Source organism: Mustela putorius, unplaced genomic scaffold, assembly GCF_011764305.1.
Source record: "Mustela putorius furo isolate JIRA1106 unplaced genomic scaffold, ASM1176430v1.1 tig00000139_pilon_pilon_pilon, whole genome shotgun sequence".
Taxonomy (NCBI): Eukaryota; Metazoa; Chordata; class Mammalia; order Carnivora; family Mustelidae; genus Mustela; species Mustela putorius.
The window spans coordinates 5,774,771-5,833,039 of NW_025421293.1; the positions used below are offsets into that span (position 1 = coordinate 5,774,771).

At 52.7% G+C, this 58,269-nt stretch overlaps 3 protein-coding genes and 1 long non-coding RNA gene across 5 annotated transcripts; 2 read left to right on the forward strand and 2 right to left on the reverse strand.

Moving 5' to 3' along the window:
• Positions 1-31,564: 31,564 nt before the first annotated feature.
• Positions 31,565-32,951, forward strand: CLDN3 (claudin 3). Its single transcript, XM_004761671.3, has one exon. The coding sequence runs from the start codon at positions 31,889-31,891 to the stop codon at positions 32,543-32,545; it is 657 nt and encodes a 218-aa protein (XP_004761728.1). The 5' UTR covers positions 31,565-31,888; the 3' UTR covers positions 32,546-32,951.
• Positions 32,952-40,127: 7,176 nt separating this feature from the next.
• On the reverse strand, positions 40,128-43,042 carry LOC123390721. The gene is made up of 3 exons (XR_006605299.1): positions 42,610-43,042; positions 41,189-41,247; positions 40,128-40,337 (listed from the first exon to the last, which is right to left on the reverse strand). It is a non-coding gene; the product is annotated as an uncharacterized LOC123390721 (long non-coding RNA).
• A 5,970-nt stretch (positions 43,043-49,012) lies between these two features.
• ABHD11 (abhydrolase domain containing 11) lies at positions 49,013-51,316 on the forward strand. Of its 2 annotated transcripts, XM_004761666.3 has the most exons (6): positions 49,015-49,205; positions 49,372-49,507; positions 50,027-50,200; positions 50,364-50,534; positions 50,629-50,810; positions 51,025-51,316. In XM_004761666.3, the coding sequence occupies exons 1-6, from the start codon at positions 49,087-49,089 to the stop codon at positions 51,155-51,157; spliced, it is 915 nt and encodes a 304-aa protein (XP_004761723.1). In that variant the 5' UTR covers positions 49,015-49,086; the 3' UTR covers positions 51,158-51,316. The 2 variants fall into 2 exon arrangements, with proteins under 2 accessions (XP_004761725.1, XP_004761723.1); XM_004761668.3 differs by lacking the exon at positions 50,027-50,200 and having other exon boundaries at positions 49,013-49,205.
• On the reverse strand, positions 51,272-52,685 carry LOC101684072 (bicaudal D-related protein homolog). The gene is made up of 5 exons (XM_045074865.1): positions 52,681-52,685; positions 52,352-52,562; positions 51,909-52,003; positions 51,570-51,690; positions 51,272-51,480 (listed from the first exon to the last, which is right to left on the reverse strand). The coding sequence occupies exons 1-5, from the start codon at positions 52,683-52,685 to the stop codon at positions 51,334-51,336; spliced, it is 579 nt and encodes a 192-aa protein (XP_044930800.1). The 3' UTR covers positions 51,272-51,333.
• Positions 52,686-58,269: the final 5,584 nt, after the last annotated feature.

The following is a 58,269-nucleotide window of genomic DNA, read 5'->3' on the forward strand; positions in this document are numbered from 1 at the left end:
ACACCTCCCAGGTTTTCCTTACAAGGCTCGGAGGAACCGCAGATGCCCCCGGGCTGAACAACAGAGATAAGTACCTTTCCAGATTGACAATAAGTGCTTTCCTGTGATGACCTCATCGAAAGTAAGTAGGGCAGGGACTCTGACAGCATTTGCACAGATGGGTAAACTGAGGCCCAGAGAAGGCTGAGGGCTTGGGCCTCCTAACCCAGGGCCCCCTCATCCATGGTCCCAGCCCTACAGTAAGCTTTCTGAGTCCAGAAGTGGGTTGCCCAGATGACCGGACCCCCGGCCCGCCCCACCCCTGCCCCTGCCCACGTCCTGCCCTTGTTATCTTACGACACAGCCAACTGGCATTTGGAAAAATAGGAGTGGGGGTGGGGGGCACATGAGCCCTAGAACTTTCCATCTGTGGCTCAAAGAAGTGACTCAGAAGCTTTCCTTCCCTGCCCAGTTCAGCCAAGCACATCACAGGCAGGGGGAGGGGCTGGGCACAGGGGAAGGGCAGGTGCAAGGGGTGGGCCCAGAGCAGGGGAGGTCTATGGGGAGCCAGGACGGGGCTGTGGGCCCAGGTATGCAGAAGGAACAGGAGGTCCCCGGGAGCAGCTCTGCACATGAGTGGAGCTGGAGAAATATTTGTGGAGGCTTGACTTACACCAGGAGGTCCTGGCAGGGTCCCCCCCATCTGCTGCAGGAAAAACACCAGGAGAAACCAGACACTTTTCCTGCACGTGCTCTGGCTCCGGCTCTGGCTCCGGCTCTGGCTCCCGGACCTGCCGCTCCTAACCGCTTAAACAACGTTCTGCTGCGACATCTAATGGGTTTGACACCCACCCCCTTTGCTTCTTAGGTCAGGAGGTGAGGGCTGGCACCTCCTTTTTTCTCCTCCCAATCCTCACTAATTTTAGGCCGATAGAATGGTATTACGATGCCGGTTTTTTCAAGAACAGCCCCCTTCCCCAGATCAGTTCACCCATCCCTGCCCAGCTCAGTAGCATCTTGCCAACCATGGGACCTTGGAGAGGCCGGTTTCCTTCTCAGCCTCAACTTCCCCTCTTTGTCAAATGAGGGCATTGGCGCTCCTCCCCTATCGAAGGCACCTGTCGCATGAGAGGAGGGTGTGAAAAAGCCTTGTCAACTGGCAAGTGCGGTACCAATGAGGAGGAAGGAGCCTCCCACGGGCTCTGCTCCCACTCACATGAGAAGGGAGCTGGGACTTCTTGGGCTTCTCCTCCCCGCAGCCCTAGGGGCTCAGTCAAGCCCAGAATCACAACTCCGGCCCCAACCCTGTGCACACACTTAGTTCCCTGTGTCTGCTCCCCCGGCATCCTTAGGAAAAGGACAGCTACGGTCTCCCATCCAAACCCAGCCATTCCGCTGTCTTCTGAGCTTAGAGCCTGTGTCCTTCTAGGGACCAGCCTGCTGGACTCCTACCCGGACGTCCAGAAGAATCTCCTTGGGCCAAACAGACCTGAGTTCCGAGAACTTGCCTCCTTATTTCCACGAAGACCAGGAGAGCTGGTGTCAGCTCAGAGCTATCCACCCCCCTTATGCCCCCCATCCAAGCACACCTAACATAACATTCTGATCCTTATAAAATCAGGCAGATTTTTTTTTTTTTGAAAAAAAAAAAAAGAAGACTACAAGGAAACAGCCTCACTCTCAGCTCAAAAATTAGTCTAGCTGAAAGTGGGTCCAAAACTATTTATTTCTGGGGCGCCTGGGTGGCTCTGTCAGTGAAGCTTCTGCCTTCGGCTCAGGTCATGGTCCTCGGTTCTGGGATCAAGTCCCGCACCGGAGTCCCTGCTCAACAAGGAATCTGCTTCTGCCCCTGCCTTTCTCTCTCTCTCTCTCTGTCAAATAAATAAATAAAATGTATTCTTTAAAAACCATTTATTTCTGCAGACGTTCACAAACTTCTCAGCCCACAGCCTCAAGTGAAGATCCTTTTCTCTTTTTTTAAGCAGAGACAATGCCACTAAGTTCTAAGATGTTTAAATTTCCGTAAATAATCTGCAACGGGACGTCACAGTCCTTGGTGACTACACACACTGTGTCACCAAGGGTCCCTTCAGAGCATCTCCCTGCGTTGTTCCAGGGCAGGAGCTCCAGGAGGCTTCCGGCAACAGGCGGTCACCTCCAGCCCCGGCGGGTGCGGACCAGCCGCTCCAAATCTGGGAGGAGATGCGGAGGCCCCTTTGTGGCCGTCCTCTGCAATAAGCCCAGCCCTCCCCGGGTCGCGTCCCAACTCTGCCACGACCCGTTCTGTGACATTGGGCAACAACCTTGAACTCTCTCAACTGATTTCTTCATCTGGGTAAAGATGATGACAAGGCCTCCTTCCCAGGCTCTGGGAGGCGCAGTGAAGACACAGCCGGGGCCCACGAGATGAGCCCGTTCGGCCCCCTGGGATTCTTCTGGCCGCCCTGACAGGGGTCTGGTGGGCCCAGAGGACAGGCCCCAGAAAGCCACCGTTCCTGGGCTCGGAAGTGGAGGCCCAGCCCCAAGCTGAGCACGTGGCCCTCGGCCTTCGGCCTGACAGCCCACACCGGTGACCGTCCTCCCCACCGGCTCGGGATGGGCTAATGACAGGCCTGGCTGTGCCAGAGGCCCGACTGCCCGGCCTGGTCAGACTGGCTGAGCCTGTGCTGCCCCCAGTCTGGGCCCTGCGTGGGCCGAGGGAGAGGGTGGCAGTTCCATGGAAGAGAAGCCGGGCTGGCCGCCCCCGGCAGAGGGGAGGGATGGGTTCAGAGAGGGGGAGGGTGGGGGGGGCCTGAATGAGGCTGGTTTGACAGAGGTCAGATGGGGCAGGATTGTCTGAGGGGGAGACTTACAGTGAGGACGGGACTGAGTGAGTTTTAAACAGCTTCCTTAAATGTGTGCCTTGGATCCCAGCTTTGGGGTGGCCCTTTCAAAGGGCTCCGTGTTTATGGTGACGGGCGCCATCCACACCATCGCACCCCGCTGTCCAGCCGCTCACCAACAGGCCGCTCCCCTACTTCTCAGCGAGGGCCATGCTGGGCCCCGGGCATGAGACCTCCTCCCCATCCACCCCTGTCCCTCTGTCCCCCACGCCCCCTACCCACTTTAAGGCAGCCCTGTCTAGGCTGGCTGTGTCTTCCAATTTTCCAGAAGCCGTGGAAGGAGAGAACTTAGAGGTCACGGCATTCTTGAGGACTCTAATCTGAGGCATCCATCCTGCCCAGCCCCACCCCTGCCCAGCCAGGGAACCTGCTTCTACCAGACCCTTCCAGGCCGTTGGTCAGCAAATAGCTCCCGAATGTCTGAGGTGGGCCAGGCACCAGGTTGAGGCCCTTAGTATTACAAGAAAACATTTTCTCTATAAAACTACACAGGGGTGTCATCGTTCCCATTGTAGAGATAAGAAAACTGAGGCTCTGGGAGCTGATGCGATGTTCAGGGCCACTGGAATAATCACAAGACCAGGATTCACACCCAGCCCTGCCTGATGCTGGGGCTCATCCTCTGCACCCACCCTCTCTCCTGCACTGGACAGGCCCAGGGCCAGACGTGGAGCTCAGTGGGGAGTCTGGCCAGCACCTGCCCTCAAGGCCCCCGGATCGGAATTGACAATTTCCTACACCAGAGAGGCCTGCTCTGTGTGAAGTCTGCAAAGGAAGGAGCCAGCTGCACCCAGGGCCCAGGGCAGACTTCCTGGAGGAAGTGGCAGGTGGAAGAGAGAGTTCTCCGAAAAGGGAAATGGGGAGGGGTGGGGTGGGGGAGGGCCTCTGTGGGGAGGGGTGCTTTGTGGGGTCTGGAGCCAACAGACGACAGAGCTGGGCTGAAAAGCAAGTTGGGCGTATCAGGGGAGGCCTTGAGTGCTCAGCCCAGGAGTCTGGGGCACAGGAGAGCCACAGACAGTCTTTGAGCAAGGGCAGGCCCAGTCTGCTGTGACTCGTGGGGAAGTACCTGGGCCAGTGTGGCAGGTTAATTGGAGAATGAGAGACAGCAGGGTGGCCCTGCTTTCAGGTAGATGAAGGAGCCTCAGGGCAGGGGAGACAGAACTTCATGGAGGCTGGGGCTGGGGGGGGCGGTCATCTTGACCCAGGATCAGCCTTGACCCCCAGAGCGGCCCGCTGGCCCTGGGCTAGGCGGGGTCGTGTCTCCAGCAGGCAGAGCCAGTAGCTGGTGTCTTCCCAAACTGCTTCCTCTCCGCCCCGCTGGGGGAGCCCCAGACGAGCCTGGAACCCAGCACCCTTGCCCTCCAAGCCGCCAGGGCAGGGCGCACACCTACTGACAACACAGCAGAGAATCTGTTTCTGTTTTCATGACACACCGAGAGGGAGAGAGAAACCAGCCCGCTGACCTGGGGACTCCCAGGTTGGAAGCCAGTGAGTCAGCAGTGACTGACTGCCCGGGAACCGGACCCATCCAAAGTCTAGGGATCCTAAGTGGCATAACCCCAATTCCAGGTGACTCAGAAATCACATTACTCTTCCCTCTGGCCGCAGTGGCCCCCAGGCCTGGCTTCCGCGCCTCTGGCCCCGGGTGGGGTGGCTCCCGCCCTCAGATCCTGACTCCCTTGCCTCCTCGGACCCCATCAGTCCAGCTTCTACAGCTTCTCGGTCCCCCTGCCGGGTGCACCCACTGACCCAGCCCGGCCCGCAGCCCTCATTCCCCGTGGCTCCCGGCTCTGGATGGATCCAGCTCCGAGGAAGGGCCCCGGACCCCACCTGCCCCACCAGCCGGGGAGTGGGAGACGGGGCCGAGTCCAGAGCAGCCGCGCCAGTGGTCAGGTCTGAACTTTTTTCTTTTTCAGTGTCCTTTTTATGGCAGGGCTTAACCTACCGGGTTTGAACTCTTGATGTGTGCCTGGGGTACCACCCGGAGCACTCCGTCACGCCCACCCGCCCTCCGCACACCCCTGCTTTCTCTGCAGCGCAGCTGGGGGGGCCGCAGAGCCCCAGGGGGGCTGGCCGGCCGCCAGCAGCTTGGTGTCACCACCCTTACTCTATGGCTCTCCCCCGACCCCCACACAGGCTACCCAGGTCGGGCCCCGCCACCCAGGCAGTAGGAAGTTCCCCGCACAGACCTGGGCACGCAGCCAGGCTCCTGAGTTTCAAGTTTCGTTTCTTTTCTGGCAATACCTCATCCCAGCCTTTAGCATGCCAGCCGGCCGGCGGGAAACCCAACCTTGCTCCTTCCCGCAGCTCATCTCTACCCAAGGATCCTCTCGGTCCCAGGACACCCACGAGTCCCTCCTTGTGCTCTCAGCCATGGAAACCTCCAGGCTCCGGGCCCAGGGGTCCCTCCAGGGCCTGGGGCTCAGCGGCCCCCCCCCAGACGGAGGAATCAGAAATCATTGACCAGGGACCATAGAGCCATCGCCTAAAAGGTATCACCTTCTGTTCCTGGGAACAGTGAGGCCGGTGCTTAGTAGGAGCGCATCGTAGGAGCCTTCCCTGTCCCGGCACGCTCTCAAGGGGCCCACAGCCCCCCAGTCCTGGCATCCCAATGGAGGCACCTCGTCCCCAACCTTTCAGTCTGTCTCCACTCCAGAACACCAGACCCTGGCTCTTCTTGCCCTTGGTCTCTATCTGGGGGTCAAGCTCAGGGAGAGCTTCTGCCTCAGCCCTCTCTTCCCACCCAACCCCCCCCCACACACACACACACCAGCCATTGACTCCCTAGCCTCCTCGTTGGCTTCTCTCCGGCCTCACCCTGCACCCCAAGGGCACAGTGACCTTGAGCCACACACTGACCTTCAGCCGCAGAAGCCTTCTCCGGTGCCCCAAGTGAGCAAGATGACGGTTGCCCCCCAGGAGCAGACCCTAAAGTCTCCCCTAGTTCTAGCCCAGCCTTTCTCTCCTGCCACATATCCTAACGTCCTGATGTCCTGGCCGGCCACGGCTTCCGCCAGCCACCTGTACCATGTCACTCGCTCTGAACACACCGCATCTTCCTCGAGCCTCCTACCTTTGCGCAGACAGAGGCCTCTGCGTCACGAGCAAGCTCATCGTTTTGCCAACACAGCAAAGCCCATCTCATCCCTCAGACGCAGCTCTTGGACAGTGCAGGGGTGGCCCGTGGACTCGCCCACATAGCGTGGTCACCCCCATCGGAGTGCCTGACGCGCAGTCTGTGGATGTGGCTTCTGCTGCCCATCCACCCCCCCCTACACACACACACCAGGCTGGGAGTTCCTCGAGGGTGGGGTGACCACGTACTTACTGGGCTCTGACCCTCCCAAGAGGAGCCCAAGTGTGTCTGAACCAGCGTCAAAGGCTAGCTCCTGAATTCTTAGTCTCACGGGACACGAGCAGCAAAAAAGAAGCAGGTATTACTAGAAATAAATGACCGACTACATAAAGGGAGGAAAAGAGACAAATCTCCAGGGCAGAAAAGTCCCCCAAAATGAGCGTAAAGGCTGTACCTTCCTTAAGGGTAAGTGTAACCCCCTTGCCTCAAGCGTGGGCTATAGTCACCTCCTTCCAAAGAGGACAGCACGGAACAGGGAGAGAAGGGTTGGTGTATAGTAGAGGACCCTGACAAACATCTCCTCCGCCAGGGGATCAAGGTCAACAACAATCGTCAGAAGCCAGGGTGATCTCAGGCTCTTGGGTGGCTCAGTCGTTAGGCATCTGCCTTCGGCTCAGGTCATGATCCTGGGGTCCTGGGATCGAGCCCTGCATCGGACCCCCTGCTCAGTGAGAAGCCTGCTTCTCCCTCTCCTGGTCCCCCTGCTCGTGCGCACTCTCTCTCTCTCTCCCTCTGACCAATAAATAAAATTTTTTTTAAAATAAAAAAAATTTTTTAAAGTCTATTTTGGGGCACCTGGGTGGCTCAGTCAGTGGAGCATGTGATTTCAGGGTCGTGAGTTCAAGCCTGAGTTGGCATGGTGTTGGGCATGGAGCCTACTGAAAAAATAAATAAATAAAAATAAAGTCTATTTTTTCTTAAATTTTATTTATTTATTTGACAGAGACAGAGATCACAAATAGGCAGAGACGCAGGCAGAGAGAGAGGAGGAAGCAGGCTCCCTGCTGAGCGGAGAGCCCGATGCGGGGCTCGATCGCGGGGCTCGATCCCAGGACCCTGAGACCATGACCTGAGCTGAAGGCAGAGGCTTAACCCACTGAGCCACCCAGGCACCCCTATTTTCTTCTCTTTTTTTAAAGTAGGAAAGCAAGCCAGCTAGCTGAGCCCAAGCCCCACCTCCTCCAGGGAGCCTTCCTGGTTCCTGCTTGGGCAGTGAAGGGGCATTGAAGTTGCCAGCGGGCAGGACTCAGCAATCAGTTCTGCTCGTGTTCCAGAACGTCTCTGGTCGGGAAACGTCGTGTTTTAGGAGACGCACGCTGAGCTACGGGGCCGGCAGCTGTCAACGGTGTATTCGAGCGGCTCTCAGATGGGTCAGAAGCAAAAATACGAGTTTGGGGAGGGGAGAGAGAGAGCAGGTGGAGCGGCGGGCGAGCAGCTGGTGCACCTGCGCGGACGCTGGACGTCCCTCGCCCTCTTCTTGCAACTTTTCTGTGGGTTTTAAATTTTTCAAAACAACAAGTTAAGAGAAAAATTCAGGGACCCGTCAGGAGGGCAGGTGGGAGGCAGCCACCTTCCAGGTGGAGGAACCACAGGTGCAAAGGTGGGGAGGCAGGGGGAGGTGGGGAGGGTGCAGAGGCCTGGAAGGCAGGAGGGGCAGAGAAGAGGCAAAGGTGAGCAGGGGGGTGAGCAGGGGGGATGCTGAGAGCCCGTCGGCGGGCAGGCAGGCAGGCCCGGAGCTCTCCAGGTGTGGCCCCTTCTTCCACCCTGCACCCCCACAAGCCAGGTCCCCAGAGCTGCCCTAGGGCGGTGTCACATAGATACTGTCCACCCGCTCCTCAAAAGACACCTACAAGGGCTCTCCCGGCTCCCGTGTCCCCAGCCCCGTGGCCACCCATGCCTTGATTCCCCTGCCTCCCCCCAGCTCCTGACCCCGAACCGATTACACGGGACTCCCCTGCAGGTGGGGAAGTGGCCTCCCCGGCCCTACCGAACTCCACAGTCCCGGGCCTCCCTTTGGGATGAGTCTGGTACCAAAGCAGCCCTCCCAAGCTCTTTCTCTTCTCGGTGCTCTGGCCAGGCTGGGGAGCTCAGACCTCGTTGCCTTGGAGGCAAAGCCAGTAACACGAATAGTAACGTCCCGAATGTTCATAGCACTGCCTTCCCAATAGCTGAAACGTGGAGACGACCCAAGTGGCCAGCAGTGGATGAATGCACGGACAAAGCATGCTATGTCCCTACACGGATTTTTAAATTTTTTTTAAAGATTTATTTATCAGGGGGTGGGGGTGCGGCCTGGGTGGCTCAGTGGGTTAAGCCTTTGCCATCAGCTCAGGTCATGGTCTCAGGGTCATGGAATCGAGCCCCGCATCGGGCTCTCTGCTCAGCGGGGAGCCTGCTTCCTTCTCTCTCTCTGCCTGCCTCTCTGCCTACTTGTGATCTCTCTCTCTGCCAAATAAACAAATAAAATCTTTTTTTAAGAAAAGGAATTATTTATCAGGGCGTCTGGGTGGCTCAGTCGTTAAGCGTCTGCCTTTGGCTCAGGTCGTGATCTCAGGGTCCTGGGATCGACCCCTGTACCGGGCTCCTTGCTCACTGCAAAGCCTGCTTCTCCCTCCCCCTCTGATACTCCCCCTGCTTGGGCTCTCTCTCTCTCTCTGTCAAATAAATAAATACAATCTTTAAAAATAATAATAATAAAGCTGCTTCAAACATAGCAGTAAATAGCCCTTCTCCATTGCCTGCGGGGGGACCAGGCGGGCACACACAGCCACTGTTAAACCCAGGGAAACTCCGATCCGGTAATATCAGTGCATTCTCCCAATGAAGAAACGGGAGCTTGGAGCACTGCAGTGACTTCCCCAGGGACACACCACACCGCTTGGGGGGGCAGAACCTGAACCCAGAACTGACCAAAACCCAAGCCCGAGTGGTCTGCTCAAGCTCCTTTCCACCTCCCCGGCGGGGTTGGGCCAGCCCTGGGTCCCAGGTCACTCTCCCGGGAGTCGCCCCCGTCTGTTTGCTTGTGGGAACTGCAGCCTCCGAGGGGGCCCAGCGTCCAAGAGCCCAAGGGGCAGAGCTCTGCGCTCTGGCAGGTGGAGGGGAAGGGCGCGCTGTGACCGGCAGGGGTGCATGCGATGGGGCCGCCAAAAGTGGGCTTCAGCTACGGGAGGGCCTGCAGTGCAAATCGTGAACCGTAGGTGGGGTGTACAGATTTTTCATCGTGATGGAAAATACAAGCTGACCGCTGCCATGCGGGGTGGGAGGGGCGGGTCCGGCTGGGCAGGCCCGAAGTGGGTGCCCTTGGGTGAGGGCACAGCAAGTGTGGCTGAGGCCCTGAAGCAGAGGGCAGGGAGAGGAATCGCCTGTCCCCCAGGGCAGGACGGTGAGGTCCATGGGAAGGGGGCAGCCCACACTGGATGGGGTGGTCCCGGGAGCAGGGGTGGGGGCCCCGGGGGGGGGGGAGGGGGGCTGATGGCACTACAGCCCTGGCGCCCTGTCCCGGGTCTGTCGGGAGGGGTGGGCCTGAGAACTGAGCTTGGGCATGGTGTGGGGAGGGGGAGGACGGCTGTCTCTCCACAGAAGGCCAGGAAGGAGCAGGGGAGGTAGAGGAGCCTGCGCCTGGGTGGGAAGGGGAGTAGGGGGCAGCTCATGGGCACTCCAGAGTCACGTCCCCCGTTGTCTCTTCCGGGGAGAAAGAGAGCTTAGGGAAGAGAGCAGGCACAGAGTAGGCCGTTCGGTGCAGGGAGGGGCTCAGGCTAGAGCTGGGACAGCCGGGTGGCATCGCATCCGGGGAGCGCCCGGGGCACGGCTTCCAGGCAGCCCCCAGGCTTGGTTTCAGCAGGCCTGGCCGAAAAAACGGAAGAGGCCTGGGCAGGGCAGGGCCTCTTTATGGCTTTTGGCGAAACCTGGCCCTGGGGACAGGGAAGAAGTTTCTCTGAGCAGGTGCGGAGGGAGTGACTCATTCCTAGCTCCCAGGCTCCGGGACACCGCAGAGCCTAGGAATTACCCCAAAGCAGCCAACTGGGCCGGGCCGGTCGGAGAGAAAACAGCCCCACCCCACCCCGGCCACTCTCACCTCCCACCTCCCACCGCCACCCACAGGAAAGGACAGACCACACCCAGAACAGTGGGTTCCCCGGATGAGAAACGCACACCCTCTGCCATAAGCACAAACCCACACAGACACACAGACACACACACCCCACAGTCAACACCCGCCACCCACACACACTCCCGGGCGCTCCCCGGGAAAAGCCCACCACCCCCACGCGTTAGGCCTAGGCTCCCTACCCTAAACCTTCATAGCCCAGCACAGGTGTCCACAACCAAAGTCAGCGGCAAAGTCACTCCCCGAGAATCCCGGGAACCGACAGCACCGGCCACGTGGGCTATGTCCATCAGCGCGGCCCAGCCTCGTGTTCAGGCCCAGACCTCCCAGGCCGGGGCCTCTGCTGGGGTCAGCAGCTTCCCGCGTCTGTGAGTCCTTCATGTTTTTCCACCTCAGACGGGCTTCCCAAGGCAGGGCCTGTGTCCCCCAGAAAATCCTCCCCAGTGGCATGGCCAAGGATCTCCAGTCAGACCAGGGCCCCTGTGTTGAAGACAGCAGGAGTGCTAGACATGATTCCTTTTACTGAACGCAACAACAACGGACCATGTTGAACTTAAGTCCAAAAAAGAAAAAAAAAACACTAAGAATTGGGGAGAGCAGTGATAGCATGTCTACTGGGACTTCTTGTGGAGCAAAATAAGAGTCACCAGATTCCAAAAAGGCAGCAACGGGGACAGCCTGGGGACTAGCATAGTATATCATATACATATATATTATTAAAAATATATAAATATTCATCTATAGTCAATATATAAATTCTAATATATATACTTGAAATAAATGGGATAAATGAATATAAATATATATAAATAAATATATATAAATGTAAATAAATATATAAATATATGAATAAATGAAACATGATACATATAATTATATAAGCTAGGAAAAAAATAAATATATATAAACTAGAAATAAATTAAATAATTAAATTTATTTTAAATAAATTTAAGTAATTAAATTTAATTTTATATTTATCTTATATTTATTTATATTATTATATTATATAAATACATTTATATTTAATTCAATAAAATTAAAGTCATATGAATGAAAAGAACTATTATAAAACTTTTAGAAGAAAATAGAGGAGAATATCTCTTTCTTGGAGCTAGGGACACTTCTTAAATAAGATTCAAAAGGTATAAAAAAAATTGATAAACTTGGATGCATTAGAAAACTGGCATGATCGCGGTGACCAGCTGGCTCGGTGGGTGGAGCATGAGACTCTGGATCTCAAGGTTGTGGTTCGAGCCCAGGTGTAGAGATTACTTAAAAATAAAATCTTTATGGGTGCAGGGCTAGAGGTGGATGGGGCGGATCTGGTCCTGGGGACGGAGCTACAGGCCCTCTAGACCACTTTGCCCAACTCCCAGCCTCTCTTACCCCCACCTACAGAAGGAAAAAGAAAAAAAAAACAAATAAAATAAAATCACTTAAAAAAAAACCTGGCCTGATAAAAGAGAATAAAAAACGTTATACAACCCACACACCCAACAAATGGTTAGTAATCAGAATAAATAAAGAACTTCTACAAAATCTATAAGAAAAAGAAAGCTTAATAGAAAGACAGACAAAGGCTATGAACTGGCATCCTACAGAGGTAATTGCAACGACCAATGAATCTCTGAAAGATGTTCAACCTCACTAGCCATTAGAGAAATGCAAATTACAATGAGTAACCATCTACATCCAGAGAGGAACAAAGCTACCAAGTGTTGGCAGGGATATGTAACAACAGAAACTCCAACATGCTGCCTGGAGTGTTAGTTGGTATAATTTTAGAGAATCATTTGGCAATATCTCATAAAGTGAAGGGTAAACAGACCTATGACCCAGCATTTCCACTTCTAGAGAAACTCTCAGGCACATGTACCAGGAAGACAAGATATTGGAAACAAGCCAAATGCTCATCAAAAGAAAACTGAAATGTGGGGCGCCTGGGTGGCTCAGTGGGTTAAGCCGCTGCCTTCGGCTCAGGTCATGATCTCGGGATCCTGGGATCGAGTCGCGCATCGGGCTCTCTGCTCAGCAGGGAGCCTGCTTCCTTTCCTCTCTCTCTCTGCCTGCCTCTCCATCTACTTGTGATTTCTCTCTGTCAAATAAATAAATAAAATCTTAAAAAAAAAAAAAAAAAAAACTGAAATGTGAATTGTGACAGAGTCACGGGATGGAATACTCTACAGCAATGAAAAGGGAAACCATTACTGACACACCCAACAACATGTGTGGACCTCACATTGAGTTAAAGAAGCTAGAAACAGATAAGTACCTGCTGATTCCATTTATATAAATATCAAAACAAAGCAAAAGTAATCAAGGTTGAAAGAGGGAGGCCATCTCTGGGGAGACAGAAATAGAAGGGACACCAGGAAACCTTCTGGGATTATGGAAATTCTTCTACCTTGATCTGGGGGGTGGTTACCTAGTACACACGAATGTAAATATTTCATCTAGCTGTACATCTAAGATTCGTGCATTTTAGGGGCACTTGACTGGATCAGTCAGTGGATTATGCAACTCTTGATCTTGGAGTTGTGAGTTTGAGCCCCACATTGGGCTTATGCCTAACTGCTCTTATTTTTAAGTACTCTTAAAAAATCTTGGGGGGGGGGGGATTTGTGCATTTTAAGGACCTCACTGAATGTACTTTAGGCCTCAAAAAAACAAAAACGCCAAAAGTCTCCATAAAAATGGGAAAAGATAAGCCATGGTCTGGGAGAAGATATTTGCAACAAATGATTTGTATTCAGAATATATAAATTCTATAACTGGATAAGAAAACTCCCTGTGTTTGTGTTCCCTCTCTTACTGTGTCTCTCTCTGTCAAAGAAATAAGTAAAATTTTAAAAAAGAAAACAAAGTTAATGAAAAAAGCAAACTGGAGAATGATAAGTGCAATCTAAGACCATTTATATAAAATTTTCTAAAGATTTTATTTATTTATTTGAGAGAGTGAGAGAGAGAGAGCAGGAGATGGGGGAAGGTCGGAGGTAGAAGCAGACCCCCTGCTGCGCAAGGCGCCCAATGAAGAACTCAGTCCTAGGACCCTGGGATCATGACTTGAGCTGAAGGCAGTCACTTAAGACTAAGCCACCGAGGTGTCCCCATTTATGTAAAAATTCTAACAAACAAAATAGATCTAAGTATTGTACGGGGATGTATACCTAAGTAACAAAAAAATAAAAACATGAATAGGAAGATGACATGCCAACCTGAGGACAGTGAAGGGACACAAAAGAGCTTTAGCAGAATGAGATTTGCTAAATCTGAGTGACGGAGTCCTGTGGGTGTTTCTTATATTATTCTCTGTACTCTCCCGTGTGTTTGAAGCATCTCATAACTTCAAAAATACATCAGAAGGGCAAGAGGACAACTTTACAGTGTAGCGGCAAAATGGTGGATGGGCGGCCATCTTGGTTTCTGCAGCAGATCCCAGGTTGTTCCCTCTCTGCTTCCCTCCATGCCTCAGCTTTGGAGGCTGGGCTGGCACTCTTTGCCCATGGAGATGGCTTGGACTTCATTCTTGGGCCTCCTAATCTTTGGTGATCCTGGAGGCGGGCTTCTCTGAACATTTATCAGTGTTGACAGCAGAAGGTAGATGCTCAGGAGGGTTGCTGAGCTATTACAGGTTCTGCCCCTGCTCCCCTCTTGTAACCATGACTTGATACACCTTCTAAGGTCAAAGTCAACCACCTAATCCATTATACAGATTCCCTTTGGCCTGTTCTTATAGGGGCACAAGGAACCTCAAATGGACAGGTGGCCCCTTCCCTTCCAGTATAGCGGGCCTGTGATCATGCTCCCTTTGAGAGCATGCCTCCTTCGGCAGCATTCAGAAAACAGAACCGTTAAGAGTGGACTATAAGGGGCGCCTGGGTGGCTCAGTGGGTTAAGCCTCTGCCTTTGGCTCAGGTCATGATCTCAGGGTCCTGGGATCGGGCTCTCTGCTCAGCAGGGGGCCTGCTTCCCTTCCTCTCTCTCTGCCTGCCTCTCTGCCTACTTGTGATCTCTCTCTGTCAAATAAATAAATAAAAGCTTTAAAAAAAAAAAAGGGTGGACTATAAGGAGTTTTTCGGGGTGATGCCACCCCCATTTTTGCCCCTCAGTTCCTGGATCCACATATATATCTAAGATCCAAGAGACCTCATTCAGGCCAGGCTTGATGTCCCATCCACAAAGGATGACCTAGAAGCATGTAGGAACTCCCTACCCCACCCTGGCCTTTTGAAACCCGTCAAACATATGGAGATATGTGGTCTACTGCAACAGATAAGAACCTCCTTTCCTGGCCACTCTTCCCACCTCACACCCTACAACTGATCCTAAGCAGATCAAGAAGCTTCCCCCAAAACCTCTTTTCCACCCCTAGTCTAAAGAGTTCTGTTCCTGCCCTGCCCATCTCAACACTTTCTGTGTATCCACACTGTCTCTCTCCCCGCAGCAAGCAATTCTCCCTCCTTGGAATTGATGAGATGGGAGAGCAAATCCCATATCAATGAATGAAACCTCTTTAGCAGAGAAGGGAGGAGGGAAGCCCGGGAATGCACCTGTGTTCTTCCCACAGGAGAAACAGCATGAGGTGTAAAAACATCTGCCAGATGGCAGTCCCATCTCCCAGGCTCCTGTCTCCTGGGCGGAGCCACTGCTGTCTTCAAAAGGCCATTTCATCATCCAGCAGGGCCAGATGCTTCTAGACGGTGGGGTCTGTGAGAAAAAAGCAGGGCTCTCAAGGCATTACCCATGCTTCTTTGGCTGTAAAGCAGCTTCTAGATCAGAAGCGATATAGTGGCATTCACCAGAACAGTGGATGAGGCATTAGAAAGTTCATAAAGGGTGCCGTTGGCAGAAGCGTGATACACCAGTAGAGCTAATACGAATCCCAAATAACCGTCTACTGGATATGGACCAATTGCTGTCATCCTCCCAACAGGAGTCTGGGGTGATGGGTTTGCTTTAGGCCAGCTGGTTCCTAAGGAAGGAGGCGGCCATATTGGATTCAGGCTGGAGTCAGCCTTGGAGAGAGAAAGCCCTGTATGGCCTCCGTCCCTGCCACAGTGGCCTCTGCAGTCGCAAGCCCAGCAAGCAGGCACTGGGCTGGCTGGGGGAGAAGGTTACATGGCACCCACAGGTGCCCACCCAACAGGGCTGTCCATCAGCCCAGAAAGTAATTTGAGCCCCTTCAGCAACAGGACGGCCCTTTGGGTTGGAGCTCAGAGTCAGGGCACCAGTGGCCCAGAACTGTGCTGACAGGGGAGCGTGGCCTCTGTCAGCAATAAGGCAGGACATGCTAAGGGTTGAGTAACCTCTGATAGAGCCCTATCTTAAGTCAACTTCTCTCTCCTTGGGCCTCAAAAGCTGCTTTGTTTAACTTCGTGCTGCTTGGATGAAGATATGATAAGGTCCCCAAGGTTTACATAAACTTAGAATGCGGCGGAGTTTATTACCCTCCAATGGCTAGGAGGGAGGCTTCCCAAGACCCTGCAGGAGCTGAGGCCTGAGGTCTCATGTCCCTCCTCTCTCCTGAGTCGCCCTCAGCCGCAGCCTGTCCCCCACTGAGTTTCCCTTGGGTTTCTTTCTTTTCTTTTCCCTTTTCCTCATTTTGGTTGCCAGTAAGGGATCCAGGGTCAAAACACAGAACTGTGAAAGCTAAGCCGGGGGTCTCTAACTCACGTGGTTACAGGGAATGAACAGGTAATGAAAATGCATACTGAGAGCCATGTGTAAAACAGCAGGTGGGGGACACCCATTTCTTAGAAGACGGAGTAGATGTCCTTTCCCGGTTCCTTCTGCCAAGAACAACTAAGTGCCCTGCCCCCTTTATAGATAAAACAAACAGGAGAAGATTGAAAGGTAGAGAGAAGGCAGAGCAGTTAGGCACCTCCAGACCCAAGGACGTGCTATGCCCTTGTTGTCATCATTCTGATAGCCACCTTCGGGCTCCTTGTCACACCTGGTGAGGGCTCTGGGTTTTCTTTTTCCTTCTGGTATCCCAGACATGGAAATGAGGAAGCAGGCAACTGGGAGACACCAATGGGTACAAACAAAGACAGCCCTGAAGAAAGTTCTAGTCAAAGGACCAGCAAAGGAGCAGCCTAGAAAGACAGAAACTTTTGACAATAACCACCCATACTCACACCATCTGTGTAACCAGAGCCCAGACTTCTACCCTCCAGAGGCTGTACCAAAGCAAACGTGCTCACCAAGGTGGCGAGACACCCCCCATCCCTTCAGTGTCAGGGGAGACCCCATGGGGAAGTTAGCGGTCCACACTCACCGGGGAGGGACACCACACAGGATCCCCCACCGGGGTGCATCAGAGGAGGTCATACCGTTGATGGAAACTACCTGAAGAGCCAGAACTCCCATGTCTGTCCAGAAGTAAAGAGAAGCCACCCTCCTCCATGGCCTAGATGCCAGTCAAGGCCAAATGGGGAGCTTGGAATGTCTACTTCTGCCTGACAATACAAGAAAGACCCCTGCTCTTCTCCTGCAGTGTCAAAATAAAACAATTAAAACTGAAGGTTTATGTAGCATCCAGACTCTCAGAACATAATACAAAAATGCCCAGGATTCAGCTGAAAATCACGCATCATACGAAGAAATAGGAAGATCTCAAACTGAATGAAAAAGACAATCAAGAGATGTCAACACCAAGGTGACAGAGATGTCAAAAATTCTTGACAAAAATCATCTTAAACTAGCCATGGTAAAAAATAATTGCATGAGCAATTATGAATGCACTTAAAACAAATGCAAAAGAAAACTTCAGGGGCACCTGGGTGACTCAGTGTGTTGGGGGACTGCCTTTGTCTCGGGTTGTGATCCTAGAGTCCTGGGATCGAGCCCCATGTGGAGCTTCCTCCTTAGCTGGGAGCTTGCTCCTCCCTGCCTGCTTCTCCCCCTGCTTGTGCTCAAATGAATAAATAAAATCTTTTTTAAAATAGAAAAGAGGGGTGCCTAGGTGGCTCAGTGGTTTAAAGCTTCTGCTTTCGTCTCAGGTCATGATCTCAGGATCCTTGGATCGAGCCCCGCATCGGGCTCTCTGCTCAGTGGGGAGCCTGCTTCCCCCCACCTCTGCCTGCTTCTCTGCCTACTTGTGATCTCTCTCTCTCTGTCAAATAAATAAATAAAATCTTAAAAAAAGAAAAGAAAAGAAAAGAAATTACCCCGTCTGAACAACAAGGAAAATATATATATATTGGAAGAAAAAAGATCAGAGCCTAGGGTATCTGTGGGACTATAACAAAAGATCTAATATGTGTGTCATCAGAGTCCCAGAATGATAAGGAAAAGAAGGAAGAGCTGGAAAAATACTTGAGGAAATAATGGCTGAAAATTCCCCCAATTTGGCAAGAGACATACACTTACAGACTCAGGGAAAGCAAATCTCAAACAGGATAAACCTCCCCAAAATATACTTAGCTTCAGAAAACAAAAGACTGAGGGCAAAATCTTAAAAGCAGCCAGAGAAAAACAACACCTCACTTTTAAGGGAAGACAATTAGAGTAACATCAAATTTTTCATCAGAAATCATCGAGGCCATAAGTCAAGGGAAATTTTTTTAATGCACTAAACTAAGTGAAAATGAAAATACAACATGTCAAAATTGTAGGACTCATAAAGCAATATTGAGAGGGAAATTGATAGTATTAAAGGCATGTGGTAGAAAGAAAGGAAAGTCCCAAATCAATAATCCAAGCTCCCACATCAAGAGTTTAGAAAAAGAGAAGCAAAATAAACCCAAAGTAAATGAAGGAAGGAAATCATGAAGATCTTGAAAATAGAGATCAAGGAAACAAGCTGCATCTTTGAAAGAATATGATAAAAATGACAGACCTTTAGTAAGGTTGACAAAGGGAAAAAAAGAGAGAGAGAAGACACAACTTACTGGGGCGTCTGGGCGGCTCAGTTGGTTACATAACCTCCTTCGGTTCAGGTCATGATCCCAGAGTCTCTGGATCAAGTCCTGCATCGGGCTCTCTGCTGAGCAGGGAGTCTGCTTCTCCCTCTGACCTTCTTCCCCTCATGCTCTCTCTTACTTGCTCACTCTCTCAAATAAATAAATTAAATTAAATTTTAAAAAAGACACAACTTACCAATAGGAATGAAACAGGAGCTATCATACAGACCCTATAGATTTCAAAAGGATAATAAGTAATTATTATGAACAATTCTACACAGATAAATTCAATAATTTAGATGAACAGACCAATTTCTTTAAAAAAAATAGCCCACAAAATACAACTCACACAATGTAAAATAGATAATTTGAATAGCCCTCTAAATATTAAAGAAATTAAATTTGTATCTTTAAAACTCCTGGCACACCTGGGTGGTTCAGTCGGTTAAGCATCTGACTCTTGATTTTGGCTCAGGTCGTAATGTCAAGATAATGAAATCAAGCCTCATTTCAGGCACCACACTCAACACGGAGTCTGCTTGGGATTCTCTTTCCCTCTCCTTCTGACCCTTCCCTTCTAATGCTCTCTCTAAATAAATACATCTTTTTAAAATATAAATAAATCAATAAAACTCCTAAAAAAGAATTTCCAGGTCCAGTTTTCCCTGGAGAATTCTACTCCATTCACCAGGGTTACCAGAGAAAAGAGCCTTAAAAGAGTAATCTGAAGGGGCACGTGTACCCCAAAGTTTATAGCACAATAGCCAAACTATGGAAAGAGCGTAGGTGTCCATCAACAGATGAATGGAGAAAGAAGATGTGGCATATATACACAATGGAATACTATGCAGCCCTCAAAAATGATATGTTGCCATTTGCAGCGACGTGGATGGAACTAGAGGGTATCATGCTGAGCGAAATAAGTCAATCAGAGAAAGACAATTATCAAATGATCTCACTGATAAGAGGAATTTGAGGAACAAGACAGAAGATCATAGGGGAAGGGAGGGGAAAATGAAACAAGACAAAACCAGAGAGGGAGACAAACCATAACGGACTCTTCATCTCAGGAAACAAACTGAGGACAGCTGGAGTGGAAGCAGAGTGGGAGGGAGGGAGTGGAGGAGTGTGGAAGGGAGGGGGCGACGCGGGGGGTGGGGACGGACACTGGGGAGGGAATGTGTTATGGGAACGCTGTGAATTGTGCGAGACTGATAAATCACAGACCTGTACCCCTGAAACAAGTAATATGTTATATGTTAATTAAAAAAAAAAAAAAACCTGCTTTTCTAGCCCTAGAGGCTGGGAGTACATACTGGGGGACCACCCAAGAAGAGAATGTTTAAGAATCAAGTGTGTCAGAGTCCTATCTCCTGGACGGATGAAGCTAATAGAATTCTAGCTAATTCTAGCTAATAGAATTCAGGGTACATAAGAAGAATTATACACCATGACAAGTGGCGTTTATTCCAGGCATGCAGGACCGGCTCAGTATGCAAAAATCGATCGATATAATCCACCACATGAACAAGCTAAAGAAGGGGTGCCTGGGTGGCTCAGTCGGTTAGGCGTCTGCCTTTGGCTTGGGTCATGATCTCAGGGTCCTGGGATCGAGCCCCACATCAGGCTCCCTGCTTGGTGGAGGGTCTGCTTCTCCCTCTCCCTCTGCCTTCTGCTCTGCCTGCTTGTGCTCTCTCTCAATCTCTCCGTCAAATAAATAAATAAAATCTTAAAAAAAAAAAAAACAACAAGCTAAAGAAGAAAACTAACATCATCATTTCAACTGATGCAGAAAAAGCATTTGAGGGGCACCTGGGTGGCTCCTCAGGTCATGATCTCAGGGTCCTGGGATCCAGCCCAGCATTGGGTCTCTGCTCAGTGGGGAGCCTGCTTCCTCTTCTCTCTCTGTCTGCCTCTCTGCCTACTTGCGATCTCTGTCTGTCAAATAAATAAATAAAATCTTTAAAAAAAGAAAAGAAAAGAAAAAGCATTTGATAAAACTCAACACTCGTTCATGATTTAAAAACAATAACAACTCTCTGAAAAATAGTAATAGAAGGGAACTTGATTAAGAGTATCTTAAAAACAAACAAACAAACCAAAAACAAAAAACCTACAGCTAACGTTGTACTTGGATGCTTCTACCCCAAGATCAAGAACAAAGCAAGAATGGCTGCTCTCACTACCTTAATCAGCTAGTGACCGAAGTTGTAGCCCGAGCAGTAAGGCAAAAACAAGAAATACAAGGTGCACAGATCAGAAAGGAAAGAATGTCTCTAGCTCTATTAGCCCGTGACATGACCGTGCATGTAGAAAATCCCAAGAAATCTACAAAAGCATTCCTAGAATAAGCGAGTTTAACAAGGTCTGGAGATACAAGATAAATATAAAGAAATGTTTGCTCTTTGTTAAGAGGACAAAAAGACCCGCTAGCGTGGAAGCAACGGCTGGGTTAAAATTAATAAAAGGAAACCTCACTAAAACTGAGTCCGGAGGCCACCAGTAGGGGTAGTCGTCTCATGTCCTACCACTCGTGCGTGCTCAATTGCAAACCCAACAGGAAGAAACTATTTGCAGACTGGTTCTCCCTCATTAACCCAGAGGGAGGAGGAAAGGCTTTCCTACACCCCAGCAACAGCCCAGCCAATGAGAAACTGTCACCACACAGCCAATGAGAAGCTACTAGACTCTGTGCCCCCAGCTTCCTCCAGTGGACTTGTTTTAACAAACTTCTCAACTTCCCCCTCTTCTAGAAAAGAGCGTTCCTCCCTGGACCTGCCTGCGGTTTTTGCCATAGTTCGTTTAATAGATTCTCCCTTAATCCCAAATAAAACCATTTTTTAAAACTGGCAGTTTTGGGGTGCCTGGCTGGCTCAGTCCGTAAGCAAGTGATGAGTTCGAGCCTCACACTGGACAAGGAAACTCGTTAAAAAAAATAGTAGGGTTGGGGAGCCCGGGTGGCTCAGTGGGTTAAAGCCTCCGCCTTCAGCTCAGCTCATGGTCTCAGGGTCCTGGGATCGAGCCCTGCATCGGGCTCTCTGCTCAGCGGGGAGCCTGCTTCCCCCCTCTCTCTGTCTGCCTCTCTGTCTACTTGTGATCTCTATCAAATAAATAAATTAATTAATTAGAAAATAATAATAAGGAACTGCCAGTTTCCTTTTTTAAGGTTAACAGTTGCAAACCGCGCATTCAACAAAGGATTACTATGTAAGATATATAAAGAACTCTCAAAACACAAGAGCTAAAAAAAAGAAAGAAAGAAAGAAAGAAAGGCAAGAAATCCAATTATAACATGAGCAAAAGCTACCAACAGACATTTCAATAAAGGAGATACACAGATGGCAAATAAGCAGATGCAAAGATGTCCAACATCGCGAAGTCATTAAAGAAAGGCAAATTGAAACCATAGCAAAATGCCATGACACACCTCTCAGCATGACTTCAGTAAAATCTGGGGACAGTACCCAATGTTGCTGAGGATGCAGAGAAACTGGACAGCTCACACACTGCTGATGGAAATGACAAATGGTACAGCCACTCAGGAAAGCAGTTTGGCTGTTTCTTTAAAAGTTGAACGTACAACTACCATGCAACCCCGAAATCACATCCACACGCATTTACCCCATAGAAATGAAGACGTGTTCGCACAAACACCTGTAGGTAGGCGGTTTTCAGCTGTTTTGTTTGTAATAGCCCCAAACTGGAAACAATCCAGACGTCCTTCAAGCAGGAGATGGTTAGTTACAGAAAAAGTTCACGTCCATATCGGGCAATATCACTCAGCAATAACAAGGGACAAGCCACATGACTTGAGACACATGACAAGCTGCGTGAACAAGAATCACACTGGGTGACCAAAACCGACACCAAGTTACTGTTCGTACTGTGTGATTCCATTTACATAACATTCTTTTTCTGAAGTTTTACTCATTTGCATAATCTCTTTGCCCAACATGGGCTTTGAACTCATGACCCCGAGATCAAGAGTCCTAGGCTCCGCCAACTGAGCCAACCAGGCACCCTTATATATAATATTCTTGAAATGACAACAGATGAGTGATTGCCAGGGGCCAGGATGGGGCGTGGGTATTAGAGATCAGATGAGAACGGGCGCCTGGGTGGCTCAGTCTTTGGGTGTCTGCCTTCGGCTCTGGTCATGATCCCAGCGTTCTGGGATCAAACCCCACATCCAGCTCTCTGCTCAGCAGGGAGCTTACCCATCTCTCTCCGCCTGCCTCTCTGCCTACTTGTGATCTCTGCCTGTCAAATAAGTAAATAAATTCATTTTTTTTAAAAAGTGCCTCATGATCACCTCCCCCACAAATTGAAAAATCAATCAATCAATCACTGATGAGGGACCCCCTGCGGTTTGGAAATGCTCTGTGTCCTACCAATGTCAATATCCTGGTTGCGATCTTGTACTATAATTTTATAAGATGTCGTCACTGGGGGAAACCTGGTAGGGAGTATGGAGATCTCCGTGTCGCTTTTTACAACCATATGTGAGTAACTCTGCATTATTGTTTACAACTGTGTGTGAATCTACAACGATCCCTAAATTAAAAGGCCAGTTAAACAAAGAAAGAAAGACACGAGCTACCATCAGCAACCAGAGTGTGCATGTCCCACTCTGTAGTGTTGGAAAAACCTTGTGCTGGTCAAATGAGACTCTGCAGGCTGAATTCTGCCCCGGGGCTGCCCTTGGCAACCCTTGGCAACCCTTGGCCAAGCGCTGGGAGCATAGATAAGTACTGTGATCAAATGAAATTGATAACCACCTTTAAAACACACGTGTAGCGATACGCATCATCATTACCGTTTATTTCTCAGCCTCACACACATCCGCACACGTCATTCACAAACACTGCACACTACACCCCCCCCCAACACCCACACTCACACACACCCTCCACCAGACGGACACCTAGACGCCGCGGCCGAACGATGACATTTCCCGTGAGGACTCGGCCATCCCAGTAGGCACCGATGGGCCCCCTCCGTGTACACACTTTTTGCTCTTCTCCTTGTCCTTGATTTGTCCCCAACAAGGGCATCGGGGCCCCCAAGCTTCTCAAGCCTTGGGCTCTTCCCTCCTGCGCCCCCTCCCCCCTTGCACAAAGCTCTCCCGGCTTCTCATGCTCGAGGCTACAAGAAGGTGGCCCCAGCGGTCACTGCCTACTGAGGCGGGCACAGGAAGGGCCGGAGCGTGCTGGGACTGGAAGAAACAGGAGGGTGCCCCAGGGGCTGCCATGGGGGGAAGCTGGCCCCAGGCCCCTGATGCCTACTCTCTGGGGTTGGACACTGGGCAGGAGATAAGGAAGAGGCTCATGGAGCCGCAGGCACTTTTCTATTCCTTCTTTTCCTAGTGCTTTGCTCCTTGGAAACACACACGCATGCGCACACACAGGCATAGACATACTGCAGACCCTGAACACAACCAGGCCCTACAGCTCCCTATTTAAAGATTTATTTATTTATTTATTTATTTGACAGAGAGAGATCACAAGTAGACAGAGAGGCAGGCAGAGAGAGAGAGAGGGAAGCAGGCTCCCTGCTGAGCAGAGAGCCCGATGCGGGACTCGATCCCAGGACCCTGGGACCATGACCCGAGCGGAAGGCAAACACTTTAACCCACTGAGCCACCCAGGTGCCCCTGGATATATATTTTTTTTAATGGACTCACCCAATGTGTCAGGCTTTGTGACCGGCATCTTTAACTTACTGTAATGTGTCAAAGGTTATCCAGGTGTAGGTGCCCTATTCCTTTTTACAGCCAAATAATATTCTGTTGATAGACATACCTACCATTTGGTTAATCATTCATCAGGGGACGCTCAGAACGTCTCCACTTTGGGGTTATTATGAATAATGCTGCTACAAACAGGACATTCATGTGCAAGCTTTTGCATGAACCTATTTATTACTTCCCTTGAGTTGATACCCAGCAGCAGAAAAGCTGGGGCAAATAGTAGCCTGAACTTTTGAGGAACTGCCGCACTGGTTTTCACAAGCAGCCATGACATGTGACGTCCCCAGAGTATGGGGGTTCCCGCTTCTCCAGCTCCTTGGGACCGTCCGTCTGTGTCCATCTTTATAATTCCAGCCATCCCTGTGGGTATGAAGTGGTATCTCTTTATGGTTGTTGCTGTTGTTGTTTCTTAAGGGATGCCTGGGTGGCTCAGTCAGTTAAGCATCCGCCTTTGGCTTAGGTCAGGATCCCAGGGTCCTGGGATCGAGTCCCGCATGGGGCTCTCTGCTCAGCGGGGAGGCTGCTTCTCCTTCTGACCTTCCCCCCCTTTCGTGATTTCTCTCTCTCTCACCCTCTCTAATAAATAAATAAAACCTTTTAAAAAAGATTTTATTTATTTTTAAAGATTTTATTTATTGATTTGAGGGACGGAGATCAGAAGTAGGCAGAGAAGCAGGCAAAGAGAGGGGGGAAGCAGGCTCCCCGCGGAGCAGAGAGCTGGAGCTATCTGCCCGGAGCCAAAGTCTTACTTGCAGAGTCCCTGAAGTTTGGCCCCTGGGCAAGAAGCTTCCTGTCCAGCTACCTCCTCTCAGCCCTGCCCAGCACACCCCCACCCCTCAGCCTCTGGAGCCAGGCCCCTCTCCTTGCCCACCTCCCCTAACCCAAGCAGCTCAGAACAAGCCCCTCCTCACAGCTGAGGAACTTGAGGCTCCAGGAGGAAAAGCACCTGCTCAAGGTCACACGGCTGGGGAGGGGCCGCTGGGTTCCCTTTCCGGTCTGGCCAACTACACCCCACGCTCTTTCCACACATTCTCTGCACCTTGGCATGTCCTGCCTGGGTTGTTTTTTGTTTTGTTTTGTTTTTTTGTTTTCCCTGGTTTACTCTCACGTGTCCATTCTGCCCCCAGCCCTGGGAGGTGGGCCCTACAGACACTGTTTTCCTTGCTGGACAGAAGAGGAAGCTCAGGTAAAAGAAGTGACAGGACTGTCCTCAGCCCTGTAGCTAGCAAGAGACAGAGCACACAGCCCTCCCCACCCGGGCACCACCAGCCAGGGACCCAGGCTCTGGCTGAAGGCATCTGACCTCGACCCCCCTAAACCCAGCCCAGCTGCCTGGGGGCTCTATTTCTCTTCTTGCCCAAAGCCACCCCCACAAACCAGGAAAATGCAGCAGCCAGCAGTCCACTGAAATGGACCCGGACTACCCGAAGCTTCTGAAGGGCAGCCCCCACCCAGCACCAGCTGGGCCCTCTGGCCGGGCACTCCCAGTCCTGCCCAGCCCAGCTCCAACAGGCCCAGCCCAAGACCTTTGCCCCTGCAAGAAGCAGAACCGTAGTTTTCAAGGGCCTCTGGCCCTGTTTCCCCTACTTTGCTATCACCCCGGGGCCTGGGCGCTTAGGAAAAGGACACAGGCTGCATGTGTGTGGTTTGAAAAATGTGAGCAAACCAGAAAACCCCTTAGGTCCCGCTCTGTGAGGGCTCTCCCCTCCCTTGGAGGTGCCCTTGGTTCCTATTAGATTACAAAGCTCCCTTGGGGCAAATAAAACTGGCAGAAATCCTTGCCTGTTTGGGGACATTCTGGCTGCCCCCGTGGAGATGACATATGGGAGAAGAGAAAGAATGAAAAATAAATAAGAAAAATCGAGTATGGGGCCCCTGGGTGGCTCAGTCGGTTCAGAGTCTGGGTCTTGATTTCAACTCAGGTCGTGATCTCAGGGTTGTGAGATCGAGCCCTGCTCTGGGCTCCGTGCTGGGCGTGGAACCTGCTTGGGATTCTCTCTCTCCCTGTCCCTCTGCCCCTCCCTCAAATAAATAAAAATACATCTTAGATAAATAAATAAACAAACGGACCTCAAGTTTCCTACCTTCCCCGGACTAGAGCTGGGTGATGAGTCTTAAGCAAAATGAGTTTCCTAAAGTGATGGAGGGCCCCAGCCCCTTGCTGACAAGTCTGACATTTATTCACAGCTAACAACATGGTTTCTGAGATTTCTCTCCATCAGCCCACGTGCCTGCTGCTGAGGACCAGGGCGAGCACTGGATAAAACGAACAGGAAAGTAGCATCCTGAAGGGGATTTCGAGGAAGGAGCCCCTAACTTTTGGCAAGATGCTAGAACACTGTCTGGAAATTCCCTCCGAGCAATGACAGTCGTCACAAGCTGATTGGAACAAGAGTTGGGCTTGTGCACAGAGATCTGATGGTCCCGCTCCTAACGATTACAGTCCGCTCCAAATTGTCCTTTAAGGGTATTCCGGGGACACCTGGGGGCTCAGTCGGTAAAGCGTCCGACTCTTGATTTCAGCTCATGTGTTGATCTCAGGGTCCCATGGTTAAGACCCATATTGGGCTTAAAAAAAAAAAAAAAAGGAATATTCTGGTCTCCCTTTAGATGTTAACTCCATCCAGGGAAAGTAAGTCTATGTTCATTAACAGGCTGGACAGGGATCTTTCTCTTTCAGTTAAAAGGAGCAAAGTGGAATGGAAAAGCAACCACTCCAGATTTATTTATTTATTTATTTATTTATTTATTTATTTATTTATTTTAAGCCACTCCAGATTTAGACCGCCTTGCTCATGTCGGAGATGAGTCCCCTAAAAGAAAGGCGGGTAAAATTCTCAATTTCCAACTCAGGCAAATGAAGCCCCACCCCCCCCAAAAAACTTTCTAGTTTCTATTATTATTGCAAAGATCCAGGGCATTAAAAAAAATTTTTTTTAACATTGTTACTAATTTAAGCACTCCAGTTGCTTCCAGGCGTCTGGTGGGTCTTTCCAATGTATTCCCAGTTCCCAGGGTCCGGGCTTCCAGAAACAACAAGGGGCTCTTTCCAACCCTCACTCTTTTAAAAGAAAAAAAAAAAAGATCTTATTTATTTATTTGACAGAGAGAGAGAGATCACAAGTAGGCAGAGAGGCAGGCAGAGAGAGAGGAGGAAGCAGGCTCCCCGTTGAGCAGAGAGCCCGATGCGAGGCTCGATCCCAGGACCCTGAGATCATGACCCGAGCTGAAGGCAGAGGCTTAACCCACTGAGCCACCCAGGCAGCCCCCAACCCTCACTCTTAATCAGCTTGGAGAAATATGAGTCTGTCTCTGTGTTTACTGACACCGACCTAGACTGCAACCCCTGTCTCAAAGTATTAAAATAATAGGGCTTCAGATTATAGGGGTTTGTAATAAACCTCAACAGTTTCCTGCCTCTGAACCTATTCCCTCTTGTCCAACAGGAGATATGTACCCTTTCCTCCCTACTTCCTCTGCCTGTATTCATTTGCTGGGCCAAGATTTCTTAGGAAAGTATCATGCCAGAATTTCTTTCTCCTAAAAGGGAAAAGTAATTCCAGAAGTTGACAGTAAAATAAAATAAAGCTGAGGGCACCTGGGTGGCTCGGTTGGTTGGGCAACTGCCTTCCGCTCAGGTCACGATCCTGGAGTCCCGGGATCGGGTCCCGCATCGGGCTCCCAGCTCCGCAGGGACTCTGCTTCTCCCAGTGACCTTCTCCTCTCTCATGCTCTCTCTCTCACTGCCTCTCTCTCAAATAAATGGATAAAATCTTTTTAATTAATTAATTAATTAATTAAAGCTGAAATGCCAAACAGGAGACATTAATGATCCTTTGGCGTGTTTTCTGTGTGTTGTCTCTGATGGCAATGTGATTGAATCTGGGGACATGGATCATTCTTTCCTATCAGATCAGCTACCATTGACTTTACGGGCAAAATCCTCAGCTGATATTGGCAGAAACACTGTCCACCCGCCATCCAGATTCAAAGAGATCCCTCAAAACCTCTTCCCATAATGAATCAACACTGTCTACATAAAGGGGACCTTCAAGGCATCAAGCCCATAATAGACGATGACTATTAGGTGCTCATTATTCCTCGTATGAGTCACTGTTAACACCCTCATTTTACCTGTGAGAAAACCCAATGGCCCAGGATGGAGATCCGCCCAGGACCTTTGAGCCATAAATAACACTGTCATCCCTCCCCTCCCCGGTGTTCCTGGCCCCAGTGGGCCACGACCAACATCCATTCCCGCTGAAAGCCAATGTTTCACTGCAATTGACCTATGAGGTCCTTTTTAGTATTCCAGCTGATAAGGATAGCCATGAACTTGTCGCCTTCGCTTGAAAGAATGGAAATACACCTGGACAGTAATGCCCCAGGACTTCACAAAAAGCTGATTTGGAGGGGCGTCTGGGTGGCTCAGTGGGTTAAGTCTCTGCCTTCAGCTCAGGTCATGATCTCAGGGTCCTGGGATCGAGCCCCGCATCGGGCTCTCTGCTCAGCAGGGAGTCGGCTTCCTCCTCTCTCTCCGCCTGCCTCTCTGCCTACTTGGGATCTCCCTCTCTGCCAAATAAACAAATAAAATCTTTTTAAAAAATAAAATAAAGAAAGCGCCAGACCCTGGGGTGCCTGGGGGGTTCAGTCGGTTTAGTGTCTGACTCTGGATTTTGGCTCAGGTCATGATGTCAGGGTTGTGAGACGGGGCTCCAAGCCCAGAGTGGGATCTGCTTACTCCTCTCCTTCCCCTGCTTGCTCTTTCCAACTCTCTCTCTCTCAAATAAATGGATAAAATCTGAAAAGAAAGCAAGAAAGAGAGAGAGAAATAGAGGGAGGGAGGGAGGAAAGGCACCAAATCCTGATAGAACCTGGTGACCTGAAAACTGAAGATTTCCCAGAACTGAAACGGAGGGCATCTGACAAGACAACTTTTCCAGGATGTCCAGACCAGGCCTGTATGCCTTTTTCTCTTTTCCACGGGATGAAAATACCCTTTCTCTGCATTTCTCCAGCCTTTGCAAAAGACGGGAACCTCTTCTCTTGATTCTGGCCTTTCGGGGACAGCTTTGTCATGATCCCGGAATAAAGTAATTTTTCACTTGCTTTTTGCTGAAGTCTTAGATGGTTCAGAATTCATAAAAATCCTTCTTCCATCTGAACTATTAACTGACCAAAAAAATGTAAGAATCTAAAAGATAAACTATTTAAAATTAAAATAATAATTTTTTTAAAAAATTTAAAATAAAAACCAATTATGAACTGATCATGGATTCTTATCCAAATCCATGGTCTCTGAATTTACAACTTTAGACTGTATTATTCAATAACATTTGTTTTCAACATAGTTCTTTTTGAGATAACGATATTTATTATTTGTTTTTCTAATTTTGATAGTTTTTATTTTTTTTAAAGACTTATTTATTTATTTGGGGGAAGGGGCAGATAGAAAGGGAGAGAGAGAATCTCCAGCAGACTCCCCATCGAGCAGGGAGCCCCACTCAGCGCTCGATCTCATGACCCGGAGAATACCATTTGAGCCAGTCAAGAATTAGAGGCTTAGGGCACCTGGGTGGCTCAGTGGGTTGAGCCGCTGCCTTCGGCTCAGGTCATGATCTCAGGGTCCTGGGATCAAGCCCTGCATTGGGCTCTCTGCTCAGCGGGGAGCCTGCTTCCCCCTCCTCTCTCTGCCTGCCTCTCTGCCTACTTGTGATCTCTCTCTTTGTCAAATAAATAAATAAAATCTTTAAAAAAAAAATTAGAGGTTTAACCAACTGCGCCACCCAAGCGCTCCTCTTTTATTTTTTTTAAGATTTTATTTTTAACCACTGAGCTCTACCTCTGAAACTAATAATACACTGTATGTTAGTTAATGAATTTTAAATAATTTTTTAAAAAAATATTTTAAAGTAATCTCTGCATCCAACATGGGTCTCTAACTCACAGCTCTGAGCTCAAGAGCTGCATGGTCTCTGACTGAGCCTGTGGGGAGCCCGGAGATAAGTCTCTGAAATGTTGCTGCTCTGCAAAGAGTTACACTTTTGCTTCATGTTGATACTTACACTGTTTCTTCCCAGTGCACTGGATTGGTTCTTTCCATGTGCTTGTGCAATATTCACTATTCTGCTCTTGCACCTACTTTAAGCAGGGACTTCCGGGGGCCATCCATGAGCCTGGGCTTGCCTTCATAGGGAGAAACTTCTCTTCCCTAAACTGGAATTAAGAGCCAAGAAACATTTTCAGCTGGCTACCTGCAGACCCAGCGTCCCGGTTTAGAATCAGCATACAGTTCGAAATTGTCATGTTACTTTTGATTCTGTACTTGCCTATCAGTCTTTCATAAAAACAATGTCCCCAATCAGGTGATGCTAGCTTGACGCTTTAAGATGACCTCCAATGCCCATAACCTGGAGAAGACACAGACCTCAGAGGGCAAGCACCCGAGAGTTCTCCCTCCCTACTCTTGTTACTCAAACGTGGTCCGAAGTGGTTTCCAATTGCTATGCACTTTCCTTCCAGCGTGGGTCCTCCCAGGCCCTGAGGGACAAAACCAGTCTATACCAAATACCTAACTCTTGGTCAACGATGCTTTCGAGGAAAGATCTTGATCTCAAAGAAGGAAACGGGAAAATTAATGAAAGGAAACCTCACTGAAATGGACCTGGAATGCTGGAAAAAGAGGCAGGTGGGGCAGTCCGCCACTCCGCGTGGATTACAGGGAAGAATGGTCAGTTGCAGACCCCAGCAGAAGAACCTCGGCAGGACACAATCATCAGTTATAGGCCCCCAAACGGAAAGATCCACACGTGGCATCTTCTAAAAGAAACTGACCACCTCTGCCACTCAGGCAATGAGAAAGGGAAACGTCATTGCCCTGAACTCTGGCTTCGCTTTAAATGGACTTTTGTTCAGAACAAGCCCTCCGCCCAACTTCCTTCTTTTTCCCCGTGAAATAATGTTCTTCTCCTTTGCTTGTTGGACTTGTCTACCGTTCTGCTGCGGCTTGGTCGTGCTGGGTTGTAATCCTCTGCTTTGCCCAAAGAGACCCATTTTTGCTGGTATAAGTAAGATCTCTGACTTCCCACTTTTGCCTAGATCCAACCGTTCACCACCATTTCATTAAAGATGGGTCACAGCTCCCCGGGCGGGAGGACCAGGCGGTGAAGCAGGAGAAGAATGGATGAGGAGGCGGGACTTGCGGGAAAGGAGAGCGGCCCTGCTGAAGGCGTCCGGGACCACCGCAGGACTAAGGGCGAAGGGCGCTGCGGTGGGGCGGGAAGTGAAATTGAGTCCAGCGCTGCTTTGGGGCAACTTTTCGGTACCTTTGGTGCGGAAAGGCGGGTTCCTGGCTTCTGAGCGCAGACCTCCGGGGCCTGGATCAAGCCCGGATTGCGCGCCAGCCAGGGCGGGAGGGACCCAGGAGCAGGTGCGCAGCTCCCGGGGGCAGCCTCCCTCTCGCGAAAGCAGCCCCGGCCACGCCCACACTGGGCGCTCCCAGGCCCCAGGGACCCCGGCCAGCTGGCAGAGACCCCCTTCCCCACGCCGCCTGTGCCAATGGCGACGAAAATGTGGGGAAGTCAGGCAGTGTCGCGCAGATCGTGATCCGTAGCGCAACCCCTGCCGGCCCCAGACAATGAACTCGGGAACGGTTAGGGACGAGAAGCGAGGGGCGGGGTGGCAGGCCCCGCCCTCACTTGGCACCCCCCACCCCGAGCTGGGCGCCACTCCCGGCCAAGTCCTTCCTCCCCGGGCGCTCGGCGAAGGTGGGAAGTGGGGCCACGTCACTGTCCCCAGGCCGGGGGAACGGCGGCTCCGCCCCTCCCACCCCCGCCAGAGCTCTGGGCACGGATCTAAGACTCACCGGCCCCAGCCCAGGGCCAGCCCAGTCGCCGCCGCCCGCCCACAAAGCCACAGGCAGGTGCAGGCGCTGCCGAGGCGCGAGCCGGCAGAGCGGAGCCGTTAGCCCGCGCCGTCCGTGCGTCCGTCCGTGCGCCCGTCCGTGCGTCCGTCCGCTGAGGCCTCCGTCCGTCGGCGCGCGGCAGCTCCCGCCCAGGCGCAGCGGCCACGGCCCCTCGTCGTCCCGCACCCTGAGCCGCCCGGCAGAGCCGGCTTCGGCGCGCGGCAGCCATGTCCATGGGCCTGGAGATCACGGGCACCTCGCTGGCCGTGCTGGGCTGGCTGAGCACCATCGTGTGCTGCGCGCTGCCCATGTGGCGGGTGACGGCCTTCATCGGCAGCAGCATCATCACGGCGCAGATCACCTGGGAGGGCCTGTGGATGAACTGCGTGGTGCAGAGCACCGGCCAGATGCAGTGCAAGGTGTACGACTCGCTGCTGGCGCTGCCCCAGGACCTGCAGGCGGCCCGCGCCCTCATCGTCGTGTCCATCCTGCTGGCCGCCTTCGGGCTGCTCGTGGCGCTGGTGGGCGCCCAGTGCACCAACTGCGTGCAGGACGACACGGCCAAGGCCAAGATCACCATCGTGGCGGGCGTGCTCTTCCTGCTGGCCGCCGTGCTCACGCTGGTGCCGGTGTCCTGGTCGGCGAACACCATCATCCGGGACTTCTACAACCCGCTGGTGCCCGACGCGCAGAAGCGTGAGATGGGCGCGGGGCTGTACGTGGGCTGGGCGGCCGCGGCGCTGCAGCTGCTCGGGGGCGCGCTGCTCTGCTGCTCCTGCCCGCCGCGCGACAAGAAGTACGCGCCCACCAAGATCCTCTACTCCGCGCCGCGCTCCGCCGGCCCCGCCACCAGCACCGCCTACGACCGCAAGGACTACGTCTGAGGCGCGGCCGCGGGGAGACCCCAGCACCCCCACCCCTCGCGCGGGAGCGCCCACCAGCCCGGCGAGCAGCCTCCCGTCGGAGACCAGCCCACCCCACGCGCCGGGAGCTCTCCCACTGGACTGCGAGGGACCCCCGACCCGGCCGCCCCCGCCCCCCGCAACTCGCCTCGCCCCCGATCCTCCCCCCACCCCCGGCCCCAGGGTCGGGGAGCGGGACCACGGCGCGCGCGCGGGGGACCAGCCCGCACGGACAGTGAAACCTTGTTCCTCCGGAGCGCGGGGCTTCGGGGGCCGCCGCGCCTGCCCAGCCCCGTCGGGCCGCAGCCCCGAAGCCCGCGTTGGGTGGGGGCCGGCTGTCGTGAAAAGGGCCAGTGGATATTTTTCAATAAAAGCCTTTTGTTTTGCATCTGCGGGCGCCTCCTTGTCCTGAGAGCCGAATGGCGTCCGCTTCCCTGCGGATCGCCCCCCACCCCCCACCCATTCCCTCCCCGCCAGAGTCGGCCTTGGCTGGATTCTGCTAAGGGGGCACCCAGGAGTGAAGCTCAGAGAGGGCAGACGTTGGGTAACGAACGGAGAAAGCGGGGTTGGAAACTGGGCTGGGCGCGCCCTAGGGGGCCATTTGGCCTCCTCCCTGGGGACCCGGTCCTTGAAGGCCCAATCTCGAGAGGCGAGTATAAGCCGTAACGGCCTGCTCCGTGGACAGAGGCGTGGGGGAGGCTGGAGAAGGGTGTCAGGGGCCTCCCTCCCTAGCCTGTGCTATCTTGGGTCTGTACTCCTCGTCCTCCCCGGCTGGCTGCCCACCGAGTCTTCCCTGTGCGTGTGAGAGAGACGTTCCGTGCGATGATTTCATACTGGGAAGAGAACAAAAAGACCTATTGTTTTTGTAAAACACCGCCTCAAAAGGAAAGCCGGGCAGAATCTTCTCACCGGGAGGAGAGATGAGGGGTCTCATATTCTTCCCAGGACCCTTGACCAAGAGAGAGAGAGGGGGGACTCGGGACCCTCTTAGGGCTTGAGTTTAACCAGGCTTGGAAGCACCTGTGTCTGGGAGAAGGCGCCGGAGTTTCAGGCGGCAGGAAAAGGGGGCCTGTGCCGCAGACCAGGAAAAGGGAGATCCCCGGCAGCTGGACAGATAGCTTGGCGCAAAAGAGAAGGCGATGAGGCCCAGGAGCCCAGAGGAGGCCGAGTCATCCAGACTCATACGTGGAATTACAAACTCTGGACCTTACTCTGGTGTTTCTGGGAGTCAGGGAAAAACACACCTGGTCAGATTTATGCTCTTAAATATTAAATTTAATATTGCTTCCCCACCCCACCCCCCAAAATAGGTGGGGATCCCATCCAAGAGGCTCCGTAGCCAACCCTGTTGAGATGGTGCAGGCCGAAAGAAGTCAGGAGCCCTGGGGCCTGGAGCAAGGCCTGATGGGGGCCGAGAGGAAGCAAGAAGCGTAGGACTTGAGAAGCACTCGGACATGTGGGGTGAGGGAGAGGCGGAAAAATTAGGTTAATCCCAATCTTCTGCCTTAGGCCACTGATTGGATTGGTGGTGCCATTTACCAAAATAGGAGACCAGGTTACTGGGGCAAACCGATGGTTCAGTTTTGGGTGCCCGGAGTTTCGCACCTGGGGGACCTCCGGGCAGAGACGTCCAGGAAGTGGCAGGACATGTATAGAGACCTGGGACTCGGGAGTGGTAAATGTGGCTCTTGTTAGCACACGGGTGGCACCCGAAACCAGGAGAGTAGATGAGGTCAGTCTAGAAACCAAAGAGGAAAAAGGGTCAAGAGACGGGCGTTGGCAAGGGTGTCCGAGGTGGCGGAAGTGGTCAGGCCTGAAACGGCCTAAGGAGAAAGCCCGGGGTTCAAAGCATCAGGGTGGTCCCTGGTGGCCTTGGCAAGAGGTGTCGGGGCAGATGGGGCGGGCAGAAAGGCGAGCGAGAGATGAGAAGTAAACTCAGAGTACGTAGACCATGAGTCCAAGAGCTTTGCTTATAATGCGAGTTTCGGCCAAGTTAGCAAGTTGACAGGGAGCGAGAGTCAAGGGACAGGCATTTGGGCTTGGGGAGACTTGGGATTATTTCCAAATAGATACTGTATCTCAAACTGCTTTGCCTGCAGCAGAGCTAAAGCAGAAGGTCCCAGTGGCCACCAGACTTTTCAGTAGAATGCTCCGCTTGGCTGCCCCCAGATTCTCTAGTTAGAGAAAACCGACACGCTGTCACCCTTTATGACTCAAGGAAGAGGAAGGAGATTATGGCTTTCAGTCCTTCTTTGTAGGATTCCGGGAAAGCATGAGGGGCTGGAGTCGGGGTCCTGATTAGTCTTTGGGAGACCAGTCTTCTAGCCTGGAGTGCGGGGCAGGGGGAGGAAAGGGAGAGAGTGGCAGTGAGTATAAAGGGGGGGTGAGTGATGGAGACCCATCCTAAGAGAGCTGGAGAGGAGGGGTGTGGGTTCAGAAAAGCAGGACTCAGTGGGACCTCCGTGAGGGGAGGACGGGGCTCAGTGATGGGAAGGGGCTCAGTGGGGGAAGGGTCAGAGAGGGAGGAGGTTCAGCAAGAGGAGGGGAGAGGGAGGGAACCGAGAGAAGTTTCTCCGGGCCTGTCTGGGATGGAATTGGGGGTGGGGGGGGTCAGAAGGGCTAAAGGGATTGCATCTGCCTTAAACCTCCACAGTCTCGGGCCTTGGGTGTGCCAGGGAATGACAAGTGGGAACTGAGGGGCATAGAGTGGGTTCTTTGTCCCAGGGAGCCCTGGACATGGAAGCAAAGTTATTCATTTACCAAGAGCTTCCAGAAGGCAGCCTGAGCATAACGCCTCCCGGCCACACTAGGACAGAGCTGCAGCCTGGGGGCTTGCAGCCAGCCTGCCCACCGCAGCCCACCCCCCACGACACACACACACACACACACATCCTGGCCTGGCTTCGGGGTGTCTCCCCACTCAAACTCTTCTTATGGTTTTTGGAGATTAGGGTCTACAGGGGGTGGTGGCGCTTGCGGGGTACAGACCGCAAGCGGAGGGGAGGCTCAGAGGAGGGATCCCGGAAAACCACAGGCTGGAGGACAGACGGGGAGTCAGTGGTTTCTAGATCCCTTCCTTTTCCTGGGTGCCTTTGAGCACACGCCTTCCCTTTCTGGGTCTCCGTTTCTCCATCATTTCAACAGGGGGTTGAACCAGAGGATCCACCACGGCCTCCATGTTTACCCTTGCCACCCCTGCCGCAGAAAATGAGGGAGAGCCAAAGGGGGCTGGCTGAGCAGGGCAGTTCACGCCTCTGGGCCTCGGCTTCCTCATCCACAAAATGGGTATGATATTAGCTTCAGGCCGTGTGGAGGACCAGCGATGCCATCCTCTGGGTTGCCAGGAGGGAACCCCATGATGGCACTGTGTTATGTGGCTTCCTGTCAGACCCCTCCAGCAGGAGGTCACCCCCAAAGTCAGGGAAACTTGTCCTGACCTTCTATCCACCCGTAGCACCCAACGCAGGCCAGCACCCGTGGAAAGAAGACCCGCCTATGTGCTTTTCCACACGACGAGGCACACGACAGGACCTCTATGAGCGTGAGCTGGTACTGTTAATGCTTTGGTCTACAAAGCCAGGCAGGGGTCTGGGAACTTGAGGGCAGTGAGAAAGTTCTGGGTTTCTCCAAAATCCAGAGCCCTGGACACCCCCTGCCAGGCCCTGCGGCTCTGTCCCACTGCACCTCCCACTGTTGTGCCGTGGGGCTGCCCTGCTCTTGCCATACCTGCCCCAGCCCTTCCTCCTGCCGAGACCAAAAGCCAAGTGCTTTATCAAACAAACACAGCATTTATTGTGGTTCCGTCAAGGTCTGCGGCAGGCCTGCAGGAACAGACAGTACCTTCCTTCTCCCTCCCCTAGCAGGGCTCCAATAAAGGTCATCTGTGCCAAGACAAGGAGGCTCCGCAGAGCCGGTGAAGAGAGCAAGTGTCCTGCTGGGGCGCGGGCTGAGCGACCTTGGACAAGTCACCGGCCGCATCTCACTCTCAGCTGCACAGGAAGCCATATTGTCACTGCTCCCCCCCCCCAAAGAACCCTGCAAGGCACGCATTGCACGATGAAGCCATCAAGGCTCATAGGTGATGGGACTAGGCTGCTGGCCCTGCCGCATCCTGCCAAGGACCAGCCTCTCACCTGCCAACCTGGTCATGTTCTAGATGTGTCCACCTGTCTTCTTCCCCACTTACTGCCATGACTCCAACCAGGCCACCACCATCATTCAGGAACAGCCTCAAGGCTCCCTCTCCACACCTCCCCACCCGGCTACGCCCCATTCCAGGCCACTCACCTCGGCATAGCCAAGGGACTCCTCATGCGACGAAGTCCTGAATCTAACCACATTGGAAAATCCTTCCAGTCCCTTACCCCCCCACCCCCAATATGCCTCTTAGAATCCCACTCAGACCCCACGGCATGCGTTGAGAGCCTCTCCAGGGCCAGAGCCACGGTCGCCGCCATATTGTCTCTTGTCTTCCCCACCCCAAGGCCCGACGTGTCCGGACATCCTTCAATTCTGCATGAACCCTGCCCTCTCCGGGCCCTGGGCCTCACCACAAGCTCTTCTCTGTTCTTGGCAATTTCCCCACCCTTGCCTCACCCCTCCTGGCAAACGTAGAGGTCATTTCGTGTCTTGGCTTGAGGGAAGCTTCCCTGACCGCCAGCCGGTCCCTACAGAGTGCCATCCATCCAGGACCCCATCTTGGCCTTTGTCGGTCTCTGCCAGAATCCCTTCTCCCTTTCAAACAATCCCACAGCGTTTCTCATCAGCTGGCCATAACATAAGCATAATCAGGACAAAATGACCAAGGGGGCCTGGGTGGCTCAGTCAATTAAGCATCAGATCCTTGATCTCAGCTCAGGTCTTGATCTCAGGGTCGTTGAGTTCAAGCCCTGGGTTGGGCTCCACACCCAGCGCGAAGCCTACTTAAAACACACACACACATGGGGCGCCTGGGTGGCTCAGTGGGTTAAGCCGCTGCCTTCGGCTCAGGTCATGATCTCAGGGTCCTGGGATCGAGTCCCGCATCGGGCTCTCTGCTCAGCAGAGAGCCTGCTTCCTCCTCTCTCTCTCTGCCCGCCTCTCTGCCTACTTGTGATCTCTGTCTGTCAAATAAATAAATAAAATCTTTAAAAAAAAAAAAACCACACACACACACACACATATACACCGGTGTGAACAAATGTTTCCAAACTACACTCTCAACAAAGGACACCTAAAAAAAAAGAAGGAAATTACATTGTCTTCTCAACAATTTCTCAGTTTATTGACCATTTCTACTTGAAGACACTTTGGAACAGAATAATATGATCTCCCCGAGCCTGATTCAAGCCACGTGTTTCCCTGACTTCGTTTTAGAATGAATCTCTTCTGCATCATCTAGCACGAGGGGCAGAGATTCATAAAAAACCAATGATACAGCACTCCACACTCATGGTCACTTGCTCCTAAAGCCGCCGCTGAATCTGGGATCCATGTGCAGGGATCTGGAGATGAGCCATTCCAGCACCTTCCGTACTCTGAGTGCTAGCCACAACACGCCATAGTGGAAACTCACAAAGACCATGCTAACTCACATGCTACCTCCCGGAATGACCTCTGAACTTGTCTTTCTCCTGCCCCTAAACCATCGGCTCTGCTGGGGCGGGGCTCTACGCACCTTGTTCACCTTTGTATGTCCCAGGCTTAGCCTAATGCCAGCACGAGCACGGAGCTGATGTTCAGTGAGTGAGAGACAAGATTCACATCCAGGGTGCCAAAAGAACGAAGCTGAAGGACCCACACTGGTAGACTTCAAACCTTATCCCAAGGCTAGAATCATCAAAGCAGTACAGTACTGAGAAAGAGACCAATGAAACAGAATGAGAGAACCCCAAAATGAACAGCCACGTATGTGCTCAAATGATTTCCACAAGGGTGCCAAGAACACTTGATGGAGAAAGAATCATCTATCTAGTCTCTTCCCCAAATGGTGCTAGGACAAGTGGATATCCACCTCCAGAAGATGAAGCTAAACCTTTATATAATGCCATATACAAAAATTAACACAAAATAGATCAAAGACCTAAGAGCTCAGCTTTTCTGAGGCACCTGAGTGGTGCAGTCGGTTGGGCATCTAACTCTTGGTTTTGGCTCAGGTCGGGATCTCAGGGTCATGAGGTCCAGCTCCGAACTGGGCTCTGTACTCAACTCCAAGCCTGCTTAGGATTCTCTCTCCCTCTGCCTCTCCCCCTGCTTTCTCTCTCTCTCTAAAATAAATAAATAAAATCTTAAACAGCAACAAAAAAAGAGGGGTGCCTGTGTAATTCAGTCAGTTAAGCATCTGCCTTTGGCTCAGATCATGATCTAAGGTCCTGGGATTGAGTCCCACATCGGGTTCCCTGCTCAGCGGGGAGTCTGCTTCTCCCTCTCCCTCTGCTACTCCCCTTGTTATTTTTTTTTAAGAGAGATTTTTTTTAAGAATTTATTTATTTATTTGACAGAGAGAGATCACAAGTAGGCAGAGAGGCAGGCAGAGGGAGAGGGAGAAGCAGGCTCCCTGCTGGGCAGAGAGCCCGATGCGGGGCTCCATCCCAGGACCCTGGGATCATGACCTGAGCCAAAGGCAGAGGCTTTGACGCACTGAGCCACCCAGGCACCCCCCCCCCCTTGTTCTTGGTCATTCTCTCGCTGTCTCTCTCTCTCTCTCGCAAACAAATAAAATCTTTTTTTTAAGCGCTCAGCCTATAAAACTCTTAGAATAAAACATACAATAAAAGTTTCACAATATTGGACTTGGCACCAATATCTTGGCTATAACACCAAAGGCACAGGTAACAAAACAAAACAAAAAAATAGATGAACTGTACCCGATGGAAAATTGAAAAATTTGTGCATCAAAGGATACTATGGACAGAGTGAGAAGACAACCCACAGAATGGGAGCAGCGAATCATACAGCAGCTAAGGGATTCATATCCAACATATATAGAGAACTCCTAAAACTCAACACCTACAAAAAGAGCCAATGCAAAAACAGGCAAAAGATTTGGATAGATGTTGCTCCAAAGACGATATATGAATGGCCAGTAAGCACATATGAAAAGATGCTCAACATCACTAATCACTGGAGAAAGCAAATCAAGACCACAATGAGATAATACTTCACCCTCATTAAGATGGCCACTGTAGGGTTGCCTGAGGGGCTCAGGTCTGACTCTAGATCTCAGCTCAGGTCTTGATCTCAGAGTCATGAGATCAAGTCCTGTTGGGCTCCTCTCAAAAAAAAAAAAAAAAGAAAGAAAGAGGGGTGCCTGGGTGGCTCGGTCAGTTAAAGCGTCTGCCTTCAGCTTGGATCATGATCTCAGGGTCCTGGGATCGAGTCCCACATCCAGCTCTCTGCTCAGCAGGGAGCCTGCTTCTCTCTCTACTTCTGCCTGCCTCTCTGCCTACTTGTGATCTTTCTCTCTCTGTCAAATAAATAAATAATCTTTAAAAAAAAAAAACTGATGTTGAAGATATGGAGAAATTGGAACTCTCAGGCACTGTTCGTGGGAATGAAAAATGAAAAAAAAAAAACGGTGTCCCTTCCAAAAACGAAAAATTAAATAAATAAGAAGATAAATTTAAAATTTTTAATTAAAAAATTAAAAATAAAACTGCCTTGTGATCAAACCATTCCACTTCTGGGTCTGTCCCTACAAGAATGGGAAGCGGGATCTCAAAGACATATTTGCACGCCCGTGTTCACAGCCTGTTGTTCACAATGGCCCAGGAGTAGAGACAACGCAGATGTCCATCTGTGGGTAAATGGAGAGCAAAATGAGGTCCACCCGTGCAATGGAATGTGATTGAGCCTTAAAAAGGAAAGAAAATCTGACACCTGTTGCAACAGGGCAGAGGTTTTACTGGGGGGACTCTGTGCAGAGAGGCACGTACGGAGTTAAGGGATTCCATAAAGGACATGGAGGTGTCAGGAAACTAACAAACCGGGAGCTGGGAGAAACAAAACAGCTCAGCATCTCCCTCTTCATAATTTTTTTAAATATTTTATTCATTTATTTGACACAGAGATCACAAGGAGGCAGAGAGTGAGGGGGAAGCAGGCTCCCCGCTGTGCAGAGACCCCCCCCCATGCAATGTGGGTCTCCAACCGAGGACCCTGAGATCATGACCTGAGCCAAAAGCAGAGGCTTAAGCCACTGAGCCACCCAGGCGCCCCTCCCTCTTCATAACTTTTAAGCGCAAGTGCTGACGAAATAGTGGTGCTTTCATCATCATCCCCATTTTATAGATAGGAAAACCAAGGCATAGAAGTGTGCTATGTTTGCCCAAAGTTCGCATAGGGGATCTGGGGTTTGAACCCAGGCAGTCTGGCCTGCTAGAGCCCAGGCTGCACGCCCTGCTTCTTGCTTTCCCTCCCCACCCCCCACTCCCCCACCCCCCCCACCCCACCCCCGGGCTGGGGAAGCTTATATTGATACAACAGCGTTAAAGGGCAATCTGGCCATTTCTATCAAATCAACCAAATCGAAGTCCCTTATAAAGATCCTCTGACACCCAGCAATTCCACTTGCAGATAACTTTGTCCTGAAGTACAGAGCGTGCAAGGGTATGCGATGCTCGTTTTACTCAATCCTCAGGTACCTACCGTTCTGGGGATTAGACGAAGCCAGTCATGGTGGCTGATCTCTTTTCCCTCCACGGTGACTGGTTTACGAGGCGCATGTGACAGTTGAGGCCAATGAGACAGGAGGAAAGATAGGGGTGGGCAGCAGGAAAAGGCTTCCACATTTTCTAAGACAGCACTCTGACTCTCCTTGGATGGGTGGTAGTGGCGATAGGATTCTATCGCCAACTTGAACCCCCAAAAGAATGAGCCCAAGAAGCCATGAGGTCCACGATGAGGACATCAGTCTGGAGAGGTGGAATGTGGAGCCCTGGAAACATTTTCTGCCCGGTAGTCACTGTCAGCTCCCTGGGTCCTCACCCTCCTTAGATCTCACTGCTTAAGCCCCTGTGACTTGGGGTTCCAGCCTGAGATATCCTAACCAGTACAAAGGGGCCGCCGTTTAAAAAAAAAAAAAAAAATCAAGTACAACGTCTCTTGTGTAGGAGTCTTGCAGAAAAATAAATGAACCAATAAAATCCGAATCTGATCAATTTTCTAGATCTACTACCAGTTTACAGGACATGCAAAGGAAGGAGGAGCACAGCAACAGTATGGTCAGCAAAACGGCACCTGGATTCTTCAGTGACCCAAAAAAAAAAAAAAATGCATTTCGTTTTCAAGGAAAGAAATTGAGATGTAGGGGAATCTATAGATCAAAAGAGACTTAAAAGAGGTATCAACCAATCACGGTTGTGGCCATTCATAGATTCCTGATCGAGACTCTTAGAGCTAATAGCATATATGAGGCAGTTTGAGGGGCACATAGGTGGCTCAGTGGGTTAAGCCTCTGCCTTCAGCTCAGGTCATGATCTCAGGGTCCTGGGATCGAGCCCCGCATCGGGCTCTCTGCTCAATGGGAAGCCGGCTTCCCCCTCTCTCTGCCTTCTGCTCTGCCTACTTGTGATCTCTCTCCGCCAAATGAATAAATAAATAAATCTTAAAAAAAAAAAAAAGAATTATGAAAGAAAGAAAAGAAATACCTTCTTTCTCTTGCCCAAAAAAAAAAAAAAAAAAAAAAAAAAGTTTTCTTGACTTCGCATTTCCAAACAAAGACCAGCCCAGAGGATTTTGCCTCCTCTGCTCCCACGGGCCAATCAGCCTCTCCCGCCTGCTCCTGCCCCCACTCCTTCAGCACTCCAAGCCGCTCTTGGCAAGGTCCCCAGTGGCCTGCAGGTTGCCATGGCCTATGGTCACTTTTCTATGCAGAGCTTACTCACTCTTGGCAACTTTTGACACAGGTGATTGCTTCCTCCTCCTCAGAACCTCAGTTCCCCTGCCATCTGGGACCAGTCCCTCCCCCCCGCCCCCCTCCCCCAGCTCTCCTCCTGCCACTGCTCAGTCTGTCCTCCTGGGCATTCTTCTCTTCCTCTGATGCTCTGTGAACGCTTTGATTGTCTCACCCATTCCCAGGGCTTTAACACCCTCCGGCTCGCAGACCTCTCCTTCCAGCTCCCCAAGCAGGCGTCCAGCTGCCTCCTCGGGTGCGTGCGGGTGGTGGGGCACAGTGGTTAGCAATGGCGTGGCCCCTGGAACCCAGCCACTTGGAACCAGATCCCAGCCCTGCAGCGTCCAAGCTTTGGGATGGTGGGCAGTTAATTAACCTGACTGTGGCTCAACGCATTTGGCTCTAAAGAGGGACCGACAAATAAAGTAATACAGCTCTTATGAGGACGAAATCAGTAAACAGATAAAGCACTTAGAATGGTGTTTAGCACATGGTAAGCACTCAACAAATGTTGACTATTACCAGTATCTTACGGGCAACTCGACCTTAACATGCGTCAAGTAGGACTCTAGATTGTGGGACGTCTGGGTGGTTCGGTCGGTTCAGCATCTGCCTTCTGCCTGGATCGTGATCCCAGGGTCCTGGAATCGAGTCCCGCATCAGGAAATCCTTCCTCAGTGGGGAACCTGCTTCTCCCTCTGCCTGCCACACCCCCTGCTTCTGCTCTGTCTCTCTGACAAATATATAAATAAAATCTTAATAATAACAACAAAACTCTAGATTGTCCCTCCCTAGTGGAAAGTTCCTCGCCAGCCTTCCCCAGCTCTGCAAACAGCACAGCTACCTGCCCAGGTGGTCCGTCCAGAAACCTGGTGTCGTCCTAGACCCCTCCCGCTCCCTCCCCATTGTCCTCTCTACCTATCCAATTCTTCATCCAATCTTGCTGATTCTAACTCCAAAACATATCTGATTTCTACCTTTCTCTACCTCAATGGCCACTTCCTAGCCAGAAGTGGACATCGTGTCCTAACTGGACAACCACAGTGGTGTTCAAGCTGATTTTCCTTCCCCTCCTCCATGTGCCCTTCAGTCTGTCCATCTTCCACTATGCACCCAGAGAGTCCTATAAAAACGCATGCCTGTCCCTCCTTAAACCCTTTCCCAGTTCTCCTTTTTCTTAGAATAAAAATCAAATTCCCTACCAGGCTCCCCCCACTCGGACCAACTCCAACCTACCTACCGCATGCCTTGCTCCCTTTGTTTCCTCTGTGTACCGCAGGGCCTTTGCATACACTGTTATCTCTGTGTAGGACACTTCTCCCCTAGCATTCCTATGACTGCTTCCTTCTTATCCTTCAGATGTCACCTACCTGAGGCCTTTCCCTACCGTCCTACTTAATATTGCCAGTTCCAATTACTAGCTAACACAGCATCCTGCTCACTGAACTTACACAATTTATACTTACACACTTATTTCTTTGTTTATTTCTTTGTAGCCTGTCCCCCCCTAATGGAGACTAGAAAAGTAGGGGATTTAGGGTTTGGGTTTTTTGTGTTGCTTAAGGAACAGAGCCATGTAACTGCCATATCTTGTTTTAAAATTCATATTTGGCATTAAAAAAAGAAAAATCAGGCCACCTGGGTGACTCAGTCAGTTAAGCGTCTGACTCTTGATTTCGGCTCTGGTCGTGATTTGGGGGCCATGGGATCGAGTCCCAACTTGGGCTCTGCCCTTACCCCACTGCTTGAATTGTCTCTAAATAAATATATAAATAAATAAAAAATTTAAAAAAATTCATACTTGGCCTTAGCATGTGTTCAGTAAATATTTGTTGAATGGATTATTGGATTATTGATTTAAAAAGAAAAGTTAGTTGCAGACGGATGTGCATGGTATTATCACAATTATGAAAGTCAGTCTCTAGACTTAGACATACAATGCCATGATTTTTGTGATGCCCGGTTCTGACCCGGCAGTGGGAGTCACGTTAAACTTCAGTCCCTCTGGGTTGGGGCCACAATTCCAGGATATTCAGCAGGCCCAAGTTTGTTTGAGATGGGGGGAGGGGAGGTTGATGGCTGGAAGGACAGGTTGGACAGTATCCAGCCCTCAGGAAACAGTGGTCACTGCTGAGGCATTGTCATTTTGATTCAGTGGCCAGTTCAGTCCTGGTACTGTGTCTGCTTTGGGCTTGGGACCGGGGAGAACGTTGCAAGCTGCCTATGGTTCTGCCAGCCCAGTAGACCCCTGAGCTGTTTCCTCTCTGGGGAGCCTGCCAAGAAGCCAAGAAGTGGGCGACAGACGCCTCTCCCATTCTGGGCCAAGCTCCGGTCTCTGCAGAAGCATTCCCTTCCCCTAAGGGCTTTAGCTCCTGAAACACACAAACCAGCTTTTCTACTCTTGGGTCAGCCCCTTGCATCCCCAGTAGCAATGAGTATGGAAAAGTAGGAAGGAACCAACTAGATGAACCCAGAAAGACATTATATATTTGGAAAAGATCACGCTGACTACTGTGTAGGGAAATGGACAGGGAGCTGGCCATCCCCGGGGAAGGGACGGGGTCGTGGATGTGGACAGCAGAGAATGGATATCAGAGTTATTTGGAAGATAAAAATCCGTAGCAACTGGGGGAGAGATTGAGTGGTGGCAGGGGAGGTAAAGAAGATGCCCCTAGAATGATTCCCAAATTCTGCCTTGGGAGAGGGGAGGGCTCGGCCATTGCAGTGATGGTCCCAACTTCCAGAACAACCTCCTCCACTGTAAGCCCTTCACCTGCCCCGACTCCTACTCATCTTTCCGACCTCCATTCAAGCAACCCTTCTGCACATTGGCACTACCCGGCCCCAGGGCCAGAGGCACCCCTTCTTTCTCTCTCCGCCTTTCTTTGCCTATTTACTGCGTGTGCGATTACACATCTGATCCTCCCCACCAGACTGTCAGGTCTGTGAGTGGATCTGGGGTCATCCTTGGAACCCCAGTGCCTAGCACATAGTAGGTGCTCAATAAGTAAAGGGTCCCAAATGCAGATTGGGGGGGGGGCTGCAGTGTCCCCTGCGGGTTGGTGTTTTTCCCAGGGGAATGGAGTGGGCTGGGTCCACCCACTCCGCCCGGCTCGCCACCCAGACTCCTCACCCCCCTTCTTTAAGATCTATGCTTTCCAGGAGGCTGTGACTGGGGGTACAGCGTGCACATGGGGCTGGAGATGGGAAAAGCGTTGGCAAGGTTGCAGCCAGCAGGGCCTGCGGGCCTTTCTGGAGCAGAGGAGTGAGGGGAGCAAAGCAGGACATGAAGGTGTGTGGCCTGGTGGGAAGCTCAGAGGGGAGGGGGCCTGCAGGTGGCTGCGAGGGGGCCCAGAGATGTTCTGGGCCCTGTGCACTCCCTGCCTTTTATCAGTATCAGTGGGTCTCCCGCACCTGCCAGGAAGAAAAGAAGTACTCCCCACCATCCACTGCCCTGCGGTTCCTGAGTTTCTCGCTTTCTTCAGGGCTGTCTAGAAAGGTGCATACATTCTCCAAAGCAGCTGTTATTTTTGAAGCGATGAAGGAAAAAGGGAACGTTCCGGAAGTGCTCGGTGAGTCTGGGGGAGGCACCGCGACCACCGTGCCCCTGTGGGAAAGGCTGCGATGGGGACTGAACAAGGTACTGCACAGAAAAGTCCCCGCAGCTTAAAAAACTCCGGATCCAAATCGGAGAAGGCTGAGTGGCCCCGACAGGAGGAGGCTGGGCGCGGAATCACCTAGTGCCCCCCCCCCGTGGGGAAGCCCCGAGGGGTCTCCTGGGAGCCCCGCCACGGCACGACGGACACTCTGGCCCCACCCGGCCGGCAGGCAGGAATTTGCCCGGCTGACCTCCCCTGGCACACTCTTGTCACCATGGCGACCAACCTGGAAACAAGCGGCCCGATTGTCCCTGCTCAGCGGGGCAGGTGAAACCCCGGCCACGTGACCGATACTGAGCCAGGTGCGGCGACGGGAGACCCGCCTGCCTCCCGGTCTTAACCCCTTCCGCCCTGCCGCCGCTGGCCGCACCCCTTCGGAGGCCTCGGATTCCCAGCCAGAAGGGCGGGGACTACCGGGAGCACTGCACGAGGAGTCAAATTCCTGGGAAGGAATTCGGGTTGGGCCACGCACGTGCTCAGCGGCTGGAGCTGGGTTACTCCCCTCCCGCGGCTCCATTTTCTCAGCAGTCAAATGAGGATGACAACACCCTCCCAGTTCACAGGGACCTGGGGACGGCTGGGAGCGGGGATGCTGGGAACAAAGACTGCCCCCCCGGGGCTCCATCCCAGGACCCTGAGATCATGACCTGATCTTTGCCCCCTCCCCCACATGACCTCAGCATATCAGGGGGCTCCAGAAGGCCTCCCCCCACCTCCAAGGGCTGGACACCCCCCTCCACTCCAAGAGAGACCCTCACAGACCAGTTAGGAGTTAGCCGGTTCCTAAACAAGCTGGGGAAGGGTGGGCAGCCCCCATTTTGACCCCTCCCCAACACACCCACACCAGAGTTCTTCCCAGGTGGCAACCTCCCCTACCCAGGCCCCACCGCTTGCTCCAAAGTGGAAACCTCAAGCCAACTGGTTTTTCCCGCTTGCTCCCAGGCCCCAACCAGCCACGTGATGGGGCTTTGGCCAGGTCTCAGGAATGTCTCCAGACTGCTTCTGCCACAGACCCAGGGCTCTGAGCAGATGGTCCAGGGTCACGGGCCAGGCTCAGGTTGCCTGGCTAGACAGCAGGCTGGGGAGGAGGTGGAGGGTGGTTTAAAACCACGTTTGGGGGGAACCTGGGTGGCTCAGTGGGTAAAGCCGCTGCCTTCGGCTCAGATCATGATCTCAGGGTCCTGGGATCGAGCCCCGCATCGGGCTCTCTGCTCAGCAGGGAGCCTACTTCCCTCTCTCTCTCTGCCTGCCTCTCCATCTACTTGTGATCTCTGTCTGTCAAATAAACAAATTTTTTAAAAAATCTTAAAATAAAATAAAATAAAACCACGTTTGGAATATTAACCTTCTGAATCACCAACGTTATGTCCACCCCCTGCCCCTTCATCCACCAATTCTAGAAAAACACTTGCTTTATGTCTCCTCCAAGGACCACTCCCATGCCTTGGTCCAGCCCCCATCCAGGGCTCAGATGTGCTCATCAGTCCCCTAACAACTATTCTGGCAACAAACCATCACACCACCTGGTGTGCTTAGCATCCCCCCCCCCCCCGCCCTGACCTCAAAGCCCTTCTCTCATTAGAACAAAACAACTGCCAGTCCCCGGGCTGATTCAAGGTGGGAGCCATCGTATTGGGCAAGGTATTTATAACACCTTGGAGTTCAGATGCATCCTACAGGTCTTGACTCCATCAGGCCTGCCCTGAAGAGGGAGAGGCCTGGCTGGTCCAGATGTCATCTCCTGCAAGGGGCACTGACCCAGGCCCTTAGGTGGACCTTCACCTAAGCCTTCACCTAAGCCTCAGCTAGTGCCTGGAATCTCTTCACAATCATTCAGTAAAATGATTACCATTGCACTTTGCCCCAGATAAACAAAAACGTGTCTCCAGTCCGCCAGGAGCTCCCAGACTGCGGTGGACACAGAGAAAGCCAGCTTTGAGAACATGGGCTGGAAGAGATGAGGTTCAACTGGGAAATTCCGGGAAGGCTTTTGAGGAGGTGGCCGTTATCCTGGACCTCTATAAAGCCGTGCAGGAGTTGGGCCATTGGCTCTCCGGAAGGCCCCCGCAGCAGCCGGCAGAGGGAGTCCTGGGGCCGGAGAGTAAAAGGCAGGTGTGCAGATGCAGTTTTCGGGTTGGGGAGTTCATAGGATGCATGGGTGCAAGAGCCGGTAGGATGGTCAGGGTGGGTGGTGGGAGACACGGACCAAGGGGGGGGGGGAAGAACGTCACATCAGCGATTCTGGTTCTGCCGCTTGTGCAGCCATTTGCCTCAGTTTCCCCATCTGCAAAGGGCGGGCGTGGAGAGTGGCTGATGACCTCTCCAGTCGAGGACTTCAGGATGGGGAAGAGGGGCACCACCCGGCCTGCCGGGGCCCCCGGCTGGGCAGCACGGCGCCCCCAAGCCGGCGCCCCGACGACGAGGGCCCCTCCCGGCGCCCCTCCGCGCCAGCCCGCGGCACTGAAGGTATGACGCCCACCCAAGGCGGTGCGTGAAGGCAGAGGAGCAGGCCAGCTGCGGGGCGGGCGCGGGCCAAGGCCGGACCTCCTCGGCTCGCCAAGGGACCTGCCCCACCCGCGCCCAAAGCGCGCGCGCCCCAAATCCCCGACGGTGCGAGCCGCGGGGATGGGACTCCCACGCCCCAGGACCCTGATTCGCCACGAGGCTACGACGCCGGAAGAGGCTGGGCGGAGCTTCGCGGGGGCGTAACCGGGGAACAAGGCGGCTCCGCCCGGGGCGTGGTCAGGGGCGGTTCTCCCGCCTGCCGGCGCGGAGGCTGCGGGGATAGCGTAATGACGTAGGGGGCGGAGCTGGGGGACCAGACTGTACCCTGGGATTACGTAAGGAAACGAGGGCGAGGGCGGGGTAGTCCGTGCTAGTGGGAGGGGAAGAGGGCGGGGCTACAGTCGGAACTGGGCGGGGTCCTGAGCGAAGGCAGGAGGCGGAGCGAGGGGGGACCCGCGGCGGTGAGCGCCGGTAGCCTTTCCCCGGGCATGCTCCGCTGGACCCGCTCCTGGAGGCTCCCCCTTAGGGGGCTCGGCCCCTGCAGCCTCAGCTTCTGCAGGGTGCCCGTCGCACCCAGCAGCAGTGGCCGAAGCGGCGCCGAGCCGAGGTCAGTCAAGGGCGCCACGTGGGAGGCCGTCCGTCGTTCCTCCCCGGTCAGTCCGGCCGCGGCGGCCCCGCCTCCTCCGTCTGCGCCCGCCCCCGCCCCGGCCGCTCCCCGGAACCCCTTCCCCAGCCGGCTTAGACCCCTCCACCGCCCTCGCGCCTCCCTGCAGGTCGGTGCGGCTTTCCTACAAGCTTCTGGACGGAGAGGCGGCGCGCCCGGCCCTGGTGTTCCTGCACGGGCTCTTCGGCTCCAAGACCAACTTCAGCTCCATCGCCAAGGCCCTCGCCCAGCAGACCGGCCGAAGGGTGAGCTTCCGGGAGAGGCGGGGCCCCGCGGAGGCGTGGTCCGTCCCCAGGCCGGCGTGGGGAAGGGGACGGAGGCCGCAGGGCACACCGGGGCCCTAGGTGTGGACCCCGGTCCTTCCCGTGCTTGCCCCCACCCAGTCCTTCATGTGTGAGAGCTGCCGTGCGTGCTCCACGCTGAGCTCAGCCGTCCAGGGGTGCGGTGGTCAAGGGGGCCAGGGTTCCTTATGCAGGAAATTCTTGGCACCTGCTTTCTCTGGGTGGTCACCCTGCCAGGCCAAACCTTCAGAGACACAGTCATGCTCCTTGGGCCTTCTCTTCTCTGGCGGAGCAGCCCCAGGTCCTCCATCGGGCCTCCTAGGTCTGAGAACTGGGCCCTCTCACCATCGGGGCCGCTTTTCCATTTCACGACTTTTCCCCCGGGCCTCTCTAGGCCCGTCAGCCCGCAGGAATGCCGCGCCTTGGGCTATCTGTGCCCAGAACATGGATGCCGGCTCTGCCCGCCCTCTCTCCACTCCGTAGGTGCTCACGGTGGATGCACGGAACCATGGGGACAGCCCCCACAGCCCAGACGTGAGCTACGAGGCCATGAGCCAGGACCTGCAGGACCTCCTGCCCCAGCTGGGCCTCGTGCCCTGCGTCCTCATTGGCCACAGCATGGGAGGCAAGACAGCCATGTTGCTGGCACTCCAGAGGGTGGGTGAGGCTTCCCCTGCATCCAGTGTGGACCCTGAGTACCCAGCGGTCGACCTGGGACTCAGCCAAGCCTTGGATGGCCAGATTCAGGATCTGGGAACCCTGCCTGAGACTCAACTGTGCCTGCCGTAAGGCCGGTCCCAAGTGTGGTTCTCTTAAACAGCCGGAGCTGGTAGAACGCCTGATTGCTGTGGACATCAGCCCAGTGCAGACCACACCGAGCTCCAACTTCCCGTCCTACATGGCCGCCATGAGGGCTGTAGACATCCCGGATGGGGTGCCCCGCTCCTCTGCCCGAAAGCTGGCCGACGAGCAGCTCAGCACTGTTATCCAAGTAACACACCCATTCCCTGGTGGTGTTGTGGGCTGGGACCTGTCAAGGTCCCTGGAGACTCCCCTCCCCCAACTACCGGACCCACCCCCTCCAGGACTTGGCTGAGCGTCAGTTCCTGCTCACCAACCTAGTGGAGGCGGGTGGACGTTTCGTGTGGAGGGTGAACTTGGAAGCACTGGCCCAGCATTTGGACAAGATCATGGCTTTCCCACCACGACAAGAATCTTACCCTGGGCCAACCCTCTTCCTCCTGGGTGGAAACTCAAAATATGTGCTGTAAGTTAGTTTCAGCGGCGGTGGTGGGAGGGGTCCCAGCCTAGGGATCCTGCCTTGGGGAGGGCTTCGGTGTGGGCAGGGGGTGCCTGAGAATCCAGAAACACCCCTGGGCGTGTGGGCTCATGTGCTCTTGTCTCCCTGCTCTCTTCCGCTTCTCTGTGTCTCTCCTACCTCCCACTTTGACCCCTTCGGCGCGGCCTTCTCCGACGGACAGCCCCAGCCACCACACTGAGATCAGGCGGCTCTTCCCACGAGCCCAGATGCAGACGGTGCCCCATGCCGGCCACTGGGTCCATGCCGACTGCCCCCAGGACTTTGTGGCTGCCATCCGAGGCTTCCTGGCCTAAGAGTGGCTGACGAGAGGAAGCAGGAAACCCCCGGCTTCCAGGCACTGTGGCCCCCTCCATGTTTCTGCGCAAAAGGACTCGGGCGGGCACCGAGAGAGCGCGAGGGGACGGAGGTGGTCAGACCTCAAGCTTTAATGAATAAAGACTCTGCTGCCAAGGTCCCGGGCTGAGCTCTGTCATCGCCAGCGTCCCCACCGACCCAGGGGGAACCGGACCCAGGGGACCCTCGCAGTTCGGGGGCCCAGGGGGGTGCCCAGAGTGCCCCTGGACTCTCTCCGCAGCTGACTCTCGACCCGCTGCCTCACCAGCTGCTGCATGTCCTCCTGGGGGCGGGAGAGCAGGTTCAGGGCCGACCCTGTGCCCTCTGCCTTCTCCCCATGGCTCCCTGGCCCGGCTGGCGTTCCCACACTACCTCCCAGGCCTCCACCTCCTGCCTCAGCCTCAGTTTCTCCTCCAGGACCTCCAGCAGCTGGGCCTCCACGGCGCGCAACTTGGCTTTGCATGTGTCCAGCTCGGCCTCCAGTGCCTGCTTCCTGCAGGCGGCGGGAACAGTGGCACGAGGCTTGAACCCCGCGCATCTGCTGCATGGACACAGACCCCTGCCTTGTGACAGGGTGAGCGTTTCCGTGGCTTTCCTTGCGGGAACACCTGACTTCTCACCTCCTCTCCTCTAGCAGGACGGAGCCCTGAGGGTGAACCATCCACTGCCCTCCCAACACCCCCCCACCCCCCACAAGCAACTGCCTCTCACTTGGCAATGGCTTCATCCCGCTCCTGGAGGACTTGGTCCAGCGAGGGCTCTGTCTGGGCGTCCCCCAGTGCTCCAGCCACTTGGGATTCTGGGCTCTGTTGTAGGGTGACAGAGGAGGGAGTGGGGACCTAGAGCTTGTCTAGATGAGGTGTCCCGCTTCTGGGCCCGGCTGCCCTTCCCTTGGCTCTGATGCTAATGTCAGCGGAGGAGGGGTCTGGAACTTTCTCTTCCTGCCTCCTTCCTCCTTCCCATCCCCCACCGCCTCTCCTGGGCCTCTGAAAGTAATGCAGGGGGACTGGGCCACGCTGAGGGGTGGCAGCTGTGGCCCCCTGCCTGGCACAAGGCTAAGCAGAGGGGATGGGGCGTTTGGCCCCTCAAGGAGGAAAGAAGTTCCCACCCAAACCGCAGGAAAGAGACAGGCAGGGTTTCAGAAGGACACTTACCCCTCTAGGGCCCCAGGACAGAGAGCGTGGCCGGTGACTGGGACTCTTGTCAGTGGGGTGGGGCAGGCGGCGACGTAGCCCTTTGCCCTCCCTTCCGGGCGAGGCACTCCCTGTCAGGCTCCGCCCCGGCCTGGCCGGCCAGCGGGGCCCCTCTCTCCCCTCCTGGATCCTGGAACCTTCCTGCGGGGCCCAGAGCTTCCTCAGGCCCTTCCTGTACCGTCACACTCGTCCGCCCCCACAAGGGGGCGCTCCACCCACGCTGGGAGATGAGAACCGAGGGCCAGAGCCAGGACCATCGTGCACAACGACAGGTGGGGGTGCTCCAGCACCCCATCTCGAAAGCCTGGCACCTTGGCATCAACCACGCATATGGCCGAGCTTAGCTCAGCAGGAAACAGAAGGGGAAAGGCCTAACCGTGCCTGTAGACTCTTAACATCGGGGATGTCCATTCTTCCTAGTAACATGGCTGGTCACTCCTCCAGGATCCCCAGCGTTCTGATCCTGGAGCCGGGCAGGGTCTGCAGGTCCCCCCCCATTCTCCCCCCATTTCTCCTCACCCCACGTGCTCACTGAGCACGCCAGTGACGTCAAAGGTGTAAGAGAATTTGCCCCATTGAGAAGCGTCTTCAGCAAGGTATGTCCAGGGGAGTAGATCCTCAAGTCTGCCTTAAACATAAATATTTCTCCCAGGCCACCCCACCAGACATGACTCGTGGCACTGAGACACGGGTTCCTCCAACAGCCAGACCAACAGCTTCCTTGGTTGAGCCCTAGGCAAAGAGGTGAACTGTACCCCCCAGACACACCCTTCTGTTGAGACGGAGTCACTGTGTTTTGAGAGTCTCATCTGTGCCATGATCCAGAAAGGGCCCAGGGACCTGGTCTCAGGGACCTCCGAGGCCAGCAGGGACGAAGCACAGATAAAATCAGAAAAGAGCATCAGGGGCTCCCGGCACAGTAGGAGGAGCACGAAGGAGGTCACAGGAGGTCACACACACCCAGCCCATCCCAGGAAGTTCCCCTAGGAGCTCATCCACAATGAACCCTGCAAGCCAGCAGGAGTCATTCCAGAGAAAGGCATTTCTTTTAACTTTTTATCTCGAAACAGTTTCAAAACTGCTCTTCAGTGTCCAAAAAAATATCTTTTTAGGGTAAAAAAAAAAAAATCTAATACGGTATCAAACATTGTACCCAGTCGTGGCATCCCGCTGGTCCCCCTAGGTCTAGAACAATTTGTGGCTTTTCTTTGAATTTCGTGGCCTTGACATTTCGAAGATTACAGGGAAGTTATTTTGTAGACCATCCTCAAATTCGGGCTTGTCCACGCCTTCCTTATGATTAAGCCACTGTTAACCCACTTTGGGCAGAGACATCACAGACAGGATGCTGTGTTCTCCTTTCTAATATTGTTTGGAACCATGACTGGTGGGACCAATGCTGAGTGCTTGACCACAATTAATAAGCACTGGGGAAGGGAGGTACTTTGAGACTATGACACTTCCTTTCCCTTACCTCACTTTCACCCATAGGGTTCGGCATCCATCTATGTTTCTTGCCTTCATTAATTATTCCTACAGTGGTTCACAAATGGGGGCGCCTGGGTGGCTCCGTCCATTAAGCGTCTGACTCTTGATTTTGGCTCAGGTCCTCATCTCAGGGTCCTGGGATCGAGCCCCACGTTGGGCTTGGGCTGAGTATGGAGCCTGCTTAAGATTCACTCTCTCCGGGCACCTGAGTGGCTCAGTCATTAAGCATCTGCCTTCAGCTCAAGTCGTGATCCCGGGGCCCTGGGATTGAGTCCCGCATGGGGCTCCCTGCTTGGCGGGAGGCTTGCTTCTCCCTCTGCCGCTCTCCCTGCTTGTGTTCTCTTGCTGTCTCTCTCTGTCAAATAAATAAATTAAATATTTAAAACAACAACAACAACAACACTCTTTCCCACTGTTCATCCTATGGTTCTGGTTCTCAGGAGAACCTAACTAATAGAATTTACATATATTAAGAAAAAGTTCACTGTTAGACCTGAATTGCCATCCACCAGGCTCATCCTAGCTTTCCATATTTTACCTTCTTTCTCCAGTTGTCTGCAGTATATTTTGTAATTAGTTCAGTCTTCCTGGGTGCCACTAACCCCCCGGAACAATGGTGCTCCCCCTGATGTGGATGCCCTTCTTATGGGGGCCTGGCTTCTGCGGGGACTGCTAACCCCCACCCCAACTCCGATGCCACCCTCAGGCGTGGCCCTGGCTGCCACTGGGGTGTCAAATGTCTAAGAGCTTTACAGTCATTAAGTGAGTCACTCATCCCGCAAATATTTGCTGAGCACCTACTATGTTCTAAACGTGTTTCCGGGTGGTGGACATAAAACAGGAAGACAAAATTCCCTGACTTCATAGAGCTCACATCCATTTTTTTTTTTTTAAGATTTTGTTTATTTGATAGATTCTCTCTGGGAATCTCCCTGGGGAATCCTGGGTTCATGCCCCAGCTGCCCCTGTCCAATCTTGCTCCTCCCCTGCTTCCCCAGGATGGCTCAGCCTCGGGGCTGAGCTGGAAGATGGACAAGATGGACAAGATGGTGCGCTGGGGTGGCGGAGGCTGGAAGTGGGAAGGAGAGCTGCCGACTGGGAGGGGCCTGGGGGGCTTACCTGTATGTGACTTTGTTTGTGGTTCCCTCCCTGAGCTTCATTGTCCTCATCTGTGACACGGAACTAATGGGTCACCTCCCCGGTGGGGTCGCAGGAAGGGTTAAGTAAGGTCGCTCATACAATGACCAGCGCTTTGCATAGTAATGGACCAGGGTGAAGTCCCAGGAAAGGTGAGGAAGCCTGCCAGAGAGCACAAGAAAAGAAAATTCTATACGAGCTTCCTCCTCGTCCTCCTCCAGACCCCTACAGCCCCTGCACTTCCCATCATTGTCTTGTCACTGTCAAGGTGTCTCTCCCACCAGCCTGAGGGCTTCTGGAGGGCAGGTGGTGACTGTCATCATCCCAACCCCAGGCACATGGGTGCTCGGCGGCCAGGACGCCAGTGAAGCAGTACCGAGCATGTCCAGCAGGTGGCAGCAGTTCCCAACCTCAGGGATTAGGTGCGCAAGGGGCCCTTGCCCAACCCTTCCAGCTTGCGGGATGGAAGCCCCAAACTGTCCCCAGGGGCTTTGGGCCCTCCCAAACGCCCAGCTTTTCCCTCAATGCTCCTTTATAGGAACACAGCTTATTCGCATGTGCTAACATCTCTCATTCCACAAACCCACTTTCTGTGCCGGCCTTGGGAAATATACTAGAAGTGACCTGGTTCCTTCCCTGTAGATGTCCCCATCCAATGAGGGGACAGACACCTAACACAGACCACAGCCTCACAGGACAAGAAGTGCTACAATCAGGATAAATACAGGTCTTTGCGGGACCACACAGGAGCCCGGCCCTCATTGCTGGGCAGTCAGGGATGAATTCCTGGAGGAGGTGATGTCTGGGGACAGAGTGAAAGTCAAGGGCCAGGTGCCTAGAGAGGAGGCAGGAAACAGGGAGGAGTGTCCCAGCCATGGGGACCTAAGGCAAGTGCAGATTCCTAAAAGGAGCGTGTTGTGTGGGTATCGGGTATCACGGCTGCGTCAAGGGAAGGTGGCCTCCAAGAGGTGACACAGGGCTGGACCACAAAGGAACTAGAAATCTCTACTGGGGTATCAGGATCCTCTCCCTGGGGGCGATAGGGAGACCTCACTGCCCTGAACACGTAGAGCGCAGAATGCCACAGAGAAGCCCTTTTGACTAAGGTGGGGACAAGGCTTCACAGGGCATTGGTCAGGACAGACTATCCACCGATTACACACCTTAAAGCATGTTCTGGGGCACCTGGAGGGTTCAGTCTGTTAAGCGTCCTACTCTTGATCTCAGCTCAAGTCTTGATCCCAGAGTCGTGAGTTCAAGCCCCACATTGGGCTCCACACTGAGTGTGGAGCCTACTTAAAAAGAAAAAAAGAATGGGATCGAAGTGATGTGTGTTACGGGGACTGCCCTGTCCCCACAGGGAACAAGCCCTGCTCTCTCCCCCTGTCCTTGTTCACACTGTTGGCCCAGAAGGCCTTTCCCCCCGTTCTCCACCCGGCCACCTCCTCCTCATCCCTTAAGCCCCCACTGAAATGCCCCACCTCTGGGAAGTGGCCCCTGATCCCAGGGAGTTGGCCGCTCCAGGGCCCATGTCATCTTGTGCAACAGGTTTTTTTTTTGTTGTTTTTAATTATTTATTTTATTACTTTACTTATTATTTTATTTATTTCTTATGTATTTATTTTAGTAATAAATACGTAAGCACCTACTATATGCTTAGTGCATTCCATTCCAATGTCAGCCCTTGTTTCTTATTCCAATCTTACACACACACACACACACAGATGCATACACACCCAGGACTGTGGCCCCCCAACTTCATCTCCACCCCAAGCCAGACTACTCCTGCCTCCTTAGTCTCCAGCTGGCGTGGTACATGAACTCCTCACTGACCATCTGCATGTCTCCCCAGCTATCTGGGCGGGCACTTGAAATGCTCACGGGTGGGGGTCTGGACTCCTCCCCTGTCCCCCTGGGTCTGCTCCTCCTCCCGGAGCCAGCTCTGCCCTTACCTGCACGTGCCCAGTTATCAGCACCTGTTGCGTCTAGTTCATAATCTTTCACACTGTTTTAATGTCTTTTTTCGGATTTTATTTTTTTTAAGTAATCTCGACTTCCAACGTGCAGCTCGAACTCACAACCCCAAGATCAAGACCAAGAGTCACAGGGTGCCTGGGTGGCTCAGTGGGTTAAGCCGCTGCCTTTGGCTCAGGTTATGATCCCAGGGTCCTGGGATCGAGTCCCACATTGGGCTCTCTGTTCAGCGGAGAGCCTGCTTCTCTCTCTCTCTCTCTGCCTGCCTCTCTGTCTACTTATGATCTCTCTCTGTAAAATAAATAAATAAAATCTTTAAAAAAAAAAAAAGATCAAGAGTCACATGTCCAGGGCGCCTGGGTGACTCAGTCCTTTAAGCATCCAACTCCTGATTTTGACTCACGACATGATCTTGGGGTCATGAGATCAAGCCCCACATCGGGCTCTGGATTTAGAGGGGTATATCTACTTGAGGATTCTCTCCCTCTCTCTCTGCCCCTCCCCCGGCCCTCTCCTCTTCTCTCTTCGGATAAATAAATAAATCTTTAAAAAAAAAAGAAAAAAGAAAAGTCGGGACACCTGGGTGGCTCAGTGGGTTGAGCCTCTGCCTTCAGCTTGGGTCGTGATCTCAGGGTCCTGGGATCGAGCCCCGCATCGGGCTCTCTGCTCAGTGGGGAGCCTGCTTCCTCCTCTCTCTCTGCCTGCTGCTCTGCCTACTTGTGATGTCTCTCTCTCTCTGTCAAATAAATAAATAAAATCTTAAAAAAAAAAAAAAAGTCACGTGCTCTATGGACTGAGCCAGCCAGGCTCCCCTAATCGTTTTAATGTCTTACAACAAACATTCTTTACATAATTGAAATACAGTATAATAATATTAAATATGTCTCTTGAATGGCTTTGACCATTCCCTCCAGGCTGCCAGGTCAAGGTCTCTCTCCTAGACACCACTTCCAGGCTGTCCTCCACGCTGTCCTCTTCCCACGCTCCGAGAACTTCCTCGGCAGGCTGCTTTCAGCCCTGACTATTCCATGAAATCCAGATCACATGGGCAATGGGCTACTTGCCCTCCCCATTGTGGTGTCTGATGGGCAACTCAAAATTAAGAGAGCCAAACCCCAAAACCTGATCTACTCCCACACCAGACCTACCCCTCCTCTAGTTCTTCCCCACCTTTGTGAGCAGTAACACCGTCTTTCCAGGTATTGAGGTCAAAGCTAGACTCCGCTCACCCTGGATTTCTCTTTCCTTCAGTTGGCTCTACCTTTAAAATGTATGCAGGG

Bases quoted from the DNA above. Each gene is read 5' to 3' on its own strand.
- ABHD11 (XM_004761666.3), top strand. From the start codon at position 49,087: ATGCTCCGCTGGACCCGCTCCTGGAGGCTCCCCCTTAGGGGGCTCGGC. The intron at 49,206-49,371 runs GTCAGTCAAGGG...GCCTCCCTGCAG, and splicing joins CGAAGCGGCGCCGAGCCGAG to GTCGGTGCGGCTTTCCTACA. The intron at 50,535-50,628 runs GTAACACACCCA...CACCCCCTCCAG, and splicing joins AGCTCAGCACTGTTATCCAA to GACTTGGCTGAGCGTCAGTT.
- LOC101684072 (XM_045074865.1), bottom strand. The intron at 52,004-52,351 runs GTAAGTGTCCTT...ACCCTACAACAG, and splicing joins TGTCCTGGGGCCCTAGAGGG to AGCCCAGAATCCCAAGTGGC. The intron at 51,481-51,569 runs GTAGTGTGGGAA...TCCCGCCCCCAG, and splicing joins AGGAGGTGGAGGCCTGGGAG to GAGGACATGCAGCAGCTGGT.
- CLDN3 (XM_004761671.3), top strand. From the start codon at position 31,889: ATGTCCATGGGCCTGGAGATCACGGGCACCTCGCTGGCCGTGCTGGGC.